The following is a 70,845-nucleotide window of genomic DNA, read 5'->3' as shown; positions in this document are numbered from 1 at the left end:
ATAATAAATACATAAATACATAGTAACAATCACAAGGTGATCAATCTTCTGAGAGAGCGACGCAAACCCATCTACAAAAGGGAAAAGCGGCAGTACACAGACGTTAAGACATAACGTAGATTACAAGGTCTCTAAGGGTTGGTGTTGGTGATGGATTCAGGATTAGAGCTTCTAGTCATCAGAACTATGCTGGGAACTAGACTGAGCCGATCGCCAGCATCTGAGAGCTGTTCTTCTCTCGCTCTTCTTTCGGGGCAGCAGGTGTGATGCTAGGAATTGCTTTGGGAACCCTCTGTGATATGTTTGACAGATGCAAGAGCAGTCATATACATCAGTGGAGAGGACATTTCAGATTCAGGGAAAAGACCAAGAACCAACAAAGCCCATTCTTCAGGAGAGAGCACAGTGCATGTTCTCTTTTAACATGCCCCACCAACCCTGCCTCACAAAATGGCAGCTGCCCCACCGCTGGGCAGATGTAGAAATTTTAAGGTACAGTATGGAAAAAACCCAAGTCTTCTAACAGCTACATACACTCCACTCCAGGAGGCAGAAGATACCTAGAGGTCAGTGGAGAGCAGGCAGTTTCTGGGATCTGCATTGAAAGTTGTGCAATATTTCCTGTTCTTTGTGGATTGTTTCACATGCAGCACACTCTGTTCCCAACAGAACAGCCCTACTACCTCTGACAGTCATACAAACAGCTGATCAAGTTGGAAGTAGCTCCCAACTTTCTCTGGAAAGACTCCGTTTGCAGTCCTCAGTCCAAAAAATCAATATGCGCTCTCACATTGCTTTGGCGGCTAAGAGGACTCTATTGATCGCGCCAGCATTTAGCTTTCCGCTGATCATCTTCCAAGTCAGACGTGTCCTGTGCACTCAACTCCAGACTCTGAATGAGCAGACAAGAGGCCTCTACTAAAGGGGCAAACACACAGGAGAACTGCCTGCTAAGATCAGTGCTTCTCAAAGTCGGGCCGTCGCTTGTTCAGGGAAAGCCCCTGGCGGGCCGGGCTGGTTTGTTTACCTGCCGCGTTCACAGGTTCGGCCGATCGCGGCTCCCACTGGTCACAGTTCACTGCTCCAGGCCAATGGGGGCTGTGGGAAGCGGCGGCCAGCACATCCCTCGGCCTGCGCCGCTTCCCGCAGCCCCCATTGGCCTGGAGCAGCGAACCGCGGCCAGTGGGAACCGCTATCGGCCGAACCTGCGAACGCGGCAGGTAAATAAACCAGCCCGGCCCGCCGGGGGCTTTCCCTGAACAAGCAGCGGCCCGACTTTGAGAAGCACTGGCTAAGAAGATGCTAGACCCTCGCCCCAGTCACCTGGTCTGGGTTATTCATACAGGACCAGGGGAAGGAAGTGTCAGGTCAAAGGCCAGAATGCTCCTGCCCAGTCGTGCTCTTTAATTTAATTAGGAAGTGGGACGCTGGCTCCTCAACCAATGTTTCAAGACCTACCATTGTCTGGTGGGATAGAGATGAGACTGGGAGATAGGACTCCTGGGTTCTTTCAACCACAGCTCTGCATGGCCTTGAGCAAGTCACTTAACGTCTGTGCTTTGGTACAAAAATACGTCGGCCCCATCTACTTAGGAACACTGAGCACCATGAACTCCTCACCCAGAGGCCCTGCTCTTGGTACAAGTTGCCCATTGAATACAGAGGCTAGTTCATAGCTTCAGTCCCAATACTCACGGCCCTCTGGGATTGGCCCTGCCTACCCGAGAGACACCTCTGACCCGGCCATCAGGACCTCCCACGATAGCTACGTCCTTCTGGACCTCCAACAGTGGGGCATTCTCCTGAGTGCCAGAGACAGAGCTTCTCAGAGCAGCTGCAGCTAGACTCTAGAGCTCACCCGATCAAGACATGACAACGGCCACAGGCCTCGCCTGGAGAGCAAAATGCAAAACTTGTTTCTTCTGCTCAGATTCCCTTCAGTAAGCACCTCCATCTCCATCTTGTGCCCACACAACGCAGCCAGCACGCACGCACAGAGACACACAAACGCTGGACCAGTTCCATTCTACGCAGGGTCTTATACCACGCTCATCTCCGTAGTACGCAGGTGCTGACTTTTGGTTTTGCCAGTGGGTGCGGATTCTGTCCCCCTCTCAACACGATGGTGTGATGGTTTTTCTCCTCCGGGCCAGGCCAGTTGGTATTGAACAATCCCACTCTTTGTGTTCGGATACAGGAGGCAAAGCCTGCTGCTCCGCTCTGCCTCCCAAAATGGAGGATGGGCTTGGGCCCTGCAGCTGCGACTTCACACGACAACAGTCGCTGCCGGCATCCTTCCCGTTCCACAGAGCATGGCCTCACACCAGGGCCCCCTTTACACGGCTGCTGTTGTAGACGGCAGAGCTGCGAGAAGGTACAGCTGGCCCCTGTCTCATCTCCTGCTCCCTGGGGTCGCTGTGCTCTCAGCGTCTCTCGCTCTCTGGTGCTAAGGCCCCTCTCTAACCTTGAGTGAGTCACTCCACCACTCTGTGCCTCAGTTCCCCGCCCCCAGGGATAATATCTCCCTCCTCCCAGGGGTGATTGGCTAGATAAGGCTTGCGGAGAACTTTGACTTTATATCAGTACCGGACAGCGGTCAAACACCACAAAACCAAGACTGTCCGTCTTAAAACCAGAGAAATGGCCTACCTGCCCTGATCACTCCAGCTGTGTCAACCCTCCCGCCTCGTGGAGTCCCAAAGCGCAGGCTCCAACCCGAGGAACTACACCACAGTTACACAGCCCCGCAGCCCGAACCCTGCAAGCCTGAGTCAACCGACGTAGGCTGGCCACGGGTGTTTATCTGCTGCGTGGCCATACCCTGCAATGCCACGGGTGGGAACGCCCAGCGTTTCCCCCACGGGAGTTAGGATGACCAGACAGCAAGTGTGAAAAATCGGGATGCGGGTGGGGGGTAATAGGAGCCCATATAAAAAAAAGCTCCAAATATGGGGACTGTCCCTATAAAATCAGGACATCTGGTCACCCTAATGAGAGCTGACCTTTGCCATATAAACCAGACATGAGAGCAGCAAGAAATCTACCTTGACAAACCAGCTCTTCGCACGAGCAGCCCTAGGGGATTAGTGCGGCAGTCACCACTGAGCTGTTCGCCTGTGGTCACGGGCAGGCTGTCACCGTTTTAACTCATCATTACTCTGGTAATCAATCCCTAAGCTATGGCTCATAGCGTCCTCCCCCTGGGAACAGCCGCTGCATTAGACGCTGCAGTCACCGAGCTGCCTGAGTACGCCCGCTAGAGAGAAGACCCAACTTTCTTCTTTGTTATAAGCAGCGCGTCTGTTGTGCCCATCACCGTGGTGTCTGGGCGCTTCGCAAAGCTTGACACGGCGCAGTCATGGTCTTCATTATAGACACCGTTGATTGGTGCAGAGAGCACCAAGGAACTGAACAGCCTGGGTCAAATGGGGTCAGATGCAACGGCCGGATGCCCATCGAACATAAGAGTCCAATATTCGGGCATTCAGAGCCAGATTTCTAAGAGCGTTCACATGTGGGGTGCCGGGCACTGGGAAATCTGGCCCAGTGTGGGAGGGTCGTACCCATGCGTGTTGTGCCACGAGTTGCCTGGGAATAGCTGGGGGCACAGTTATAGCTTGGCTACAGGGACCACCTATGGGAAAGGTGTTAATACCAAGGAGGGGGGTGACATGGGAGGTTCTAACCAGAAGCAGAGGTCTGAAACTGAGTAGTCTCCTATCCAGGGGGAGGACCGGTGGCTTGCTCCATCTGCCGCCCCTGCTCCAGATTCAGTGTGATGGACACGTGGCTGCTCTCTGTGCGATCGGGTTATCCCATCTCCTAGAACTGGAAGGGACCTTGAAAGGTCATCAAGTCCAGCCCCCTGCTTTCACTAGCAGGACCAAGTACTTATTTTGCCCCAGATCCCCAAGTGGCCCCCTCAAGGATTGAACTCACAACCCTGGGTTTAGCAGGCCAATGCTCAAACCACTGAGCTATCCCTCCCCCCAGAAGAAGGGACCTCAGGAGGTCATCTAGTCCAACCCCCTGCTCAAAGCAGGACCAATCCCCAGACAGATTTTTGCTCCAGATCCCTAAATGGCCTCCTCAAGGATTGAACTCACAACTCTGGGTTTAGCAGGCCAATGCTCAAGCCACTGAGCTATCCCTCCCCTTCATGGGGTTATGGGGATGTTTGATGGGGGTCAGTCAATCAGCTGGGCTGTTGGGTAACAAACAGGGAGGTAAAACAACGGTTAGACTAGACAGCCCTCAGCAAACACTTGGGGGTTGTTTCCAGACAACGGGAGAGCAGTGGGTCTGGACAGACTGGCCCGACCTCCTGTGGAGCCCACCACACTGGTTCTGGACTAGCAGGGCCTAAAAGCTGGTGAACTGAGAGAAAAAAGGACTCTGACTAGATCAAAAGCCTCTCTTGGGGGACGCAGGCGGGGCTGAGAAGCTGTTCAGCCTGACACAGCATCCAAACTAGGGAGGCCGTGCTAGGCACAAATCAGGGGCGGTAGGGCTCTGGGTAAGACAGATGTGCATAGATTGCTGTTTTAAAGTCCTTTTTCTCCTATACTTTGTCCCTCCAGTTAAGGTTAAATGATACTTTGGTTTAAGGAGGCTGTCTACTCACTCTGTTCACAGCTGCCCTAGGGCAGAACCAGTGGGGGAGTCTGCGTGCCGGAGACAGAGCTTTCACAGAGACTAGGGAAGGGCCAAAGGTGCAGTTCACCCTGACACTCAGGGGACAGCCAGATGGGCCCGTTTCCTTGCCCTATAAGCCTGAAGCTTCAGGAACAGCTGAGCAGCCCCCAGGCAAGGAAAGGAAGCAGTTGTCCCCAAGCTGTAGCTGCTCTATCATTGAACTCACTACATTTAACATTCAAAGGCAAGCTGGGGCATCCTCCTGTCTGTGCAAGAACGCATCAGTGGATCACGAGCCGTCTAATCTGCCTCTGTATCTGCCCACACGTGCATGCATCCCACTGGATCCCGAGGAGACGTGATCACATCCTATAGGTAGCTACCCAGAGGGGAGATTGCTGCTAACCGAAGGCTCTTCCATCCAGCAGACTGAGCCAGAACGGGATCTCGTGGCTGGAGACCGAAGCTTCCGACTAGAAATAAAGCACCGGTTTTCAACAGGGAGAGTAAATCAACAGTGGAACGGCCTAGGGATGTGGCAGGTTCTCCGTCCCTTGCAGGCTTTAAATCAGGACCGGATTCCCTTCTAAAAGCAACACTCTCGCTCAACCACAAGTTATGGGCTTGATGCGGGACTCACTGGGGAAGTTCTCTGGCCTGCATATGCAGCTGGTCAGACTAGATTTGCAAAACAGTCCCATCCGGCCTTAAAAATCGCTGTGACTCACCAGCCATCCAATGGCTTGATGGCTGCTGTCTTCTCTTCTTCTGCCCTAGGAACCACTAATCAATGAAGTTACACCGGGGCGGACTTGGCCCATTTGCTGTAGTTCAATGCTATGAGTTTCTGAGACCAGCGTGGTATATTTTGCACACTGCTCCCTCTACCTGCCTGGGACAGGTGAGCATCCCAGAATCTGATGGCCTGCAGGGGCCAAATTCCACGCGCGGGCTTTACCCCGTCCCAGCCGGGGGATGTAAATCAGTGTAGAATTTTTTTCCTAAGGATTCCGACATTCGACGTGCCCAGCACAAAACAGATATTACTTTCCGGCGTGGGGCGGATGGCAGCTTTGATCTTTATCTGACAGGCAGCGGATCCGGAGCTGCCTGCGTTTCCGTACTGACACCAATGGGGCCTTTGACGGATTTTAAGGCACTGCCGGTGACACGTCTCAGCTGATAGCAGCTACTGGGTGCGGAATTATCCTGCCTGTTCACATCTGGGACGGCTTTGATTTCATCCTTGCCCTAGGATCCGGAGACAGACCCTGCTTTTGTCCTGCTCAGTAGAGCTTGGGTTCTGAAGCAGCTATATTTAGATTGTATTAAAGCCATTTTCTTCTTAAAATGCTTTAAACAAAAAGGCAAAAGCCCTACACTTGTGTTTCTTTCTTTCCCCTGCAGCGACTGCTGCCTGGAACCCCTCTGTGAATCAAACCCCGCTTTGATGGCTTAACTGGCTGCGGTATCTGTATGATGACATGTTGACAAGCACTAGGATGGGCCTCGATTTCCCCTCTGCGTGGCTGTTGTCAGACTGTCCAAGTCCCGGGACAGAAAATCCCCACCCCCACCATAACCCGACACAGCACAGAATCAAGATGCAGCAACTTACATGACAGCTCGAGTGAACTGAACTGGGCTGATGTTGCTGGGATCCGTGCCAGTGGCTGCTCCATTGCTCGCAAAGGAGACCGGGTGCTTTGCTGCTGGGAGAGGAGCTACAGGCAGCGGGGGGAGAAAGCGGGCAAGAGGAGGATGGGTCAGGTGATGGTGGGGCATTTGGTTTTATTACCTCTGCCGGCTGCTCAGGGCCAGCCCTGGGTTTGACAAGGCCAGGTGGGAAGTCAGGTGTGCATGGCCCTTCGCCAGGCTCAAGACACCCCCATGCAGCGCACAGAGGAAGGGGGGGCAGTTTAGGGTGGGAGACAGGCTGGGTTGGTCTCAGGAACGAAAAGCAAGGCTGGTCCAGTGCTTACGGCACTAGCCAGAGATTGGGAGTCAATTCCCTGCTCTGCCACACACTCCATGGGGGACCTTGGGCAAGTCACTTCATCGCTCTGCGACTCAGTTTCTCCTCTGGGGATCATCGCACTTTTACTTGCCACACATTAAATTCCTGAACGCTCGTCCGCCCATCCACAGCAATGTGCAAAATATAGTGATCTGAAAAATACAGGGGGAACATAAGAACGGGCAACCTGGGTCAGACCAAGGGTCCATCTAGCCCAGTATCCTGTCTTCTGACAGTGACCAGTGCCAGGTGCCTCAGAGGGAATGAACAGAACAGGGAATCATCCAGTGATCCATCCCATCGCCCATTCCTAGCCTCTTGGCAGTCAGAGGCTAGGGCAACCCAGAGCATGGGGTTGCATCCCTGACCATCTTGGCTAATAGCCATTGATAGACCTATCCTCCATGAACTCATCTATATCTCTCTATATATAGTCTATATATATACTTCATTCAGGCAGCAAGCACACTACAGACAACAAACTCATGCCAAAGGTCACGTAGTCACTCCCCCTTCAGCTGGAGAACTCCCTAGCAAAACTCCCGTTCGATGCTCCTGTTCGCTAGCTCCCAAACAAGAGTTGGGCCATGTCATAAATAAAACAAAGACTGTGAAGCGCTTAGATGCCCAGTAATGGAGGGGCCAGATACATACAATAGATAGAAGGATTCATGATTAAGCCATTTACGGAGTCTCAAGAGATGTGACTAACACTCCCAAATGATGTTTCTCTGAATGGCGCATCGACTCCTGTTGAGATCCTACGGTATTTGTGGGCCATCAGTAGAGCGGGACAGAGGGGAGATCTGGCGTTTCCATGAGTTTGAAATTTTTCCCATTCCAAAACTAGACCCATACCTCAACATTTCCCACCAAACGAAATGTCGGGGGAAAACAAAACCATTTGAGGTCAATCAAAATGTTTCGTTTAGAAAACAATCAAAACTTTTCACAGAGTTTGACTTTTTTTTAAATAAAAAGCTGAGGCCAAAACAGTGAATTTGTTTTGTTTTTTTGGAAAAGTCATTTCAAACCAAATCATTGAACCGTTGCGCTCTGAAAACGTTCAAAACCGTGTGCGGTGCGTGTAAGAGGCTTGAAAAGGCCGGCCATGCAGGGGGCAAGGAATGGCGGCTGCGTCGCGGATCACCTCGCTTTGGGGGGCCGCCACCAGAAGCTCCCTAGAAGTGGGACTGACAACTGGCATCCGGACTGTGGCTCCACCCATGCGCCGCCTCTGCGGCCCCACTCCGCCTCTTCCCCTGATGCCCCGCCCTCGCTCCACCTCCCCTCTTAGGCCCCGCCCTTCCTCCCATCCCCCACTCCGTCTCTTCCCCCGAGACCGCCCATCTGCCACTCCGCTCCTCATCTCTGCCCTCTAGTCCTAAGGCCCCGCAACCTGCCTATTGCTCCTCTCCACCCCCTCCCCTGTGCTCGCATAAGCCCCCCCAAAGAGTCACCCGCTGCCTATGTCCTAAGTGAAACTGACATTTTTCAGAATGGGTCCAGGCATATTTTTCGTCGCCCACAACTTTCACTGCAAACTTTCCAAGCAACTCTAACCACACCAGCTCTTGTGCTGGGGAGATCACCGCTTCACTGTCCCACGTACAAAGAGCTGCCCTGTACCACGTCTAACAGGAACAACAAAACAAGAAAAAAAAACCCCAACGTCAACTCTCCGTGTGCGCATGCAGGGCGTGGGCGAGCATCGACTCTGAAACACGCTGCGTCCAGCCTGCTTTCCCCAGTCGCAGCGTCTTCCCCTAGGAACAGAACCCTGAAAACGTAAAGAACTGCGCTCAACAAGCAAGACCACAGCGGTTACGTCTAGGGTGACCAGATGTCCTGATTGGATAGGGAGAGCCCTGATATTTGGGGCACAGTCCCCACTGCCAGCACCTGCAACAACTGGACCCTGATCCTGAGGGGGGTCTCTGGGCACTGCAGCGATAGGAACAATCCTCTTTGCCTTTCTGGGTCAGTTTATTTCCTAGGGGATAACTGCTCGCTGGTGACCGGGCTGCAGAAGCAGAATTGCTTCCAGGACACAGCATGGGATGACAGCCCCAGATCCCATCCTGAATGAGGCCCTGCCATGCTCAGTAGGACGTTTGGGGAATCACCCAGACCAGTAAGGGGTTCTGTCCCTGCCTGCCCTGTAACCCTGAGTGCCTTTATGCTGCGGAGCTTCGGCCCAGAGTCCTGACATCAGCAGGGTGCCCACAAGCACATGGTCTTACCTGGCTTCTGCCAGCCTAGTCTCTCCTTGCAGGGTGACATCAAGTCCTGAATCCTCCAGTCCTGTCACCCCAAATCCAGCCTCCCCGAGTTCTTATCTCCCAGAGGCTCCCACTTCTCCCCTCTGATTCATCACCAGCCACCCCAGTTATCAGCTGAACCTGGCACACATACTCCACCCTAGAGATCTGCTCGGGTTTCATGGCCCTCTGGCTGTTATGAAGGGTCTCTGCCCCGCTCCCCTCTGGACCCACTGAAGATCTCTCCCATTGCCTGCCCCAGGAGCTCACAAGACGGTGTCTACGGCCAACAGGTTCTGCTGCCTGGCTTTCCGCTCCTTGGGCTCTCTCACTGACCCCAAGCTGCCCCATGGAGCTCCTGGCAGCCCTGAATCTGAGCCATCTGCTGCCATCACAGGAGCCCCTGGACTCCTTCCTTGCCTCGGAGGGGGCAGCCAAAGCCGGGCACGGGCGCCACTGAGCGTCAGCCTCCTGCAACCCAGTCGCTCTGCTTTCAGAGCCATGGCCGGGGGGGGGGCGGGGGGGGGGGGGGAACCTGGGGCTCCTTGTACAGGCGCCAACTTTCCAATGTGCCGGGGGGTGCTCACTGCTCGGCCCCTGACTCTGCCACAGGCCCTGCCCCCACTCCACCCCTTCCTGCCCCCTCCCCTGAGCCTGCCGTGCCCTCGCTCCTCCCCCCTCCCTCCCAGAGCGTCCTGCACACCACCAAACAGCTGATCGGGAGGTGCAGGGAGACGTTGATCGGCCGGGCTGCCAGTTGGCAGGAGGCCCTAAGAGCGGGGGGGGGGAGGGGCTGGTGGGGGGCTACTGACGTATTATTGTGGCTCTTTGGCAATGAACATTGGTAAATTCTGGCTCCTTCCCAGGCTCAGCTTGGCCACCCCTGGACTGGATGAAAGACAGTCCATACTTTCCCTTACAAAATTAAAAAGAAACTGGCACTTTTCATTTCTTCTGAAACGTGTCACAGTTGGAATTTTCATTGGCTCAAAGCTTTGGTTTTTATTCCCCTCCTTTTTAATTTCCCTTCGGGGGGGGGAACCCCCCTAGAGCGGACTCATTAATCTCGCTCTCTCTCTAAGTGGTCAAACTAGATGGGGCAGAACACCACACCCAGGAGGTGCGTGGGTTACAACTGCAAAAGCCATCATCCATCAGCAACAACTTTCACTTGCTCCAGTTCAAAGCCTGAAACCCCAGGGTAACAACAAGCATGTCCATCCCGGCATCAGCCTTCTGTGTGGAAACGAGCCTCAGACAGAAAGGGAAACCATAACAGGACTTACCCAGCCCGGAGAGAAGAAGATACAGCCTGCTTTAAGGTGGCCTCTTAGGCCACATCTGCCTGGCTCTGCCCAATTTAAAGGGCAACGCCCAGAAAGGCATGCTGGGAAAAAAAGTTCCTATAAAAGGTTGACTCTGCAGAGGGGCTGGTTATTAGGAACTTAGATCCCTTGAAGAAAGGGACTCCTAAGAGTGTATTGGGGGTGTATTTATTTTAGCACGTTGTGCTGTAGTATCTGGGCATGTTATACAGCAAATCAATAGTAAAGGCTCTAATGGATTTCAGGAGCTCTTTAGCACTTTTCTTTTGGAGGGGATAAAAAAAAAGCCCCCCCACCCCTTTTTTTTTTCTTGGTTTGTTACAGTTTTTATTTGGGGGTGTTTGTGACATGGGAAAGGCCTTTACAAAGGGGAATGCTTTGTGGTGTTTCTTATGCTGAAGTCACCTGATCTCTGGATGCTGCTTCTCTGCCCACGTCCCCTTGAATAAGTGCAAGTGACTGACTAATATAATAACTTCTCATCCAAAAGCCTACCTAGAGCATAACTACAAGCAGTGGGTTATAAAAGATAGCCATACCTTGAATACTACACTGCAATCTAGTGGTTAGGGCTGGGGACTAGGAAAGGGCCTGCTTCTGCTCGATCATGCTGTGTTAGTGTCTGTGCCTCAGTTTCCCCATCTGTAAAACACAAGTAACCACCTCTGCTTGGCGTTTTGAAGGTCAGTGCCTTGATATCATGCTTGAGGGAGGCGACACATCTCCTGCCACCCGCATTTTATGTTGGACAGGCCCCTTCCAAGCCAACAGCTCTCACATTATTTCCAAACTCCCTTAAATGATGTGGCACCAGATTCTGCTCTTAGTCTCAGGGAAACCGAGACCATCTCTGGCTGAAACTGGCCAGACGGATGTTATTTATGCTGCGTTTGTGTACTTCCCTCTCCCTGCTGAGCTGTGCATGGCCTGCAAGCAGTCGCTCGCCAGCGGACGCATCCTCCCTCTGTTGTGCGGTGAGGTTTGCCTGACAGTTGCACAGGATGAAAAGGGAACAGATGTTCGCTCCTTGTGTGTGGGATGCTGGCCACGTAGGGAGTTCCGACAGCATCGAGAGCCAGTCCTGGGCCTTTGCATGCACACTGTGGAGTGGGGGTGGGGAGAAGAGTAAATCCGCTTATCAGAAGCACGCCAAAAGCGTTGGTTCTTATTCTTATCAGCAATGGAACTAGCTGGGTGAAGGGAGAATGATCCCCTCCATATATTCCCCTGCGGGTGTCCCCTTTGGCCACCCTCGACTCTCACACCCCGAAATTCCTTCTCCCTCCCTGAGTCTTCATGGCAGATGCTGTCAGAGTGGTCCGGTGCATAGGATACAGGATTGGGGCTTATGCAAGGCTTTGCTACCGCCCTGCTGGGTGACCTTGGGGAAGTCACGTCCCCTCCTCGCCTTGGTCCGGAGACAGTCCCGGAGCTAACGAGGTGCCTATCCAGCACCTAGCACCACGGGGCTCTGGGTGCCGTTGCTACTAAGAATCGTGAACCACAAAGCGGTTTGCAAGCGAGCCGGCTCTGTACAGACCCCCCTGCAGCGCTGCTCACGAGTGCAAGTGGCTGTGCTCATTATTTTCTCCCGGTCCCGTGCATCGCCTCTTTCCCTGGTCACCTCGGTTTCCTGCGAAAAACAGCTCCGGGACGCAATGTCAGGTGAACTGACGCAGCCTGAAATTTCCAGGGGGGCTCAGAACACTTAGCCACTGGTGGGGGTGGGGTTAAAACTGACTTTAGGGCTGGGGAGACACGTCAGGCTGATGACAGAGATGCGTGGTGTAGCAAAAGGGGCAGAGATGGGAGAGAAGGGGCGTAAAGGTCTCACGGAGGATGTTGAGGTTACAGACAACGGGCTAAATTCTGCTCTTGCGTGCACCAGCCTGAGGACAGAATCTGGCTGAAGAGGAGCCGGAAAGGGGCGACAGACAGAAGATGGGGGCCTGGGTTTGGATCAGATTGGGAGAAGAGCAGATAGTGTCTGTGTAAAAGGGGGCACCTTCACCAGAGAGTAAGGAGAGCAACCTGGAGAGGAACCATCCCAGGTGAGCAGAGGTGACAGGTGACCCGAAGAGGCAGGCCCAGGAGGGTAGAGTAGTCTCGAGTGTCAAAGGCCACAGAGAGCAAGCAGGGGAAGGAACCGAGTGGGAGTGGGAAGGGGGAAGTCTGTAGCTGCCTGTCTCCAGGGTGAAAGCCAGACTGAAACGGGTGAAGGACCTCAACGTATGACAGACAATTAGCACGGTCAGGTTCTCTGTCGGGGCTCCAACTGCTAAAATGCAGGAGACGTGAGGGTCTGGAATGAAATACTGGGACAAGTTCTTGCTCAACCTCAGTTACTGCATTCAACAGATGGCACCAGCTGGCGCATCTGGCCGCTGGTGGTACAAGTTCCCCGGTTCGGCCCTTGGTTACCCTGCTATAAATCCTGCTGTAAGTCCAATAACTCCAGGAGAGTTAGTCTGGAGTTTTACTGGAGTAAATGAGAGCAGGATTTGGCCCCTGGTTAAACAAAAAATACCCACCCTATGCAAGCTATTAGTCTGAGCACAACACAATCGCACAGCTGCTGAGCCATTGCTGCGAATAATGCAACACAGATGTGCTCCCCCCTGCAGCGAGATCCACCACTGATCATCTCACCAGGGGACTCCATTTAAAAACACTTGCCGAATATTTTATTTGAAAACAATCACAAGCTATTGAATAGAAGTTTATTCCGCAACTAGTACGCTACGAGCGCTACTCCCATGGTAGGAACCAGCCCCCATGCCAGATGTCTGATGCATTGGTCAGCAGTGCCGGATCATTGCAAATTTCTGCAAGCAGGTCTGTTAACCCAAAAAGGTTGCTCTGTGTACAGAAGACACAAGCAAACTCATACGTCCCCTCAGACCCAGGCACCAACCCACATGTCTGCCTCCAAGCACACAATCTCGGAGCATATATATGGTTTCTCCTCACTCCTGCCCGCTGTGGGCTCCGCCTACGCCCAAACGCACCCAGGCAATTCATTCACACCTACCGCTAGTGGCAGATGTTCAGGACTCAATAGCTAAGCCACGGAGGTTGGTTGCCTACAGCAAGTCACATGGTATTATTTCTGCTCCCTGATTGGGCGACCTAATTGTTAGGTAAGCAAAATGTGTCCGTTGCAGAAGATGTGATCACCAAACTGGGGTTGGATCCTGATTAGAGTGACCAGATAGCAAGGGTGAAAAATCAGGACACTTTTTTCAGGGATAAGGGGGTACCGTTGCCTGTATAAGACAAAGCCCCTCATACCAGGACGTCAGGTCACCCTAACCCAAACATCAGGGGGTAGCCGTGTTAGTCTGTATCCACAAAAACAACGAGGAGTCCGGTGGCACCTTAAAGACTAACAGATTTATTTAGGCATAAGCTAAAGGTGCCACCGGACTTCCTCGTTGTTTTCCTAACCCAAACATTTGCCTGTGTGGCAGGACAGTGTTGTTATCCCCATTTTATGGATGATGAACTGAGTCACAGAGACCCGGGCCCAGACCCTGGATGGTATTTAGGCTCTGGAGTTCCATCAAAATTGAGTCCCGGGTGAGCAACTGAAATCAATAGGAGTTAAGAGCCTAATTGGGTATGACCTCAGGCTGAACTAGTCAGTTCTTGCACAAGGCGTGTCTCCGACGATAACACCGTGGTGCACTGGCACATGCCTTTCATCAGAGGATCTCCCATCCCTTGGCCCAGACGAAGTAATCGTCCCGCTGCCCTGCCGGGACACAAAGATCATCTCCTTCGCCAGCCAATGGCACCTCTCGCAATCCAGACCCCCAGACGAACGGGACTTTGTATTGACATCCCGCCTTGTCCAGAAAACACAGAGTAGCCAAGCGTGGCCTAACCGCACGGAGGAAGGATGTCAGGCATAATCGCTATGAAATTAGCCGTGTAGCAAATGACCGGCTTGCTGGTTAGTAATTGCCAAGGCCTCGTTGTGATTACACACAGCCATTAGAGAAACAAGGCTTCTATTAGGGGAGGGAAATAGAGCCTGCCCGGCTGAGTGCTCCTCAGAGGGCTGTGGGAGACAAGCTGGAAGTGGCATGGCCGCGTAGCGCTCTTGCTGTCACAGCCGGGTTTCGAAGCAGCAGATCTGGAGGATCACGGGTCAGTTCTGTCCTGGAGAGGAGCCCTAGCCTCGCAGCAGAGGGCTCGTGGGGTGGCAGTGCAGTCAGCGCCGTCCTGGAGGATGTAGGGAGAGCAGGACTCCCAACCCTCAGTTCTCTCCAGGGTGCAGGGAGTCCCCGGCTGGCACAGAGATGATGTACCCTGTTCCTATGACACACCCTGGCCCCATTGCCTCAGGGTAGGAGATCTGGCAGGGCTGGAGTTCTACGGTGCTCCAGAAATCCTTATCTCGCGGGTGGCCCCTTGAGGCCATTACCAGCACGTGTACTTTAGAGCAGCCTCTAGCCTGCTCTAAGCTATGCTGGTGTAGAACTGGCTCCAAGAAATAGAGGAGCTGCAACCTGCACCTTTGTGCCTGATGCTATTGAGTCAAGTCCCAAGACGTGCTGAGCGCTTGAGGGTACTCAGCACCTGGCAGGATGGGGCCCCGCCTGAGCACCTGCAGCTCCCATTGACTTGTAGCTGCTCAGTGTGTCCCAGCATTGGCCCCACGGTTGTCACTGTAATTCCTTGCAGTGGCAGAGCACCTTCTGTTCTGCAGGATCCCAAGGTGCAGACTTGAGGCTCCCACTGAAGTGAAGAAAAGTTGTGCTATTAGCTTCAGGAGGGGTAGGATGATTCCCAGCCTCCCATCTGCCCCACTCTCGAACCCGCCACTGAAATGCAGCCACCTCTGGGCTGGAGCCCAGCCGCTGACTTACAGAGCTCAGCCACACCACACCCTGCCATTAGCAAACATGGCTGGGATTCTTTCCTGAAACCGCTCTGCCGCCCGCCCATGGGCAGAGAGTCTCTGGCATGTTTTGACAATACGTGGCATAGTGCCCTCTGGACACAGCTGCTTGCATTTCATCTCCTGCAGATCCGGCCGCAACTAGCCAGGCTTATAAACGTAGCTGCCCCCAGCTCACCTGTTTGTCTCCTTCAGGAGCATGGAAGGAACAGGTCTGCTCACCCTGGCAGCTGGGTGCAACAGCAACATTCTCGCCCTGCTCTGAGTTGAGTGGGGAACTGCAGATCAGAGGTCTAGTGGCTGATTCCCTGGCCTTCTGCTTCTGGGCTTCCCGGAGAGGGAAGAAAGGGTTCGATCACTTGGAAGTGCCCGGGATTGTTTTAGTTTTAACTCTTTTCACTGGTTTCCGCTCACTCCTGGCGTGTGCTCCACACACGTAAGACACTGCCTTGTTGGGCGGGGCCCACCAGGGAAACTAAGTCCTTTGGCAGCAGAGCCCCCACTCAAATGATGGTTACTGCTCCTGCAATCAGTAACAGGGAAGCTTAAAATCAGAGCAAATCTTGCTATGACAGCGCTAGGTTGAGATGCAGGCGATTTGGGTGCAAGGCCCTGTTCTGCTACAGACTCCCTGCGTGACCTTGCCCAACTCACTTAATTGCAGCACGGCTCAGGGCTGGTCTATACTGGAAAGGTAGGTCAGGTGTGTGAAAAATTCACACCTATGACCAATGTAGCGAAGCCACCCTGGTGTAGACAGCGCGCGGGAGATTTTTTCCATTGACTAGTTACCTCCGCTCGGAGAGGGGGATTTACTGCCGTAATGGGCAAAGCCCTTCCACCGCTGGAGTTGGTGCCTACGCGACAGCGGCAGCACTGCCACTGTAGTGTTTCTAGTGTAGACACAGCTTTCATTCTCCATCTGGGAAATACTGCCTTTGTCCCGCTCTTTGTCTACTTCGATTGGAAGCTCTTCAGGGCAGGGGCTCTCTTCCTACTATGGGTTTGGGCAGCACCCAGCACAATGGGGCCCTGATCTTGTTTAGGGCTTCTAGACATACAGGTGACGGTAGATCATCTCCCCGATCTGACCTTCGGAGCATAGGTCTAAACCAAGGAGTGACATGGGCAGAAGACAGCTTCTGCGGCCTTGCTGGACAGGTCTGAGCTGGTATCCCCAGTCTGGAACACCAGCCTGGAGCCAGCTGCTCCGTCCCTCCACCCTGCTGGAAAGCCCAATAGTTACCTGCCTCGGTCAGATTCATTCGTGTTCAACTCCCCGTATAATACACGCCTCGCCAGTTCGCTGCTTCTCTCATGCTGCAAATCTACCTGTGATGAGACTTTGGTAGAAAGACCTCTCTGGTCTTCCTACTTTCTGATGCCCTTCATCCTACAGATGCTTCCCAGACCTTCATCAAATGAATTCCACCCCAGCATGGCAGCTCCAGAATATAATCCTCTTTGTCACTGAGAGGGCCCTGGTTTTCTAGGGGCCAAATCAGCATTACATGGTACAAGCCAGATTTGGTCATTCCTAAGGGCAGCCTCTCGGTGAGATTACCTTCATCCCAAAGAGCGTATAGGGAGGAATTGTTTGCCCATGGCTGAAATGCAGCTAGCTCTGGGATGTAGCATGGGCACGTTAGATCATCCAGCAACATTCCCTTAGCGTTCCGGAGAAGAAGTGAAGCAGAGAGTCTCGGTAGGTTGCTTTTATTTAACAATTACATCAACGTGATGGAACCAGATTCAGAATTTGACTCTCTGTCTCAATGTCTCTGCAACCTACTTCCTGTTACATACCTGCAGGGGGGTCAGAAGATGGTGTTAGGCCATGTGCTTCTTCCAGAATACTATGGGGGAAGACGGGCAAAAGCAGAAGGGGCAGACACCTGAAGTCCACTGGAAGCCATGTTGCCAACCCCGAGAGTTCAAAAATCATGAGTCGGTCGAAAAACATGAGATTTTTTTAAAACATCAACTTTTGTGTCCCCTTTGTCTGTCTTCCAGGGTCGGCGACTCTATGGTTCACGGTTTCAAGTTTTTCTCTGCAACCATGAGACTTTGAGACATGCTTTTTCTTTAAATGAGAGCTGAGACTCCTTCACAATCATTTGACTCCAGGAGTTGGGGCTTTAAGAAAAGCCCCCAATATCAGGAGACTCGCAATGAAATCCCACGAGTTGGCACCACTGGTAAAGACACCAGGACTGATTGCTATTTGTGCCTTGGAAACACGGTACCCCGCTGGAGCAGAACGTGGCGAGGCAGAATGTCATTACTACCTGCACTGAGATACAGTCAGGACAAGTGGGGCTAAAAAAACCACCCAACCCCCTATTCCAGTGGAAGTGCCATGAGGCCTCTTGTGGTCGGTCTGCCACTGTGTTGCCCGTCTCGTTCGAACGATGGTGCCTCCCACGGCACAGCGCCCCCAGCACTGACTCAGAGACGAGGCAGCCACCTCATAAATCACTGCTGAGTCCCAAAAGACCCCAGATTTTCACTCTTCAAGCACTGGCCAGGCCTGACCTGGCTGAGCCTGTGAGCCAAGACCAGATCTGACCCCAGCAAGATGGACGACTGGGTCTGGAAAGAGCCACCTTTCACAGCCCTGGCCCGGCTTGAAGAACCACCCCCCACCAAAACACCACCAGCCAATGCGACTTACACAACGGTCCCGCTGTGAACTCGAGACACATCCCTGCGCAGTTCTTCCATACACCCAGCGTGATTCAGACTGATACAGCCCCAGGCTCCCCCAGGACAGATGCCACTTCGCTGCCCCCTTCAGCCTGCATTAATTAATTCAACAGGTGTCGCATTCTCGAGGAAGCAGCGGGACTCAGACGGCTGCTTTTATTTAACAGCTACATCAACATGAGCCATGTGCGTCCAAGGTAACCGCATCTGGCCGGGATGCTGGCGGCCGGCCAGCCGCTGAGTTAACAGTGACACGCTTTGCCATGAGCTTGCAAGGAAAAGAAATGAATCGGTGCAAAGACGCCCGGTTCAGTGCTTTGGCTGGGCCCGGAACCTGCTGCTATTACAACATTTCCCGGGGCACCATCAAGATTAATATTTTTTTTTAATGAATGGGCAGATCCTCGGCTGGTGTGAAGCAGGCGAGCTCCACTGGCTGGAAAGGTGCCATGCTCATTTCCCCAATCTCTGTTTGTTAATAATAAGATTTCAGATCATTACAACAAAGAATTTTGAAAAACCACTTTCCCCACCATGGATTTTTTTCCTCCGTATTTCTCACATCTTGGACACTAGCTGGCCTTGGGCCTGATTCTACGTTGCTCATATTCGTGTAACGCAGGAGTAATTCCATTGAAATCAGTGGGTTACAGCAGCGTTATAGGAGAAGCTAGTCCGATTCGCATATCCATGGCCTAGCGCTGTTGAATTTAAATCTTCCTGCCTTCTTTTTCTTTGATTAAATATAATCTGGCTTCAAAACTACTTGAAGGGCCCTTTAAACGGCACAAATGTTGCACTGGGATTTTATTCCGGTCATCATTCTGTCCCATCAAAGTTCCCACATACAGGAGTTTAATAGATCATCTAGCGAGTCCATCCCCCCGACAGTGCAAGGGTCAGCGCCCTGCTGGTAATTAGCATATGTCTCCTTTGGAATCTGTGCTGGACTCCACACTGCCCAATAAGAGAAGACACCCCAAGGGGCAGGTTTATCACGCAGTGCAGAGAGAGGCACAAAACCTTACCGACTATAATGAACAGACAGGTGCCTAATAACCGGTCTGACGCCCGGAAATATCGAGGCATCTAAATCCCATTCGAAGCAATGCCAGGTGGGCACCTTTGGGTTACTGTGCCTATTCCACAGGGATAGTGCATTTGTAATGGTCGGTGGGCAGGATTGAACCTGGGGCCTCTAGAGCTTAGTGCATGAGCCTCTACTGCATAAACTGAAAGCTAACTGGCTCTTAGCTAAGGCTCATTAATCTCTAAGTGGTCTTGGTGCCACTGGAGGGGACAGAACACCACACTCAGGAGGTGTGTGGGTTACACATTCAATTCTCCCCTCGCCGTACGGCCTCCTCCCCTCGGTGTGACCCCAGCGCCTCCTTTGGGAGCGGGCGGATGCTCTGTGCTCTGGATGTGCCTAATCATGGCATTAAATGACTCACTTTAGGCACCCGGATTCGAACACAGAACCCAAAGTGACACAAGGAGAGGCAATGGCTGAAGCAGAGGTAGAGCGCAAGATAGCCCAGTCCCTAAATCCACGCTCGATCCACTCGACTGCGCTGCCTCTCTGGCAGCTCTGACTGGCTCCACTCCTGCAGTCGGATCCACTCAGGCAACCCCACAGGGGTCCCACAGCATGGCTCCAACCATAGCCTCGGGGCTGTAGCTAAGAGAAGGATTGTATAAGCCACCATACGTGTGTGTCCAGACTGGACCTCAGAACTGGTATGCTCACCGCATACGCACAGAGATGTTAGATAACAGCAGTACTCTTGGTGGAAGGTTGCAACATAACACAACTGTATTTCTTAGCATTCAGCATGATAATACGTGAGAACCCCAAAAGAGAGAGACAAAGCGGGCTGCTCCCTAAGGCAGATGGCACAACTCACCCCACTTTACTCTGGGCAGGCTGGCTGCAGAACAGGCCCAGATTGCACGCTACCTTACAGAGCCGCCGAGCCTGCAAGCAGGACCAGGAAAGCCCCAGAGAATTTAAAGTGACTGATCACAATTTTTCAATATGCCACATGGACCTCCTGCGATTTCCCCTTCATTAGCCCTAATTGGGTTTGATAGCTGCCCTTAGGCTTGCCATCTCTGGGGTACAAAAAGCCCAGGATATCTGGGATGATCCTGAGCCCTTAAAACTGAACAGCTGGCAGTGCGGACTGAGCACCTTTCAGATTTCTCAGGACAGCTACTCAAAAAAGGAATGAATCTGGGAAAACCTGGAGAAGGGGCAACCCTAGTTGCCCTTCTAGTGGTACCATGCAAGTGCCTTAAATCCCCAGGCTCGGGCAGTTACAGATGGTCTGGATGTGGGTCTTAATGAAGAGAGAGGGGAGAATGCAGGCTTTGCAGGTGCTGCTGCAAAGAAGATGCCCCAACAAACTCCCGCGTGCACAGACAAACACAGGCCTACGTTGGGCCTGTTGTGTTATCGTGGTTGATAACTGGGGGGGGCTGCAGATTGAGATCTAGCTTAAGAGGGGTAGGGCCATGTGGTTGCACCCAGAGAGGGGTGATGGCAGCGAACCCTGTCCCTAGAGAGGTACACTCAAGGGGGAACAAAACAGGATCTAAAGCTCAGCTCACCCTGTAACATTGCCTCACAAGTCATCATTTAGTTGCCTCAGGTCCCCATTTGTCTTTATGGGCCAGACTACAACTCCCATGATGCACCATGGCCAGGTTCTCCTGTGATGGGCTGCCTCCTCCCTTCAAGAAGGGAGACATGATGCATCATGGGAAATGTAGTCCAACCAGAGAGCCCAACCTATGGAGGAGAATGAGTGCTTATGGCACCCAAACTACAACTCCCATGAGGCACCGCAGCAGCTTTTCCAAATCATTTTTTTTTTTTTTTGAGTTTCGGACTGAAATATTTCAGTATTCAAATATTTGTGAAAAACTGAAATTTTCTGCAAGGAAAAGACACCCAATTTCTGACCAGCTCTCGTGGCGAGCCAACTTTAGCGCCTTTCCCTGGTGGAGGAAAGCACAGCGTGCATTTCTCTCTAGCACCACCAGGTGGTCAGTGCTCAGAGCGGTGTCGAGCGGGTTCCCCTCCCGCCCAGAAAGAAGGGTACTCAATACAAATCCAAAGCACATACATCTTTCCCAGCCCTTGGGCGAGAGCCCGGAGGAGTTAACCAGCTCCGAGTTGCCAACCTCTGTTGCAGCTTATCCCAGCTAAGCTTAGCAACACAAAGGTCAGCATGTGTAGCAGGAGCAAGTGCTGGCAGCCACCGCAGACAGGCGAGACAGTGTATTAATCTGTCTGGATTAGCCACTGCGGGATACAGGCAACCGTGTTTTGCAGCGGTCGCACCCAGGTCATGCTTTGGCTCCCAGACCCTACCTGGACCGTCTTGGCTTCATCTCCCTAGAGAGACGCCGCATTTTACACTTGCCCGGCTGGGAAGGAGATTTGCTCGGAAGGTGGAGGAGATCAGCGGCGGCACTCGTGCCCGCTGTGCGGGCTATCACTGCGTCGCACAGGGCACCTCGGTGCATAGCCACGGGAATTCCTTGCCAGAAGAGGTTGTGAAGGCCAAGATTATAACTAGGGTGACCAGCCGTCCCGTTTTTAAAGGGACAGTCCCGTTTGGGGGGACTTTTTCTTATATAGGCGCCTATTACCCTCCACCCCCTGTCCCGTTTTTTCACAGTTCTTGTCTGGTCACCCTAATTATAACAGGATTAAAAAAAATGGCTAGATAAGTTCATGGAGGATAGAACCATCAATGGCTATTAGTCAGGAGGGCAGGGATGCAAAGCCATGCTCTGAAGTGTCCCTAACCTCTGTTTGCCAGCGGCTGGGAATGGGCGACAGGGGATGGACCACTGGACGATCGTCTATTCTGTTCATTCGCTCTGGGGCACCTGGCATCGGCTACTGTCGGAAGACAGGATACTGGGCTAGATGGACCCGTGGTCTGGCCCAGTCTGGCCGTTCTTACGTGTTGGGTTCTGAGTCCTGGGAGAAAGCGGTGAAGTGGGGGTTCCTGCCTGTCTGACTGGTGGGGGAGGGGTCAGTCAGAATGCACCATGTAGTAGTAATTTCACGGGCGCCACATTCACCAGCCAGGACCCCCTGGCGCTGGATGGGCTGGTGCCGGTCTAGCCTGGATTGCAGCTGCCCGGGAGCTGCCCTGAGCTTCACTGCTAGGCCCCGGCAGCGTGAATCACGGTGAATGGAGCCAGGCACGGCAAAACTCACCAGAAGTCGCACAAGAGCATGTGCAAGCTGAGTCACTTGCACTTGGGTCACTGCTTGCCCGATCATGCATCGATCCTCTCGGCTAATACCAGGGCCTGCGGCCCTGCCTCTCCACTAGCACCAGATCCTGCTTTTGCGGCAAATTCCCTGTGGCAGAGGAGTGTGCAAGTTACACCTCGATGAGCGAGCCTGGGCTCCTGTATCCCAGGGAGACAGGCTGACCCCAGGGAGGGAAGGCGGTGTTGCTACAACCCCTACCCTCAGGATTCCAGCGGGAAAGGACCAGCTTTAGTTTACAGACGCGGGCTCTACAGGAGAGCTGGGGGTCTGGAAGGGACGTCCCGACTCAGCACATCTCCTGAACAGCCTAGCCCTACCCCTTTCAGGGCCAGAGCTGCTCAGGCTGCCCCCTGCTGGAGGAGAAGTTAATGATGCTGCATCATCACACCAGCCTGTGAGCGTCTCTAAACCACCCTGGCAGAACCCCGCCGCGAGAGTCTTGTTTGCAGCTAGCCGGCGCATACCTCCCACACAGAGCGGGGCAGACTGTTTGCATCACACCAGTTACCGGCGGCATTTAAGCGCTTCTCTACAAATAACCTTCTGTTCGTGTGAGCGCGTGCGTTAGTCAGTGCACGACGGATGCAAACCCATTGCAGCCCATGCCTGGCGTGCCTTATGAGCATGCGTCTCCCTTATCCAGCAGTTACGTAGGCGCATGTGGTCTGTGTCTGGCTGCCTAAACGTACATCCCTGCAGGGCAGGGACGTAGCATCACCAGGATGCAATAACACCCCGGGCACATCTCCTGCTACCCCTACCCCAGATGCTTTGGCAGTGGTGGCTTTGCCTGCCCTACACCAGGGGTAGTTGTCTGATTTGACAACCACCCTCTTAGCTGAAGCACGCCCGTTTGAACTGGGGAGTTAAAAGCAAGAGCTGCTACAAAGACCCACGGCTCTGGGACAGGTGGTTGTAGCAAACTCATTTCCTCTCTCGATCAGGCGCAGAGGACGACACACAACACACATACCGATGGGTTACACTTACACCGATTGTAGGGCCTCTTTAAAGCAGTCTCACCATCACAAATCTGGCCTCTCAATGCCTTGGTTTAAGGCTCTCTCGGGAACCCAGGACACAGCAGAGGCCCAGCGTTGCCAGCTTTGGTGATTCTAGCAGGAATCTGGTGTTTTTCCTAAAGCTCCAGACCCTGGAGTCCTGTGATTTCGGGGGGGTTTTAAAGTAGATTCTAGCCCTCATGGTTGCCAAAAAACCCCCCCTGAAAATGTGACCTAACAGCTCTGAAACCAGAAGGGGGCGAGGGGATGGGGAAGAACCTAACACTGATTATGTTTAAAAAAATGATTTTTCAGCCAGTCTCCTGATAATGGGAGGCCTGACTCAGGGTGTGTGAATGTTTGGGGTAGACAGCACTGGACGCCCTATATACCCCAGCCGCACCAAGCCAACAATGCAGGACAGTCGATACACGGAGGCTTTTATAAAGCATGTTTCAACCAGGAGATGGGCTGAGTCCCCTTGCCTGTGTTTGGCTGGCAGAGAGCAGCATCTGCTAGCACTGAGGACGCATTCGCATTTGCTTCTCTGTGCCGTGCCAGACATGGTTTGCATCAAACACTCCCTCTCAGAACTGAAATCACATGGGGCATCGCCTGCGGAGGGCTTTCGGGTCTCTCCTTCTCCCTCCGAACGCTGAGAGGCAACACAGCGTTCGTTGCGCTGCTGTCACATCCACACACGAGGATGCACAGCCCCTGCAGCTACGGCCTCAACGCGGGAGGCAAAACAGACTGAGCCCAAGCTAATGAATTCACCGAGCACGCAGGCTCTGAAATGAGGCAATTCGGATTATTCACATGCTCTGTTTAGTGTATAATCAACAGCCCCGCTCAGATCCCCTGATGGAAGCATTTGCTGATCAGAAAGCAGCTCATTAGCAAAGCAGTGGGAATAACTAGGCCAGACGCATTTACCACTCCGGCCTTGTCTGCAACTGGCAAATCCTGCAAGAGTTTCCCACTGTTGCAGCTGCGCTCTGCCCTGAAAGGTTCAGGTGCTTCACAGTGTCTGGCCCTCACTAGTCTCCGCAGGGGCGGCTCCAGGCACCAACGCACCAAGCGCATGCCTGGGGCGGCAAGCCATAGGGGGCGGCCTGCCAGTCGCCGTGAGGGCGGCAGTCAGGCTGCCTTTGGCGGCATGCCTGCGGGAAGTTTGCCGGTCCCGCGCCTTCGGCGTACCCGCCGCCAAATTGCTGCCGAAGCCGCGGGACCGGCAGACTTCCCGCAGGCGTGCTGCTGAATCCGCGTTACCAGCGGACCTCCCGCAGGCGCGCCACCGAAAGCCGCCTGACTGCCATGCTTGGGATGGCCAAATACATAGAGCCGCCCCTGACTGTCCGTCTGGGAAGCTCAGCCCTTAAAGGCAGAGAATGGATGCTTTCAGTGCGCAATCAGCTGGCTCTGGGCCACTCCCCAAAGCAGCACCAGCTGGGCATGGCGAGGCCTTCCTGCTCTCCAGCTAATCCCAGTTTCTGGAATGGCCCGTAAGGGCTGTGGAGAGCCAGACTCCAGTTAATGCAACCGGGCCCTGGCAAAGCCCAGAACCCCCTCAGACCCTGCACTGGGCCGAGCCCTGGCTCACAGCTAAATTCCATCCACTCCGGCACTCCTGCATCAATTGCCCTGCCCTCGCATCCTTGATGTTTGCATGCAGAGAGCCGGACTGCATCTCCCCACCCATCTTGGACAGAGGCTGGTGAGATTTCTGGCTCCCAAGAGAGCTCGCCCATTGCATAGCCCATCAGCGGGGACTCTCTGAAGGATGGAAGAGAGACACTCGACAGCATTCACTCACATCGCTTGTTTCTTTCCAGGGACTGGCAGTCACAGTTAGCACAGCCTGATGCTTATGCGGCCGTGGCTGGAGGACTGCTGGGATGTTTAAAAAGGGCTGGCAAAAGATAATCTCGGGTATGTGAATAATTCAGATGTTTTCCATTCTTCTTCAACTGGTAACCACGCTACACACCTTTATGCGCCATGGAGAAAGGGTCCGTTCCCAGGCAGCTTATCAGCCCACTAGAAAGCCCAGAAAAATAAATAAATAGCGGCTGTCAACAATAGACCCTCACTTCTCCTAACTCTCGCTGGTCCAAATCCAAAACAAGCGGGAATGATTTGAAAGTCTTATCCCTCGAGCTTGAAATGACCTCAGAGAAGGGAAATAGGGGGACAAATTGGCAGGTAAATGTGACTGGAAAACATCTAGTAGTGGGAAAACCTCTCTCTCGAAACCTATCCCGGCTTGTCTATAGTAGCACTCCCACCAGTGAAGCTGTAATGATATTTACTTGCAGTATAATATTCAGTCCTGGGTGCTGTCTTGACTTCCAGATGGAAATGGATACTGGTAAACAAGGGAGACAGAGCTCGAGCTCAAGCTGTGTAGAAGCCTATTTGTGTCTGTAGTTGTCGCTGTTTTCTTTAATAAATGCCTCCTGTTTAAGACAACTGTGATTCCACAGAGCAGGAGGGAATTTTGCGGGGGGAGGAGTCTGTTGTAGACACCCCTGTATGTACAGATATAGCACGTTCTAGCTAGCATGGGACTCCTGATCATGCTGCTAAGACAAGCCATGCTAGAACTGGGTCAGCAACAACCGAGTTCACTGGCTTAAGTTCGAGTGAGGAGAGGGAGCTCGTGAAGCAATGACCCCTACAGCGCCTCCTGCTTCTTCCTTTCCCATTTGCCAGACTGCCACGGAAGATGCTGGTATTAGATTATCATCATTACCTGGAAGCCTCATCATTCTCAACTGCCAGCATCCCTTTGAATGATGAGATTTCACTGCCAGCCCCAGCAGGGACTCTAATGTATGTCTCTTCCCCATGTGCTGATTTAAATTCATCCCCGTACAGCCCGGGGGGATTCTGTTAAGCCCAGGTCTATAGCTACTGTGTAAACAGAAAGAGTTCAGAGAAGAAGTTGCCATTTAACAATGTCTCAGCAGCTGGAGTGTTGCTTATTACTCTCATCGGCATGGGCTGGCTGTTCCCGTGAGCTCTGTTTGCCCATTGTCACTCACGGGCAAATTAATCCAAATGAATGTTTAAAGCGGATTAATGCAGCTGCATTCAACCCCTGGGCGGATGCCAGAATTCAAGTGACCTTAATTTGGTGTAGCTGAATTCACTGCCAAAGAGAATTCCACTTTAAATTCACACCCTTCGTTCATTCGGATTAATTTTCCTGATTGTTGCCCTGTAGAGAAGCCTGTAGTGTAGACTAAACTCTTGGGGGGCGGGGCCTGGCTTTGTAATGTGTCTGCACAGCACCCAGAACAATATATTCTTCTATAGCCTTTTCATCAGTAGACCTCAAAGCGCTCGTCAGAGGATGTCAGTATCATTATCTCCATTTTACAGATGGGGAAACTGAGGTCTGGAGCGGTGAAGTGACTTGCCCAAAGCAGGCCAGTGGCAGAGCCAGGATGTGAATTCAGATTGTCCCAATCCAGTGCTCTAACCACTAAGCCACAGTGTGAGACATGATTAGGTGCTTCCATAATAATTATAATAGCCGGATGTAGCAGCTTGGTACAAGCTATGCGAGCTCGATGGCCCCTTTGCACTATAGGACACTAAGAATCCCTTGTTCAGGAGGGCAAGATTCTTGTGACTATCACTCGATTGTGGGTGAAGTTTTCCCCCCTACACAGAGAGCCACAACCGACTCTCGGTGGGAATGGCCTGGAGATTGTATGGCAGGAACAACAAAGCTAAGGTTTCTCTGGGAGAGAGCACAGTGGACCAGGAGACCACCTCCATTTAAAGTCCCAGCGCATCAAGAATCCCACTGTTAGCCAACACACATGTGTTAGGCATAGTATTAATACAAGCGTTGGGAAGTTACGTTCACTGAATGTATTATTCTCGTCCCACAATTCTGTCCACTCACATCAAGTATCTGATAACGCCTGGCATTAGCTGAAATAAGTTTGGCTTAAGCAAATAGGAAAACTGTCAGGATCAGGACATATCAGTGTTTTACCATAGCGACAGCTGGGAGTTATTCTCACAGGCTAATCCTGGAATGTCCCAAAGGAAAAGGACAAGATATATTAATGTTCTACCCTGCTACAGACCTCGGAGGTGCCTTCACGCCCTTTGTCACCTGGAACGGATGTGCCCAGAACAAAGAGAGAAACGGGACCATCGTGTACCAGAAAAACAAGGTTGAGAGTGGATTGATTAAATCTCGTTTCCGATGATGTACATGGTACCTTTCACTTGCAAACAAGTCGGGTCTGAAAAGACAGCAGTAGGGGCGTACCTTTGGGAGCACACCTTGTGCATAAGGTGAACGTAACAACGCTCGCACGAGACGGCTTCCTGGAGATTGGAACACTGAACCTGTACTGTGAATGGCTCAGAGTAATAAACCTGCCTGAGTCTGGTTATTTGGTCTCTTGTCTAGATTTCAAAACAAACGGAAGTGTGGTCAAGCAATGGGCGATCCGACTGATCATCCCCCAAAGCAGAACAAGCGACGTAAGCCCAACCTACCAGCAGGAAGGGGAACCCCGTCTGTGCCCACGCCGGACTGGCAGCTCCCCGACAGGGGCAGCTTCCGCCACAGGTCTCGACTACCTCAATCCATCCAGCCTCTATAAATACAATGTGTTACCTAACATCTTCCCGGCCTCTGATTACGAGCAGACGGTTTCAGCTCATTAGTGGCCGCCGTCTGTAAATCTAATTAGCACATGGGGCGGAGCAGAGCGACAGACCCAGCTGGCAGGATTTTCCCCCCCAGAGAATTCAGAGGCATTCTGGTTGCTCCGGCGAGCGCGGCCACTGGCCCAGCTCCCCACAGAAGGAAAATGCTCCTTTAGCTGCATGCACTGATTTATCTTTCCGGGAGGTAGGCCGAAGAGTAAGCACTTCAGAAATACATCTGCTTGCGGCTGGCTTAGCTAACCCTACAGGGAGGAATCCCAGCTGTGTGGGGCTGCCCGTCAGAAAGGCCAGGGCCAGGGCCGGGGCCGGGGCCGGGGCCAGTCCGTGCTGGCCTTTAATGAGCCTGCCTCCTTTACAAAGCTGCCTACTTCGGTGTATATTTAACCCCCGTCACAGAAGAAACAGGACGGGAAACTCCCCCTTCTCCACTGCCCAGCCGGACTCACCTGGCTCTTTTAAGTTTCTCCCGGCTCACGCATCATCCTCACTATCGGAGAAACCCAACTGCCAGGAGATTGGCGATTCCCAGTCCTTGGGTCCCAGGAGACCTAGGGCTAGGGTACCCCATAGCCAAGCAGGTCATTTAGTGATGTTGAATAGTGACCTAATATAGGACCTGCCCCTCACCCCCCTAAAGTCCTCATGCCCCAAACTTGTCCTCAGCTCAGCCCCCTCCAGCATCCTATGGGTTTTCTGAGCTCCCCCAGCCCTACTGCGCCTCCTTGTCTCTCCCACCATTTGCAGCAGCGAGTGAATTACGGTCATCGACCCACTAGGCGGCTCCAAGCACGTGCCTCCCCTTCTCAGAGAACGATCGGGAAATTTTGGCTGCGTCTCATATGCGAATATATACGGTATTTTAACCATGGGACGTGGTGTCCTCTCCAGAAGGCTTGGCCGGGCGAAGTGTCTTGTCTTCTCCTCTCCCTCCCGGCCAAGGAATCCAGCTCCGTGGAGAGAGAGGGCTGGAGGGGAGCAGCTAATTCCTTTCCAGACGGCTCAGTCCGGCAGCGCCAGGCCAGGCTGGAAGTCCGGGGTCCTACAGATCTGGGTGACCAGCTGCCTTTAAAAAGCCGCGCTCACAAATCTAGGAGCGCGCCTGGTTCACCAGCCAGGCGTCCCATGCCCAGGAGTGACACGGGCTGAGCGTGGGTCGGCTTGGCCCAACACAGCTTGCTCCAGGTGTGTATGGGGAGGGGACAATACTGTGGCAGCGTTCAGAATCCAGCCCCCTCCTGCCCCCCCAGGACTGCTGGGGGCCCGGTTTAGCAGTTAAATCCGGGGCTAGAGTCCTCGCTGCGAGGAAACACGTCGAAGGGAGGGGCAGGAGAAAGGCGTCCTGGCTGCTGGAAACTTCCTCCCAGTCCCAGGCTTGGTCGGTGAGTGATACACCTCGGACGAGGGTCAGCCAGGACACAACCTGGGACTGACTGCCTGCGCTAGAAGCCTAAAGCCAAGGCCTGTGGGTGAGATTGTGAAAGGTCTTTGGGTGTCTAACGCCCACTGGGGGTCAGGTGCCGACATTCCTTTTGACGCCCAACGAAATCCACTGGCCTAGCAGCAGAAATCGACGCCAACTTCTCCCAGGGACCAGCTGCTGGGGGCCTGAATTGGTGACACATTCCCGGCCTGCCAGGACCATGGGGCACAGCGAGTGGCCCCAGAACCTCCCTCGGGAAAGGGATACCCCTGCCGTAGGGCCAGAGCGAGGCAGGCAGAGCCTGGAGCAGCAGATTAGAGGAGGCGGCGAGCGGCAGGGAGAGGGCACAGTCCTCGTGTGTCCCCTGCCCCGAGCCTGCAGTGCATAGAGCCAACGAGCTGTGGGCCGGGAGCCTCCGATCTGTGAATTAATGCCATACAGAGATGGCAGCGGCCTTCTGCTCCTGTCGGTGCCCAGCCGGGGAAGCTGGATCCCGCCGGAGCAGAGGTGTGACCTTGCACCAGGGGTACTGCAGTGGCCCTGTGACCCAGCAAGAGCAGGGAGTCGGCTGGGAGCAGCGTCTCCTCCCTAGTCCCATTGCTAGGAGCGGAGAGGGGATCAGCCTAGGTAGGGTTGCCAACCTTCTAAAATTGCACAAAACCAAGCTTCCTTGCCCCGCCCCCTTCCCTGAGGCCCCGCCCCTTCCCTGAGGCTCCGCCCTCCACTCACGCCATTTCCCCTTCCTCTGTCACTTCCTCTCCCCCACTCTCCCTTGTAGCCCTTCTGCCAGATGGAGCCAGCAGCAACCAGGGCCGGATTCAATATCTAGGGGTTCCTTTCCGTCGATCCAACACAGAACCGGCTCAAGCCCCCACCCAGGAACCTGGAAAAATTACACACCACCCCTGGGCGCCTCTGAGAGGCAATACTGCCCCACTCGCAATCACAGAGTTCGAGTGGAGAAAAGACACTTTTAATAAAAGGAGGGAAGTAACTCGGCGTTAATTTGGGGAAACACCACAAACAGGGTTCATAAACATAACCCTTGAGTAAAAGACCCACCCCCAAGTAGGTTGGGCAGTGTCTTTTTCCCCTCGGGGTCTTAAGTCCAGCAACCCAAAAGTCTCTTTCACATGCCCGACCCTTCTCCGAACCCCACTCTTGGTCAGTGCAGCCCCAGAGTTCGGAGGAGCAGCTGCAGAGTTCACCTCCCACCCCGGGTGGCGGGTAAAGAGGCTTCTTATTCGCTCCCCCGTTCACGGCGCCCCGTCTCTCAGTGATTTTCAGCTCTTTTGCAGGCTAGGCAGAAACACTGCCCCACCTCAAGTGATTTCAGCTCTCCCTGATTTTAAACTCCCAGCAGGAAGGGTAAAAACACAGTCCTACCACAACTGGTTTCAACTCTGATTGAGCAGTTAAAATAACAAAAGAGACTTCTTACAGACCCTATTTAACTCTCTTCTTTAAACACTGGGGAAGAACAGGTTAAACCAGTCTAGAAAGGACTCCAAAAGAGGTTGTGTAGCTACCTAACTAAGAGAATTTTTTCACTTCAAGGTCCCAGAAACAAAGGCAAGGTTTTCATCTCGAGGCCAAAAGACCAAAAACATCGAGACACTTGATCACGGCCTTGAATAGACCAAGAGACTACCTACACTTGAGTACACTGAAACACTGTCCCCACCCCACTTACATTCACAGGGCTCTGACATTCGAACCTCTGCTCATCAATGTTCTTTCAACTGAGGGTGGCCCTGTTGATGCCCCTCATTTGGGACAGGGTAAGCACAGTCCTGCTTTCCTGTATTCCTACAATAATGACAACATGGGTAACCGTATTTCACTACCCCGGCATTCAGTACTAAGGTGATTTGTACCCAGCACCAGCCAAAGTTGATCCTTTGACACAGCTGTAAATGATGAATATGTAAGCAGAGCAGGAGCAAACTGTATTTACATAAACACACCTATAGTCTCGTCCCCTCCCAGCTTGCTGTCGGGGAAGCATTCATTCAGACCCTGCTTACATCCTCACTCACTCATTTTCAACCGAGCTGGGGCAGAGGATTGGTGTGCGGGATGGGGTGAGGGCATCAGCTGGGGGTGCGGGCTCTGGGGTGGGGCCGATGAGGGGTTTGGGGTGCAGGAAGGGGCTCTGGGCTGAGGCAGGGGGTTGGGGTGCGGGAGGAGTTTTAGGGTGTAGGCTCCGGGCGGCATTCACCTTGGGCGGCTTGCTGGAAGCAGCAACGTGTCCCTCGGCTCCAAAGTGGAGGCACGGCCAGGCGGCTCTGCGCACCGCTTCCGCCAGCAGGCACCGCCCCCGCATCTCCCATTGGCTGAGGGACATGATGCCACTTCTGGGGAGCCGCGTGGAGCCAGGTGGAGAGCCTGCCAGCCCCCGCCAACCGGATTTTAATGGCCCAGTCTGGTGCTGACTGGAGCCGCGAGGGTCCCTTTTCGACTGGGTGTGCCAATCAAAAACCAGACACCTGGCAACCCTACCTTGGGCTAGTGGGGTAGGCAGGACTCCCCAGCTTGCAGGCAGCAGGAATGCTGGGGGTGGCGCTCAGCTTAGAGAACAGCAAAGATTGGATTTTTAAAGGGTGTTTTTAAGACGTCAGCCCAGCTGCAACACCTGCCCCCCCCCCCCTTTAAAACGGAGCCCTGCGGACAGAGGCCTTTCTGAGACGTGCTCAGAGCTGCCATTTGTGAAATGCTCGGGGCACGTTTGTGGATGGGCACCGAGCTTTCACAAGCTGCCCCGGCACCTGAATCACCACTGCCAACACCCAGCTTCTTTAGATCAGACAGGCTGGGCTCCCTGTGTGACCATGGGCAGCTCACGCCACTGCTCAGTGCCTCGGTTTCCCCACCTGGACAACAGACCTTCCCTCAAACGGGGAGGTGCAGGGGCTGATGAAGGACTGAATCAAAGCACACGAATGATCTGCAGGGTCATGGAGGGAGGTGATGCTCATGGGTCAGAGCACCAGTCCTTGTGCACCACAGGTAGCTGTGGGCGCCCATCAGAGCATCAGGGTCCTGGCTGTAACCAGCAGGGCATCCTGGGAGCATGCGGGGTCAGTGAGTCTCTGGGAGAAGGAGAACTGGGTCTGAATCTACCGGGTGTTCATGTACCAGAGCTGAGATTGCATTGCTCAGCAGGGAGACCTTGCCCTTTCTACCAGCCTAGAGATTCCTACCACACACTAAGCCCCTTAAACCACATGCCTGGCCTGTCCCATGAGGTTTGTAGAATGGGATCTGTTCAGGGGTTTGCACGTTAGTATGATTTATTATCTGCATTATACCACTTCCCCCAGTGCAAATCTGCCCTGTTGGACCAAAAATCCAGAATTACCCACCGACCTTGTGCCTTTCTACAGCCTGGCCCATGTGGTTATCTCCTGCCTTTCGGGCAGCAGCTGAGAGTTTTTTCACACATCTCCACTGCATCAACCACAAGGGGGAGCTGCTGGTGTTGTTTATACGGCTGTTAATGAACCCGCTGGGGTAAGTGCGCACTGCTGCCCTCTGCTGGACAAAGTCAGATAACATTAGCACAATAGCACTTAGAGCGGTGGTTTTCAATCGGTGGTCCACGGACCCCTGGGGGGTTCGCAGACTATGGCTAAGATTTCCAAAGGGGTCCGCACCTCCATTCAAAATGTTTTCGGGGTCTGCAAATGAAAAAAGGCTGAAAACCCCTGAGCTAGAAGGCTGAAGGCCAGACATTGGACAGTGAGAGACAAACTGTGCCCCAAAGAACTGACCATGTAAATAGACGAGACAGAGTCTGGGAGCCATCAGAAACTACAATTGTATGGGCAAGCCTGGACAGAAGAGGCGACTAGCCCGAGATGGCAGTACAACCTAGATCTTTTAAGGCCCAATCCGGTGCCTCACCTACCAGACCACCATTCCTCTCTAATGACAGTGGTGATGCGATCGCATGGCCGCAGCTGGCAGACCAGTGCCACTGGCCAGGAGCAGCGGAAGCACCAGTGTGTGTGTGGGGGGGGCCACAGGCACCTGAACCGTGGCCCCGCCCCCTGCATCACACACACACCCCGAGTTCCCCCCACCACATCTTCTCCCCAAGACCCCGTCCCCACACTGCATCTTCTCCCAAGGCCCCAATCCTACGCCGCCTCTTCCCCCCAAATCCTCCCCCCCACTCGCTCCTCTCCGCCCCTCCTCCCCCCATCGCTCACCTTTATGTCTGGTAAAAAGTGTGGGGGAGGGGCATGGTCCCCTGAGCCCCCGTTCCAGTGCCCCTGGCGCCAGCGGCCCAGGAAAGAGCACCGAAGGCCCTGCATTCTGTGCCCCGGTGCTGCGGGAGAATGGGAGGCCATTATAACAGGATTCATTGTGAGATTGCCAAACCGGATCCACAACCATCCCGTTCGCACTCGCAGCTGTGCAGCTGGAGCAAACGATGCGGAACCTCCCCCCCCCCGCAAGCCTAAGTGACGTATGGCTGAAGCGAAAGCCCCAAAGATGCCTTTCTTTAACTGGTTGATTGTCCTACCTAGAAGGGCTCAGGTTGTCTTGGCCTATCTGAGCGCCGGCGGGTTCGCTCCTGACTGACACAGCTTCCCTCGGCAGATCCATGCGCGGCCAGCCCGTGTGGAGTCGGGTTTGTGTCAAAGCTCCGGAAACCACATCAGAAACTCTGCCGGCCACATTTAAGGGGGGCTGAAAAGACACGTGGCAGGAGCATGAAACGCAGCCACGGGGACATTTTTACTCTGATGGGGGGTTTCTCCCTCCTCCCTCCATCTTGAATAAATGTACCCTTCCTTTCCCGGGCCTGGTCTTCCTTGGCCACCCCCGGGATGGTGTGATCCCAGGACGTTGGCACGGCGTGGACACATCAGCTGGCTACTGAATAAAAAGCACAGTAGGGACCTGGCCCGTGGGACTGGGAGCCCCTGCCGGCTGCTGGATGAAATCAGACCCACTGGCGAGTTTATGGTGATGCTGTCCCTGGTGGGAGCTTTCTTGCAAGGCTAAAAGCCTTAAAACAAGCAAGACACTTCCGCGTCTCACCCATGAATCACTTATTGGGAGATCTTGGGGGCAGGGACTCTCTTTTTGTTTGTACAGCGCCTAGCACCATAGGGTCTCGCTCCAAGACTGGGGCTCGTGGTCATAATTGCAACGCACTATGACTATAGCAGTAGCACCTGAAGGCCTGGTCATGATCAGTGGGGTGATTTGGGGCATTTGAGTGCACAGTTCCCCTAGAAATGAACAGGGCAGTGCCCCAGTTGTTCTGCCGACTCCGAGATGGTACAGTCTCCCCCGCCCCCGGATGGATCGTTTGGCATTTCCCCATTAGATTCGATCCAATTATTATTTTTAATTCAATGAATTTGATTTGATTATTTGAGTCTCCCTGCCCCAGGTCTATTCTCTCACTATCCTCTGTGAGTCTGCCACACACCCACCGCTGCCACCAACTGCAAACACGATCAGTGCCTGCTCCACCAGGCCACGACCTCCTGCTCCTTCCACTAGAGAGCCCTCAGGGTCGGCCTCTGATTGCAACGCCAGCCGCAAATGCATAGGCACCGTAAATCACCTTTTAAGACCCAACCCATTTGTCTAGTTCAAACAGGAATTCGTTCAGGGAAGTCCCACGGGCCCGTTATACAGGAGGACGGACTGCACAGTGGTCCCTTTCTAGGCTTTTTAAGCTAGGCCTCATGGCACCTGTTTCTCCTGGCTCGAGCCTGTCCGTGCAGTGGCTCTGGATTGATATCCCAAGCAGTAACCCGCTGACAGTCCCTGGGAGATGCTGAAGGGTCTGTGCTGCTAACACACCGGGGTGACAACGACATGCCCCACGGGGTTAAGTCCAACGAGCAAGAAAAGATTGGACACTCGAGATAAATCCAGGAGTCCTGTTCTCCCCCTGGCAGGAGCTGATCAATTCCTGTGGACACCAGTAGGGGGTGCTGATGTCCTGCTGTGGAAGAACTGGGTCCAGCTGTGAGCCGGAGGTGGGGGAAACAAGCCCAGCACAAGATGCTCTCTCATGCTGTAGTTCCCAGGGCTCGTGCAGCGGCTGGCTCTGTGCGCTGGGCATTACAGGCCAACATGGGCAGAGCCGGCCGTTAAGGGAGGCTACAGGCCCAGCGGAGCAAGGGCCGGTCCCTGGAGACCGGATCTGGGGCGAGCGCTGCGCAGAGCCCCCAAGGAGATGGTCTGTAAATGGGTACAAACATCCCCCCAAGGAAAGGATCCAGCCGAAACCCACGTGCCCAACCTTCCCAGGGTTCAGCGCTGGATCCAATGCTGCCAGGGGGTGGTTACACCGACGCTCAACTGGCAGGCCGGGCAGCTCCAACCAGCCATCCCGGATGGGCCCCTCACGAATGGCCAGGGCCGGCTCCAGCTTTTTTGCCGCCCCACGCGGCGAAGGGGATGGGGGGGGAAGATAAAGCTGTGATCAGTGGCAGCTCTACCGCGCCGCTTCAGTCTTCGGCGGCGGGTCCTTCCCTCCCGGAGGGACCGAGGGACCCGCCGCCGAATTGCCGCAGAAGACCCGGACGTGCCGCCCCTTTCCATTGGCCGCCCCAACCACCTACTTCCTTTGCTGGTGCCTGGAGCCGGCCCGGAGAATGGCTCGCTGAGAATGATGAATGGGAAGTTGATTCCTAGGCCTGAAGGTCCCAAGGCAAACCCCAGCCATGGAGTCCGGTCCCTAGTTCTCCTCGGTGGCTTTCCTCTGGTCAGGAGAGGACAGCCCCACCTGGCCCTGCTCCCACATGGGGCTCCCATTCAGTGATACCTGCTCTGCTGCCACCTGCCTCATGGGTCAGGGTGCTCTGAGGTCAGCTCTGCCCCACCCTGTAGGTCATTGTGACATCACAACTAGCCAGGGTCACCTGCAAAGGCAGCTCGGTACCTGTATCACTACCCCTCAGATACACGGCTTGTAGCAACAAGCTCAGAGCAAAACAGTCCCCTTGGAAAGACTCCCTCCTCCTACTGCTAGAGTTCAAGAACACACCCCTTCCACCTCATTGCTCTTGTGCTTGGTACCCCTGCCTGTGAAGTCAGGGTGACCACTCTCTCCCAGCCATGCCCAGCACAATTCCCGCGCCCTGGCAGGGTTATATGAATAATTGATTATTATTTATAGCATCAAAACAAATTCCAGGTACAGCAACAAAATCCAACAGGTGAAATGATGGGTAAGCAACATTATAATTCATGTAAATGAAGCTGGCCTGGGCTGGCTTTTCACCTTCTCCCCTATAGAGGGAGCAGAGTTCCACCTCTCTAAATTCTCCACCCACAGGGCTTACAGACAGACAGACAGTTTGAACGTATCAGTTTTCTTCTTGCCTTCCAGGGGGTCTAGAATTAGACCTGCCGAACCCTGCCTGAATCATAGAGTATCAGGGTTGGAAGGGACCTCAGGAGGTCATCTAGTCCAACCCCCTGCCCTTTGACTCTTCCAAAAGGATGGGACCTCACCACTTGAGCTGAAGGAGAATCTCCATCCGAAGTACAGGGTACATGCTCAACTCTCCCAGACGTCCCCCATTCCATCGGCTCTGAGTTTCCTGGGTAGACGTGGGGTTAATCCCATGGCTGGCTGCAGCTCCCTGCCTGAGAAGGGCTCTCAACCACTGGGGCCTGGACTGTTTGCCCTGCCATGGTTCCACTGCAGCGACCTCTGGGCTGTAACCAGCTCTCCCAGTCTCCTTAGCTGTGACCTATGGGGCCCCCCAAGCCCTCGAATGTGGTACCAGACCACCACCTAGTGGTAGAATTCAGGTAGCGCTTTTACCACCAAAAGGCAATTTTTAAGTACAAAAGAATTTGAAGTCCTTTTGGTGGGAGAGGGAACGACCAGCTGGGATCCTTCCAAATCTCCTCCCCCATCCTCCCTAGTCTAGGATTTGGGAGACCTGGGACTGTCTCCCAGGGGCTGAGCTTAGCTGAACATGGTCAATAACAGCTGTGGAAAGCCAACAGCTTCGGGGGGTGGAGGGGTGCCCCCATGTTTTAGTTCTTGTTCCTGCCACAAGTTCAAATCCAGCATATCAATTCTGCACACGCACGCAGAGCCGGCTTTAGGAAGTGCGGGGCCCGATTCGAACAGTTTTGACGGGGCCCCGGCAAGGATGACTGAAAAAAGAAAAAACACGTAAAAAAACATCTGGGGCTTGTACTCACCGGGCGGCACTCGTAGTCTTCGGCGGTTTGTCCTTCACTTGCTTCGGGTCTTTGGTGGCACTGAAGGACCAGCTGCCGAAGTGCTGCCGAAGACCCAGAGCGAGTGAAGGACCCGCCGCTGAAGTGTCGCCGAAGACCCGGAGCGCTGCCGGGTGAATAAAAATTAAAAAGGAGCCTCTAGCCAGGGAAGGGATTCTCGGCCACTTGCCCCCACCCCAGCAGCCCTGCCACTGGGCGCGGGGCCCTCTTAGGCGCGAGGCCCGATTCGGGGGAATTGGTGGAATTGGCCTAAAGCCGGCCCTGCACGCACGTACGCTCCCCTGGGGCTCCTCTCTGGGGCGACTGCCCCTTCTCCATCTGTGGAATGGCATCCACCTGGTTCCCCATCAGAGAGAGTTCTTGGGGAACCAGGCCACAGTATCCAACTTGTCTGACTAATGAAAGATCTTCCCCCCACCCAGCCCCTGCTTGAACTAAAGCCGATCAGAAGAAAGACTTACAAAAAACAATGGAAAGGCCGTGGGGGAGACACCTAGACCCCTCTGGACAAGGGGGACAGGTTTAAGGAAACTCTCCTGGCCTCATTTGCATCAAGGATGGGACAGGGAAGCATCCCCATTAGCATACAGAATGGAGAACAGAGATTCTAAGGCAAGAACCGCAGGGAACTCTGGGACTAGAAAAGCAGGGAAGCACTGCATGAGGGGGGATCTCTGCTCTAGATGTTAATGAACTCACACCTGCACACACCCAGCTCAGCAGTTATCAGACCAATTTTAGTAATAAATCCTTTATTGGTATCCACAATCCTGAAGCTGCTTAATTGCATTGTGAGCTCCCTCCAAGGAACACCGCCCATAGCCGGGAACGAGCAGCTCCCATTGTCTAGCCTGAACAAAACAACGTTGGTATCCTCCCTTGAGCCATCAGTTTACCCATAAATAAATCTAGTGTTCTCCCTTGAACCATTGTTGTTTCCCTACAAAAACCCCTACCCACGCTCAAGTAAGTGCTCTGATGCCTGGGTCCAAAATCTGCATCAGTTCCACTGGGACTTCATCTTCTCCTGACTGATCGTGCTGGGGGCTCTGCCTGTCTCCAGCACTTGGGACCCTCACCTACCATCACCACCTGGGACCCTCGATCGATTCAAGCTTCATAGAATCATAGAACTGGAAGGGACCTCGAGAGGTCATCTAGTCCAGTCCCCTGCACTCAAGGCAGGACTAAGTATTATCTACACCATCCCAGACAGGTGTTTGTCTAACCTGCTTTTAAAAATCTCCAATGATGGAGATTCCACAACCTCCCTAGACAATTTATTCCAGTGCTTAACCACTCTGACAGTTAGGAAGTTTTTCCTAATGGCCAAGCTAAACTGCCCTTGCTGCAATTTAAGCCCATTGCTTCTTGTCCTAGCCTCAGAGGTTAAGAACAATTTTTCTCCCTCCTCCTTGTAACAATCTTTTATGTACTTGAAAACTGTTATCATGTCCCCTCTCAGTCTTCTCTTCTCCAGACTAAACAAACCCAATTTTGATTCTTCCCTCGTAGGTCATGTTTTCTAGACCTTTTATCCATTTTTGTTGCTCTTCTCTGGACTATCTCCAATTTGTCCACATCTTTCCTGAAATGTGGCACCCAGAACAGGACACAATACTCCAGCTGCAGCCAATCAGCGCGGAGTAGAGCGGAAGAATTACTTCTTGTGTCTTGTTTACAACACTCCTGCTAATACATCCCAGAATGATATTTGCTTTTTTTGCAACAGTGTTACACTGTTGACTCATATTTAGCTTGTGATCCACTATGACCCCAGATCCCTTTCCGCAATACTCCTTCCTAGGCAGTCATTTCCCATTTTGTACGTGTGCAACTGATTATTCCTTCCTAAATGGAGTACTTTCCATTTGTCCTTATTGAATTTCATCCTATTTACTTCGCACCGTTTCTCCAGTTTGTCCAGATCATTTTGAATTTTAATCCTATCCTCCAAAGCACTTGCAACCCCTCCCAGCTTGGTATCGTCCGCAAACTTGATAAGTGTCCTCTCCATGCCATTAGCTAAATCATTGCTGAAGATACTGAGCAGAACCAGACCCAGAACCCAGGACCCACTTCACAGAGTGGTGGGAACCCAGATCTCTCTCTCTCTCTCGGTGTAGCCTTCTGACCCTGACTTGTGTGATCAGTTCTAGTTTTCTAAACCTGACTTTTATAATCAAATGTAAGTTAGATTGAATATTATCACTGCTTTGTTTGTTTGGCTCCCCTGGTACTGTTATTACTGGGCAATAAATAACTTTCATGGTTAAGCTGGTTGCTTCCCTCCCCCTCTCTCTCTTTTGTGTTTTTGGCTTCCCCATTTGCTCTGCAGCCACGCTCCTCGTACCTAAGCTAAAGATCCAAAAATCCTGTGGGGTTTGCTCATCCAGTGGGTTACTGCCAGAACAATTGTAATGTGACAGTGGGGATAGGGACGTGCTGAACCTGGGGCATAGGAGGGTGACAGCTTGGAAGTGCTGCTCGACCCAGCCTGCTGAGTCCTGGGGCATATAAAGGGTCAGCTTGGGAGTGCTGACTGGGAGTGCTGGTCCTCTCAGCTGCGCTCTGTTAATGTGCGTGTGTCTGATTCTGGGGCTGGAGGAACCCAGCCCTGGGGAACCTAGGTCCTGCAGACAGCTCCACTGGGAGGGAACCTGCAGTAGGGAGAAGCAGAGCTCCGTGTGGGAACACAAGTGACACAAGCAGTACATCGATAGAAGTACAGACTTCCCCCCGGAAGAGTAACCCTAATAAATGAGCGTACCCCAAAGTAACGGGCAGAGCTGGTAACAGCCCCCTCTGCAGGGCACATCCATGCAATAGTCCCACAGTCTCCTGCAAACTGCCCTGGCAATGACAATCTGCAATGTGCACAGGCTGCAGCAATTCCAGGCCTCTTCTCTGGTGGGCTGAGGAAGCCGGCAGGCTAGATCCAACAAGCTGGCAAAGTCCTAGGAACACGGCCCATACAACAGAGCCATCCGGGGCTTGCGCTACTCCATGGCTGAATCATCCAGTCGGGCTCCCATTCATAAACTTGGGTTTCCATGGGCTCCACTCTCCAGGCAGGGCCGGCTTTAGGCCAATTCCACCAATTCCCCCGAATCGGGCCCCGCACCTAAGAGGGCCCCGCGCCCAGTGGCAGGGCCGCCGGGGTGGGGGCAAGTGGCCGAGAATCCCTTCCCTGGCTAGAGGCTCCTTTTTAATTTTTACTCACCCGGCGGCGCTCCGGGTCTTCGGCGATAGTTCAGCGGCGGGTCCTTCACTCGCTCCGGGTCTTCGGCAGCACTTCGGCAGCAGGTCCTTCAGTGCCACCAAAGACCCGGAGCGAGTGAAGGACAAACCGCCGAAGACTACGAGTGCTGCCCGGTGAGTACAAGCCCCACATGTTTTTTTAAGTGGTTTTTTTTTTCCAGTCATCCCTGCCGGGGCCCCATCAAAACTGTTCGAATCGGGCCCCGCACTTCCTAAAGCCGGCTCTGCTCCAGGAGTGACTCTGGGTGCATCCTGCCAGCCTGCTTGCCCACAATGGAAATCACCCAAGTAGCTAATTAGTATAGCTAGTGCCTCCCCCTGACCCCAGTTTCTGGATGACACTGGCCCATCCACGATCCTGCGACTGAAAGCTGAAGCGAGACAAATTCAGATGGAAATGTGGTGTAAATTCTTAGGGGAGAGAGTAATTAGCCATTGGAACAATTTAGCCAGGGCCGTGGTGGATTCTCCATCACTGACCATTTTTTCAATCAAAATTGGATGGTTCTCTAAAACCTCTGCTCTGGGAGTTGTTTGGGGCAGGTCTCTGGCCTGCGTTCTACTGGGGGTCAGACTAGCTGATCACAGTGGTCCTTTCTGGCCTTGAAATCTAGGATCTCTGAATCCAGCAGAGCCACCCTGAAGGGACACACGCCCAGAACATGAACGGTATTTAGGCAGCTCAATATCTTGGGAGGATTTGAGCCAGACTCCCCAAAACATGACTTGTGTGTCCTCTCCACAGGTTCTTCCTTTACTTTACTCCAGCGTTTCTCAAAGTGGGCTCTGCGAGGGTACTCCAGGGGGTCCACGGGCCCCGCTGATCAACTCCTCCCCCTCCCTCCCAGCACCTCCTGCACGCCGCGGAACAGCTGTTTAGCAGCATGTAGGAGGCGCTGGGAGGGAGGGGCAGGATCGGGGATGGGGCGTGCTCAGGGGAGGGGGTGGAAAGAGGTGTGGAAAAGGAGGGGCAGGGGGAATGTGGGCGGGGCCTGGGGCTGAGCGGGGGGAGACCTGGGGGGGTCCGCAATTTTTTTTTTATCAAAATGGAGGTCCTGGGGTTGAGAATGGCTGCTTTACACCACAGCAATGCAAGCATGTGAGTTACATACGCATGCACACGCATGACCCTGCACACACGACACGCCTACCTGGGAACCCATACAAGCTCCTGCAGACAATCGCGCAAACATGCCCTCTCACACTCTCACAGGCATGCACACGGCAACACGCAGTCTGCATCACACACGCCTCCCGCAAACCACTGTCGATTTGAAAACGACGCTTACCCATTTGCAATCAAACGACGGCTGGGGGCTCCTGGGTTGAACGCAACACAACTCCCATCATCCTGCCGCCGCTAGCAAAGCTTCAGGAATTACAGTGGGCAGCAGAAAACCAGGCCCTCTAACCCCAGCTCTGTGGCCCAGATGCTGAAAGGCATCAAACCTAAAACCCCCTGGAGGATCTGGGCCCAAACACTTCAACCTCGCCGGTCACTCAATGACAGATCGCAACGTTGCAAGACCTCAACAAAAAAACCTTCAAAAACAAACTCCAACGAGAAACTGCAGAACTGGAATGAATTTGCAAACTGGACACCATTAAACTAGGCTTGAATAAAGACTGGGAGTGGATGGGTCATTACACAAAGTAAAACTGTTTTCCCCATGCTAATTTCCCCCCCCTGCTGTTACTCACACCTTCTTGTCAACAGTTGGAAATGGGCCATCCTGATTATCACTGCAAAAGTTTTTTTCTCCTGCTGATAATAGCTCACCTAATAGCTCACCTTAATTAATTACCCTCGTTACAGTGGGTATGGCAACACCCATTTTTTCATGTTCTCTGTGTATATATATCTCTTCCTACTGTATCTTCCACTCCATGCATCCGATGAAGTGGGTTGTAGCCCACGAAAGCTTCTGCCCAAATAACTTTGTTAGTCTCTAAGGTGCCACGAGCAGGAAGCAATATCTCCCTGCAGCCGCTAGGGGCCAGCAAGGACTAAAGAGAATCCTTCAACTACCCCTGTAACCCACTAAAAAAAAAAGTTTGTGAGAAGTGGACCATCCCCTAAGGGATTTGATTGGGCTGGAAGGGGGGAGTTTCTGATTGGAGGAGACAACTGCCACTTAGGCTCCCTTAAGAAGCTGGGCACAGCACCTGGCGAAAGGAAAGCAGGGTTGGGTCTGGGTCAGGTAGGACAGACTCCCAGCGCGACAGGAGCATCGCCTGGGTTGGGCTCTCGAGGCTGCTTTGGATTTTATTTCCCCCCCTCTGGATTTGATCACTAAGGTGAGCCCTGCATTGCTGGTGTGACCCCTCCTTCTGCAGGTGGGGGGCTTCATTCGCAGCGAGGTTCAGCTCTTGGCCCCTGGGAGGGGGAAGCCCTGAGAAGGGAGCGGGGCTGGGGACTTTGAGAGCTGCTGCAGCCGGGCTGGGAAACTTCCCTCGGACTCTTTGAGCAATGTCTCGGCTTCCTCTTTCTCTCTGCCGCAGAGGGGAGCCGTTTGCGTCTTCCCTAGTGTTGAAAAGACCCCCTGGAAGGTAACTGGGGCTCCCTGCTGGGTGAGGCACTGGTCTGCCCTAAAACTTCTCGCTCCGAGGTTTCAGAGTGGCGGCCGTGTTAGTCTGTATCAGCAGAAGGAACGAGGAGTCCCTGTGGCACCTTACAGACGAACCCATTTATTTGGGCTGCGCTAATCTCTCTATTTTCTTTTCAGGAGCAAAGATGGGCTGCTTCAGTTTCCTCAAGGTTATGATGATCTTGTTTAACCTGGCCATATTTGTAAGTACCGGCCGCGTTTCAGGCTGTTTCTCTTCGTTGCGGGAGCTAGATTTCACTGCCAGCAAATGTCCAGAAACCATGGCTCTGATTATTTTAAAAAAAGAATGAACCTGCCCTTGTTCTCTGGGGGATGAGCACTGTGACTGCCTCTCATGAAACCTATGGCAGGGCTGGGCTGGGACTCTGCCGGACCAGCGGTTTGCAATGCTTTCCAGAGTCCCTTTCTCGGAGTATGTATGAATTGTGTGTCTGCCCAGCGGGCAGGGCGGTGAGTGGCATCTCGTGTGGACGCACTCATGCCAGCCGCACCCTAGCGAGCTGGCTAGAATAGCAGCGAGCATGTCGCAGCGCGGACGCAGCCCGCCCTGTAGCATCGGCACGGCTAGTTTTAATGAGTTAATTAGAGAACAGGCGGTAGGCCTGGCTCGTGGTCTCTGAACGCTGGGGGTTGACAATACTGTGTAACGCTGGGTTTAAGTTTTAAAGGGTCCCAGCCAAGGTGATCGCGTTTCAGTCTAGGCTTGCTTGGCAAACTGGCTTGCTCCGAAGCTCTCGTGGTGGCTGTAGGGCTGTGATGCTGATAGATCGTGTCAGACCGTAAGCATTCTGTTTCTACGCTGGAGCGTATTGCCCTCTGCAACCAGTAAACCAGACCCTCAGGCGATCACCTACATTGGACAGCTAGCCGCATAGGAAATGTAAGCCACTCCTGCAGTAGGGTCCTCTCCAGGGCGCGGGCGGGCTATAACCAGCCCCCTTTCCCTAAGAGCCCCACCCCAGAGTTGGCCAGAACAAGACGTCCTGCTGGAGCGGTTCAAGGAAACACAGGCGGTTGATGGATTCTGCAGCCCGCGCCATGGTGCACCTGTTCCCAGTACCTGGATTCGCTTTGAATAAGGCCAGGCCGCCGGAATTGCCGGGGGACTCCAATGATGGCTCCGGACTGAGACTGTCTCCGACGGTCACTGATTGTTCTCCTCCCTCGCCGTAGGCGACAATCGCACCCGTGGCATTGGAAGGAGAGCGGGGCGAGGGGGCAGTGACACCAGGATCCATCCGAAAGCTCTTTCTCCTTTGCAGCCTGTATCCAGCCAGGCCACCCTGCTGATGGAATCTATCTGGTCCCCGGGAGCTCCACCACCGCAGAAGCGTGTTTTATTTTCACTCCCTCGGTACAGTACAAGCCCTCAGGGCCTCTGTGCTCGGCTCCTGGCCCTGCCGTCTGCGTGGGGTACCCTGGAAAGCCACAGGAATACAGGGCAGCACAGCTGTTCAGGGACCAGGGCTGGTGGGGCCCGTGCTGGCTAGAAAGTTGTCTTCAGTTTCGCTCTGTTCTGACCCCTCCGACTTGGGGCTCGTCGATCGCCTCAATTCACGAGGGTGGCATCCAAGGCTGGCAGGATTAGAACTGCACCCAGTTATACTTGGGGAGGATGAGAAAGCGGGGCTGAAGGCCCTGCCCTCTCTTCTTTCCCCCTCCGGCCTCTCCCTGTCAACAGGCGGACTCCCGGGCCGGACAGAGATGCTCTGTCTCTCTCACTCTGCCAGGTGGGGGGTTGTAATAGGGCCGGCCAGAAATCTTCCATCAAAACCTTTTTTTTTAATGGAAAATTCTCCTTTAATTGAAAATCCAGGGGAAGCATCTGCTGTCCTGGCGGGGCAGAGCAGAGCCATCAGAAAACTCCCTCTTTTGTTTTGTCTACATTTTCGGCAGAGGGGTGGGGTGGGAAGGAATCCTGTTCTTTTCCCAGCCAGCTCTGGTTTGTAGCTCTCTCTGCCCTAGGGTGACCAGACAGCAAGTGTGAAAAATCGGCACGGGGTGGGGGGTAATAGGCACCTATATAAGAAAAAGCCCCAAATATTGGGACTGTCCCTATAAAATGGGGACATCTGGTCACCCTACTCTGCCCCCACTGGCTCCGAGGATCTAGTGGGATCTGCTGCCGTCTTTCCAATTACTGATTGTTTTTCCCCCACGTTCCCAGGGGCACCTGACCATGAATAGCGTCAAGTCCAAATCCTGGAGGGCGGAGCTAGCGGCTCCGAAACCAAGGCAGCATTGAGACTGGCAGGGAAATGCAATAATAATGGCTCTGTCTCTTTCCCCCCCACGGGCTGACGCGTCTGCTCCTCTCAGGTTCCTCCCAGGTGGCTCTTATGGAGGGTTTCTCCATCCGCCTCTGCTCTGGATCCAATGAGAAAAGTTCAGCTGTGGGGGATTATAATTGAGGTGACGAGTGACTTCTCCGGTGACTTTGTTTTCCCCTGCCCCAAAGGACACGGCTTCATTCGCCCGGTGGACAAGGCCGCCTGTTCTCGCTCAGCTGGCATGTGTTCAAAGGCAGAGCTGTCTCTGTGGCGCTGGGGCGAGGACGGAGCTGCTCGGCTCCTGCAGCGTCCCACAGGAGAAGCAGTTCTCCCAGCCAGAGGGAAATAGTTCTCTTCAGTGTATTTCTCCCCCTGGGCTTGGCTAGGAGATACGGATAGGGAGGCTGGCTGCCTGGGTCCCCGCTAGCCCAATGTAGCTGGAATGATCAGCCCGGGAAAGCTCTTTGGCCCGCATGATTCTTCCTTTCTTCTCCCAACCGCTCTTGCTGCGGCCCTCAGAGACGGGCTGAGGTCCTTGTCTCCCTACACAGACCCTCACAGGGGGAAGCTTGTCTGATCCCAAGGGGCAGCGCCTCCGAATGAGGACATGCGGGTGGTCTCCTCCTGGCTTGTGCTGACGCCGAGGCGGGCCCGACCTCTGCTGAAGCCTGTGGCTAGTCAGGTCCTAAGATGGCTGCAAAACACGGGAAGCTCCAGAACACTCATTCACTTGGACGCTGATGCGGGGACGGGGATTCTGCCCTCCCGGCCCGAGACATTGTGCTCCTCCTGCCACGTGGTGCTTCTTGTGGAGATGTCTCTGCTCTGATGGTCCCGGTTCTGAAAGGCGAGGGGGAGCTGGGGGGTAGAACACCTAACTGGCTTCAAGACTGAGCTGGATAAGTGTATGGAGGGGATGGGATGATGACACTTCCTACAATGGCATGGAGCCAATCTGCAATTGTTAGCAGCAAATATCTCCAGCGGCCGATGATGGGACACTCAATGGGGAGGGCTCTGTGTTACTACAGAGAATTCTTTCCCAGGTGTCTGGCTGCTGGGTCTTGCCCACATGCTCAGGGTCTAACTGATCACCATATTTGGGGTCGGGAAGGAATTTCCCCCTGGGTCAGATTGGCAGAGACCCTGTGGGGGTTTCGCCTTCCTCTGCAGCATGGGGCACTGGTCACTGGCAGGTTTAAACTATTGTCAGTCGTGGATTCCCTATAACTTAGTCTTTAAACCATGATTTGAGGAAGTCAGTAACTCAGCCAGAAGTTCCGCGTCTATTTCAGGAGTGGGCGGGTGAGGTTCTGTGGTCTGTGATGTGCAGCAGATCAAACGAGATGATTGTGACGGTCCCTTCTGCCCTTAGCCCAGGAGAGGGAGGAATGGCTTGGCAGGGGCTTCTGGCAAATGACTCACCAGAGGGTGGCATTGGAGACTCGGGAAGGAATTTAAATGAGGAGAGGGAGGTAGCTAGGTGGATGGGGAGGGAGCGAGATGGTGATGGGGCATATGGGGGGGGGGCAAACATCGGTGGCACACTTAGGTACTGATCGCTCTTCCGGGGTCAGGCACTGACTTCAGACCCTGTCCCTCTGGCGTGAGGGGCCCTTCACCATATGTTGACTGTAATGACCCCAGCCGACGCAAAGAGCTGACTGGAGTGGGTGAGGCTTGTGCAGTGGCTGGGCTCTCCTTCCCACCCCGCCAGCATCAGGGTTTATCTGCCCCACCCCGTGCTGGAATGCAAGTACAAAGACCTGTCCGGGAAAGCAGAAGGTTATAATCTCCTCAACCAGTGCCAGGCATTAATCAGAGGAAATGACTGACCCTGGGGTAGAAATCAGGAAGTTCCCCGAGACCCGCGTGCCGTGTCAGAGCTTTCCTGGGTCTCCCCGTTCCAGAGACAGCCCCGGCCAGTGACTGAGCAGCTGTTCCAAGCCTAATCAGGGGGTCTCCGAATCTCTCTTGTGCAAATCACAGTGCCCTTAGCCCCGCCTCTGAGCCAAAACAAATCACACCGGCTCCCTTGCCTACCGTGAACCCCTCCCCTGTGCACTTGGGTGAATCGACAACACGATCTGTCTCTATAGAGACCAGTGGTCAGGGCCGCGCCCTGTTACGGATTGTCCATGTTTCATGGGCAGCTTATGGTTGCTCTAGGAGAGCTGGATGGCACCGCTTTTCACTCTTGCTAACTCACCCGAGATTATCCCCCAAATCAAGGGATCTCTAATCTGCTCCAGGAGCCCTTCCTCTGTTTCGCGAAAGGGCCAGCCCTGGGTCACCAGTGCGTGCTGGGGAGGGCAGACTAGCCCGTGAGCTAGAGGGGAAGGAACGTTGCAGTTAGCGTGAGAGCAGAACGTTCACAACTAGAAGTGAAAGGAGAAGATGGTCTTGCCTTTCTAGCTCCCGTCAATAAGGTGCTGGCTCCAGACACCACGTCCCTTAGTCCTTTCCAAGCCACCTCTGAAATAACGCGCGCCTCTCTCTTGCCTCCTAGCTTGGCGGAGGGACGCTCCTGGGTGTCGGGATCTGGGTCGCCGTGGACGGGAGCTCGTTCTCCAACATATTTGGCTCGTCCAGCACCTTGCTGTTTGTGAACGTGAGCTACTTCCTCATCGTCATCGGCGCCATCCTGGTGGTGCTTGGCTTCCTGGGATGCTGCGGGGCCCAGAAAGAGAGCAAATGCCTCCTGATCATGGTAAATCTCCAGCTCCGGGCGGCGTGAATCCGCGCTCGCTCGGTCTGCCTAGCCCGCTTGTCGAGCTGCACGTGGGGTAGGATGGTGGAAGAAGTGGGCTTTGTACCTCCAGGAGGGAGGTGGGGTCTGTCAGGCCAGTGGTCTGCATTTGCAATCTCAGTCTGGACATGCGGGGGACACAGCTGCTGCCTTGACACGAGGTAGATTTGATCCCAGGGTGAGGCCACTCAATACATGTCTGAATATTGAGTGGCCGCTCAAAATCCCACGCTTCCCTGCTTGATAGTAAACCCTGTCTCGCCCAAGCCGTGGGAGATCCCCATGGGAACAATCTCTCGCCCCCTTCCTCACCCGTTTGTGAATTAGCTGAAGCCAGCTTGGCCTCCCCCAGGTTTCTCCCCGGGGCTGCACCCAGCCCTGCTAACCACCACAGGAAGCAGGCAGCGCTGTGGCCAGCCCCAGCTAGATGGGCTTGGACTCCGTCTCGTCTCTGACCTCCGCGTTGTGTTTCCTCTAGTTCTTCTCGATCGTGCTGATCATCTTCATTGCTGAGATCGCTGCTGCGGTGGTGGCGCTGGTCTACACGTCTCTTGTAAGTCAGAGGGGGGTGGGAGGGACAGATTGCTCGGCTGGGCTAATGCAACCTCTGTCTCCTTTGCTCGTTCTTGGGAGGACTTTACTCTAGGCCTTGCGCTAAGGGGGACGCCAGAGGAGCTGAGATCGGTCCTCCCTGATGGGTGCTGAGGGTCTGGCCTCACTCACGGCGGTAGTGGGGCAGGAGGGAAGCGGGAATGCCCTACCCCTGGGGCTAGTCTCTCTCGGCAATTAGTCTCTCAGGCCTGGTGCGACGCAGCCCTGTCTGGGTGGGGGGCGAGGCTGCCCAGTGTTGTATGGGGGGTGAGGGGATGTGGATTTAGTCTATTCCCCCGCAGTGTCAGTAGCATGCACTCTGCAGCGTGAGCCCTGGGAAGCGAAACGGAGGCGGAAAAGCGAACGCCCCAGGCGGTGGCAGAGCAGATGACAGCTCCGGCCCGCTCGGTGTGGCAGCAATCCTGAGCTGCTGCCGGGAACATCCTGTGTCATAGGCCAGGGTGGGGTCAGAGCCGCTCGGGGACGGTCGTTCCTGTTCTCACTTCCTGCTTACAGACCTCACGCATCTTACGCAACTGGGGAACTCTTCGACCTGTCCCACAGCGAGTCCGTTCCTGGGGAAAGGGGCCAGCACAGCAAACTCCCCCGGCGTGCCCACCTACCTGGTATAGCCGGGGCAGCCCTCCTCCCGCATGCAGAAGTTGCCGGTGTACCTGGACGCTGGCCTGTAGGATTCTCCAAGAACCCCATTAAGCCTTGGCCTCTCCCCGCGTGCGCGCAAGGCCTTTGGGCTAATGCCCGCTGTGATGGCATCTGAACTCTCTTCTAGGCGGAGACCATCCTGGAATCAACAGTGACTCCGACGCTGAAGAATCAGTATGGGAAGGTTCCTGAAGTCACGCAGTTCTGGAACACCACCATGAGTAAGGTGAGCCGGCCTGTGCGGGCCTCCAGCCACAAACCCTCTGTTTATTTACAAGCAACCTCTCTTGAGAATGGCCTCTTGGTTAGAGATTGAGGGGGGCTTTCCGGGGATGGGGCAATAGACTTTGCCTTGGACACCTGGGCCTTGTAAAGAGCTTCCCGGAGCCTGGTTGCTGGGATTTGGCTCCTCCCGGGGTTGCCTGCCTGGGACAGATCTTCTCTGCCCGCTCGGCGAGCACAGCTCCCGAGTGAGCCACTCGACTGCATGTTCGAGAAGCTGAAAGTCAACACGCCTCANCAGCTCCCGAGTGAGCCACTCGACTGCATGTTCGAGAAGCTGAAAGTCAACACGCCTCAGCTGACACCCGAGTCTGAGCTAGGAGCAAACGCGCCGGCCCCAGCCCCCTTCATTCTGATCGCCCTCCAAACCCTGTGTCTACTGCTCTTCGGCTGCCGATGGACGGAAGAGCTCCCATCTGAGCCCATCCACTGAACGTCCCCTCCTGGGCTATGGGTGATGGGGGACATAACTTCAAATGCACATGGGGTACAAGTGTCTGGAACCAACCCCGCTCCCCTCTGTGGCAACACAGACCGCCGCCCATCAGGTAGTCGCGGCCACTGGGACAAAATGCACAAGACTGCAGTTGCCTCTGACAAGTTGTGGTCGTCAAAGGCCCCTCTTCTCTCAAGAGTCGGGGTTGGACCCCGAATCCTGGCCCCGCTCCAGCTTGGGGAACGACATTCTGCCTTCCTCCCCATTTCGGCTGGATGCATTATCCTCATTGCTTCCCATCCTGTTCTAACTGGCTGTACCGTCACCCCAGACGGCTTCATCCACCCCTGTAGGGTAGAGACAGGCCCCGAGATTAACCGGTTTGTAATCTGTCCGTGGAGCTTTTTGAGGTCTCTGGTTGGGACGTGATGGCGCTGGGCACGTTCTGTTCCTTGCTCTCACTCCTCTGCCTCCTCCTCCCAGGTGAAATGCTGCGGCTTGACGAACTACACAGACTTCACTGACTCTTACTACTACAAGGAACACAACAACACGTACCCAGCGTTCTGCTGCAAACCCCTCAGCACCCAGTGCAGTGCGACAGCTGCACACGACAGCAACGTCCAGGTATGGAGAGACAGCAGCTTCTGCCTTATGGCTGCAGGACCCCACCCGGCTAGAAGGGCGTGGGTTTGCTGTGGAAACTGGGCCACTGTCCCTCTCTGACATCTGCTCTTGAAGTGTCTGGGGTTGTCCCCTTCCCATCGGAGAGGGAGGTGGGACTAGTTTGTGAATCACAGAAGTCTGGCGTAAGGCAGAGGAGGAGCAGGTTTGTACTGCACTGGGGGCCTGAGCTTATCGTCTGTTCCCATCTCTGCAACTGACTTGCTCTATAACCTTGGCCAAGTCACTTGCCCTCTCTATGTCCCTTCCCTACCTGTAAGTGTGTTGATGCCCCGTCTTGCGAAGGGCTTGGAGGCCTGTAGGTGGTACACATGAGCAAGGCTGACCCTGCAGATAACTCTGGCCTGGTCTAGGGGATTTTGTCTAGATTCCAATAGGTTATTCTCTTTATACGAAGGTTCTTTAGACACTTGGCCGAAAAATAATAGGGTCACGGAAGACCTCCCCAGGGATGGGTGGGAGGGAGTTGTGTGTAGAAGCAACAGTCCAGGCCATTACGAATGCACTGGGAGTACAAATGTATTTAATGTGCCTATCACATTGGTCCAGAAATGAGGCCCAAATCTCCTCCGAAGCTGAGTCCCCTTTCAAACCATCACAAGCACACAATATATGGCGTTCAAACCTATCGCTGTTTGACTGTCTTAGTAACTAGACTCTATAGATCACGTGAAACAAAAGTACCTGACCCAGCGCTCTGCGTTATAGTCATGTAGGACGTACAAATCCTGCTTAACCCATTGCATGAGCACTGACCTTTCTGCTTGGAGTTATTCTCCGCTGCAGAACAGAACCCCTGTGGCGATTACCATCCGGTGCATTTTTGGACATCTAGTGGAAGTGGCCAAGACTGGGTGCTTTTCATTTGGGAGTGGGAGGGTGGGGAGGGGAGGCTGTGCCCAAATCAAGACCCCTCAAATTGGCCTGACTTCCTGAACCCTGTTAATATTGGGGTCCTCCTGGGTGTTGGGACGCTGACCTGAGCCTCACTGATCCCTGAAGTGCCCGTATACTACGGGTGTCCTGCTTGGTCTATACCACCAGGGCATCGCCGGGCGCACTCCCGCCCTTCTCAAACAGCAGAGTCAGCGCTCACCATGGCACTCCCTTCAGAAGCACTCAGCAAGTCGCTCGGTGCGGGCAAACCCAGCAGGGGGACTGCAGCCTTCCGCTGACGGGGCATCAGCCGCCTTGCTCCAACCAGCTTCCATCGCTTGCTTGGCTCCGGCTCTTTCTAACCGAGCGGGTTTCCATTTCCCCCTAGGGTTGCTTCCAGCAGCTGCTGAGCGACATTCGCACGAACGCGGGCGTGGTGGGGGGCGTGGCGGCAGGGATCTGTGCGCTAGAGGTAAGTCCCCACGCTGGCTCCTGGCTGTAGAAACTGGGCAGGGATAGGGTGACCAGACAGCAAATGTGAAAAATCAGGACAGGGGGTGGGAGGTAATAGGAGCCTACATAAGAAAAAGACCCCAAAATCGGGACAGTCCCTAGAGAATCGGGACATCTGGTCACCCTAGGTGGGGACGTAGGTCTGCTCGGCTGCCGTCCCACTGTCTCCCCTCCACTGCTCCAAACAAGGGGCACGTCCAGTAGGGGAGAGTCTAGAGTCACTGACTCCACTTCTGAGCTCTCCTCCTTCTGGGCTGCAGGCTCAGGCTTGTCTCCTCTGCTCCCGGGGCGCCCAGCCAAGCTGTCAGAGCGTCTGTGACCACCAATGGCTCCAAGCCCAGCCCGGGCACCCCGGAGCCTGGCGCTTGAGTTGGGATCACGGAGGGGGAGCCACAAAACAAGAGGAGATGGGGTAGCAGTTGCGTGATCTAGAGGCTGCGTCTAGCCAATGAGGAGAAAGAAGAAAAGGCCTCCCTGGGCAGCAGGAGATATTTAACCTACTGACCTCTCTGTAGATCGCAGCCATGGTGGTATCCATGTACCTGTACTGCCAGCTGGATAAGAAGTGAGGCCTGGAGAAGGCGGCGAGTCCTGTTCCCCTGGGCGGAAGAGGACGAACGATACATTCTTGCCTCTATCTTGAGAATCAAACATTTCTTGGGCCCAACACACTCTCTATCCTATGCACTGTGATTAGTTTTTAAATGATCTCCTGAGCTGACAGCTGTAGAGTGTGTGTTTGTGTGTGTGTATATATATATATATATATATATTTTACCTAGTGTGACGTATCGATAATGTGTACATACAATCACTTCCGAAGTGGAAAGAGCTTCCGCTTCATGCCGGAGCTACTGTGCCAAAGACTGACGGGGCTACGGATGCCGCTCTGTCCCCTCCGTGGGCTATGTGATCCTAGCTAGCTGGGGGGGAGATAGGGAGATCTTGCTAGGAGATGACCAGCCCAGACGGCTGCTTGTGCTTGTTTTCCCAGCCCTCCTTGTTCACAAGATCCTCTGGCCCAGTCTAAGTGCGCAGGATTAGATTCAACCCGGTGATCGGCTGGTGTGAACCAAGAGTCTTCCAGTGACTACGCTGAAGCTACCGCTAACTGACAGCGGAGCAACTGCCATGAGAGTCTAGATTAGTGGAGAAGGCTTAGACCTCCTGGGGTGGGAGAGAACATCCTGCCAAGCTAAACGGGCCATCACTTCCTTCTTGCTTTAAGCGGGTAGGCCAGAGGGAAGCGTGTAGGCCAGAGGGAAGCGTGTAGGCCAAGGGAAAGGGCCTCGAGCTGCTCTGGCCTTGACTTTTTCCGTCTCTCTCCCTTCAACTCTCTCCCGGGCCACCCTCCTCTCTTCAGCTTCCGCACCCTCCCACTTGAAGGCGTGGGGCTGGGTTTGAAGGCACAATGCAATGCTGGGAGCTCACCAGCCTGAGTCTGTCCTGTATATTTTTACACTGTGAAGAACCCCCCTCCCCCAATTAATTTATAATCTCAAGTGTAAATTATTTTCTGAATGTGGAATGAAGGTTTGCGCACAAGATGTTCCAATAAACTCTTTAACCAAGGACTCGACCGCGGGGTGCTGTTGTGCTGCATCAACTAGCCAGCCTCGGTACTTTGCTGGCCCCCATCTCCCTTGTAAAGCTGGGGAAACTGAGGCACGGAGACATTAAGTGAGTTGCCTAAGCTCATGGAGGAAATCTCTGGCAGAGCAGGGGCTCCCACCTCAGTCTCCTAAGGCTTAGGCAAATGTCCTAGTGACTTGGCCGTCCTTCCTGTTTGCATGCCAGCTGTCCACTTTCCTGTGCGTCTGTAGGAGACTGGGGCAAACCAATAAGCCAGGCCTGACTACCGCTGCTATTAGCCCCTACGGGCCCCCTGTTGTGCTAGGCGCTGTACCAGCCCGTCCTAAGCTCCAATCAGGGGCTGTCTTTCACTTAGCCATGCAAAGGGGTACATACTGGACAAACGGGGCAGGTGTCTGTAGACCAGCTGGTCAGACACCGTGCAATGTTAGACCCATGCTCCTATGGTGAGCAGCAATACACTCCAACGCGGGCCCTTGGGAAGGGGTGGTGCGTGGGGAAAAGGGGGGTGGTAGAGGCAACCATCCCCCACCCCAGTGAAGAGAGAGACAGAACCCAAGAAGATCCCAGCTGCTGTGGGAGCTGGAAGGACAGGCTGGCGCGCCATGGGTCGGTGGCAGCAGGGGTGAAAGCGTGATGGTGCTGGGGGAAGCGGAGGGCAGGCCGGGGGGGCGTTGTCGGATCAGAGAGGGGTGGATCAGATTGCCAGGGGCACGAAGCAGCAAAGGGCCTTCAAGGGGAGGGCGAGAGCTCGGGCTTCCCAGAAGCAGTTTAACGCCTTCACTTCAGCCGCCAGTTCAAGTCTCGTGCGGTGCCCGCCCTGGCCTCACCCGTGTTTAAAAGCAAAGAGGGTGGCAGACAAACCCTGCTTTCACAATAGCGCCTGCCACCTGCGCCAGGCTCGACGCAGGGCAGGGGCGCGAGGCTGCGTGCAGCTACTCCATAAAGCAATGGCCCATTTGCCTTGCAAATGTGCTCCCTCCGGCTGATTTGGTTAAGGCAGCAGTGGAAACCCCAGTGCCCATCCACCCCTCCCTTCTGGCACCTACAGCCAGCTGGGAGACCGGGGGTGGGAAGGGGGGTCATATAAACAGTTGGGGGTTGGAACATGCTTGGCCCAGCCACTGAAATACTGGGTTGAAGCCAAGCACTTTAGGGGCGCCAAGGATCAGCCTGCAAACGCACCATTCACCCCAGCTCCTTCCCTGCATGCAGGCCGAAAACAGGGCAGCCTTGCCCACCTGCCCCAGAGCACCTGGCGGCTTCGGGGATGGCCAGTCAGCTGATCTGAGCTCAGGTGCCACTGGTCACCATCCAAGCGCCCAGTCCGGGTCTCATGTAGCCTGGGATTTAAATGCCACTAGATGCACATGACCACTAGACAATAGGTAGCCGATACAGACCAGAGATAGACGCTGGGGTCCAGGGGCTGCAGCTGTCCTGGAGGAGGGGTGGTTTGCCTGGCTACCCCCTACTAAACCCCAGCATGTAAGCACACTGCTTGGCGTGTAGAGCACCTAGCTCCTGCTAGCAGGGACTTTGCTGTAAACCCTCTCCATGCCATGGCGATAGCGAGAGCTATTCATGTTTATTTAGGGGATGGAGCACTGGACTGGGAACCAGGAGATCTGGGTTCTATTCCTGGCTCGGCCACTGGCCTGCTGCGTGAAGTTGGGCAAGTCCCGTCACCACCCCGTGCCTCAGTTTCCCCATTGGTAAAATGAGGCTCATGATACTGCCCTCCTCTGTAAAGTGCTTTGAGATCTACTGGTGAAAAGCACCATTTGAAGAGCTGGGTGTTATTACTAATGATTATTTTAGAGCTATCGAGTGCTCTTAGCCTCCACTGGCTTCGAAGGGTCAATGAGACCCCAGGGAATTCGGCACCACCGGACAATCAAGCCTCTTCGGTTTAGCTATCACCACCTTACGCTCCCCCAGATGTGACCGCTCTGCTCTGCTGTCTGTTGTGAGCACGAGATTCCCAGGCTTGGCCACACGTAAATCACTCCGTCTGGGCACCAGCGAGCGTGTCAGCAGACCACGCCAGCATTCCGGGGGTTAATAAGGTCAATGCATGCGAAGAGGGAGGGGGGTGAGCTAACGCCAGCCTTTGCACTGCCCTTATCCGGCTGAAATCTTCTATCTCACGCCAGTAAACTCATCCAGCTATGGCTGATATACACAGAGGCAAATTCTGGCCTATTCTTTATCTTTATAGACAGGAAAGAGATGACACAAGCCATCTACTGCCTTTATCTCGATGCGATGCAGATAAACTCATTGCTCTTATTCTAAAGAATGTGGTGCTGAGGATGGGGAGGGGCAGCTGCTGGTGGGGCAGCAGGAATTGTGTACAGCCCCTAGCACAACGGGGCCCTGATCTCAGGTGGGATACAAATAACCGGAGCAGGTTGGAAAAGTCCCAACAAAACCGGTTTTCCTCCGAATTCACTGATTTGGCTAACGGGAACATCCCGAGGAGATGGTTCGATTTTGATGACGTTCCTCCCGCAACCAGGCAGGATTCTGATGCAGCCCGGCCCGCCTGGCAGCTTTCAAAACCCGCCTCGCCCGCCCAGCTCCTTGGCAACTGCCTGACAGGCTGCTGGAGGACCCAGACTTCCAGGGTCTGCAGCCCAGCTGGACTGGCCTGGAGCCAAGGACCATAGGGTGCTTCCAGGATCAGCATCCCTGAAGCAGCCAGCCCCCTGCACTGCCCTAGGGTCCCCAGGGCTTTCATGGAGCAGTCTGAAATATTGGGGGGTTAGGGGGAGGTGTCATTCCGAATCAGAGTCAAACCAAATTTCAAATGATCAAAATGCTCCGCGGAAGAGAGTTCCCTTTCTCTTTCCAGGTGATGGGGATGGTGCATTCAGTGCTTCCAGGAGCTCCTGGCAGTGCACGGGCATCTGCCTCCCTTCACAACATAACGATTCTGTGGCAAGATAAGATTTCATTGCTGCGAGCTGGCATGGGCGTGGGGATGGGGGCACCGAGCTATTGGCTACCCGGGCGAAAGGAAAATCTGTGCCGGCTGTAGTAGTGCGTAGCCTCTGTTCAGAAGGTGAGGCATAAGGGGGAGATTCGGTCCACTAGACCGGGGCAGTGCACATACCAGCTAGCCCATATGTTACACATCCACCACCCTAACACTTACCACGAGGGAGAGGGATTTATTATGGGGGCTTGTGGGCTTACCGGCCCATTTTCCTACAGGGGCAGATCTTGGTTAAAGCCACGGAGGGGAAGTACAGCATCTAGGGTTCTAGTCCTGGTTTTGCCACTGACCCGTTATACGGCCAGGAACAAAAGTCTGTGCCTCAGTTTTCCCATCTGAAAACTGGGCACAAGGCTACTGACCTCCTGGGGTGTGGCAAGGGCGGCTGAACATTTGGGAGGACTCAGAGAAGTGCCTTAGATATGTAAGGTAATGGCTCAGAATCTACAAGGGAGCAGATTCCAGGGGGACTGGGCAGGTATTTGTTCCCAGGCTGGAGGAGGAGAAGACTACGGAGGGACCACAATGCCCATTCACTACATGCGTCTGCAAAAAACTGCCCCTCTCTGACTGTAGTGACACCGACACCAGCTGGGCTGGCAGCAGAGACGCTGCGTTGTGGCTGCGATTTCCTGACTCAATCGGTTTCTTCCGCCTTCCGCTGTCGGTCTCTTCCTTTCTGTTGACTGGAGAATGACTGAGTCCCTCTGGTTCAGTTCAGGTCAAGTGCCCCCCTATCTCCCTCGGTGGTACCACAAGCAGCTGCCCTCAGGCTTCTGTCTGCCCCAGCCATTAACCCTCTTGGGTGGAGACACACAAGAATCTCTCTCCCTTCTCCGGGCTGTCCAGTCCCCTGACTATACTGTGATATCCCAGCCCGAGACTGGAGCCCTGAGGTCCTGTCCATGTGTTACCTGGGGTTCTTTCAACCCAAAGCTCTTGGTAACTTTTACTCTGTGCGAGGAGGTGTCAGGAAATAAATCAGGGGAGACACGGCCGTCCGACTGATAGATGGCTGGCACAAACAGGACAACACAAGAGTGCTTTCACTTAAAGCTAAACTTTACTTAGTCTCAAGCACTTACACACGTCCGCAGCAGATTAATAAAACACCCCCAACCCTTGATAATTACCAACGCTGAGTGTGGCTTTCGAGAGACACAGCGGCAGGCTTCCGGTGGCCAAATCTTCCGGCTGCCGGTGGGGACTGCAAGATGTATCCAGAGGGAGAGTCCAAAAGGAGTCCAAAAGAGTCCCCAAACGAGTCCAACTATCTCAAGCTTTTTCCTCTTATTTCTACATTAGTAATAGAATGACATGTCCCTTAAAGAAACCTTGTTAAGCAAGCAGTTCCAACGGGCAAGCAAGAGGCTCCTTCTGATTATTGATTAACCAGGTGTGGGTTTCTCCAGAGTTTGCAGCCTTTAGACCCCAATAGACATTCCTGGGGCACATCCTGCTCTTTTCAAATGTCTGTATCAGCAACTTCAACACAATTCTTATCAGGAAGGCTGCCTTTAATAATAAGCCATAGTGGTTTCAGGCACTTTACTGGTTTGCCAAAGTCTCCCCATACACATGGACCAGAGGTCCTGGCTGTTCCTGGGATCAGGAAGACGGCCCTGAGCCTGTTTCAAACCAGCCTTTTTGGCCCAAACCCTCGCCTTTCGGTTGGTCCCTGGAGACTCCAGTTTGAACTGGTATATGCAAAGCTTGCCAAGGGATGGCTTCAAAGGGCTGAGAATTTAGCATCCCCCTCCTCCTAGAGGAGTTACAGACAATTCCCCAGTCACGCCTACACCCCTGCATTTTGAATACAACGGTCCCCAAAGGTATTAAACCGAATTCAGTCCAGTTTAACTTAGTTCAGTACAGTGCCTCTGAACTCCATAAGGTTTGGCCAGGATGCTGCCAGTCTGTCACACCCTCCTGCACTGCAACTGACGGCCCCGGGCAGAGCGGGCGCAGCCCAGAGAGGGCAGAGAGCTGGGAAAGGAAGTGGATGGGGCATCAGAACTGCTTCCTCCGGGCCACCGAAGAAACGATGGAACTGTTGGGCTGCTGCACCTAGTGTCGGCCGTGAATTCCCGGCGAGCGCTACTGTGACCCACACACCTCGTGGGGGTGGTGCTCTGTCCCATCTAGTGGCACTGAGACCACTGAGAGAGAGATTAATGAGTCTACTCTACAGCCTTAACTAAGAGCCATATGGCTTTTTGCTCATGCAGTAAAGGAGAGGCTCACGCACTAAACTCCACAGGCCCCAGGTTCGATCCTGCCCACCGACAAGGTTGTCAGTGTTACACTACAGTGGGGCAAAGATGTCCCAGAAAAGCAGTTTCCCAAAGGAAAAATGCTGATTTGGCAAAATGAAAACATATCAACCTGGTCAACATTTTCGCTGGAAATGATCTATAGGCCTTGTTTCACCTTTATCGTTTTGACTCAATAATATTAGTACTGGAATATCATTAATTAATATCACTGTTGAAAGAAAGCCTTTCGGCTTTACACTACTTAGCTCTTCTACGGCACTACTCAGCAGTAGATCTCAGAGCGCTTTACAAAGGAGCGTTACCCCCATTTTGCTGATGGGGAAACTGAGGCACGGGGCGGGGCGGTGACTTGCTCAAGGTCGGGACTAGACCCCACATCTCCTGCGTCCCAGCCCAGTGCTGTAGCATTTCTGGACTATTTCCTTATCTGACAATTCTGAGCTTTCATCTTTTCATCCCGATTAGGGACAAAACCAACGTTTAAAATGGCAGGATTTTTCTTGCGTGACGGAAAGCCCAGATTTCAGCCAGCTCGAGCTCAGCGCGCTGGGCAGGCCAAGGCGAGGAGTGGCGTGAGGCCAGGGATCTCGAGTTGCTCATTAGTGGCAGAGTGGGTGGTTGGAATGCTAGCAGCCTATTTTCAGACCTGTTTGGTTTGGGTTCCTTTGCTGCTCGGCTGCAGCCAGGTGTGTCCTGACGTTGCCTGTTGCATTGTTCTAGCAACGTGCCCCTGTACAGTACGTACAGCTCCAGGGAAAAACCAGGGTCCACCGTGCTGTGGAGAACTGATCCTTGCAGTGGGACAGCGAGTACTGACCCGCCCGCCCATAAATCCTCCTCTGCAGGGAGCTGCTAACCAGAACAGGGAGACCAGCCTACGCTTGGAGCTGTACATACAGCCCACAACACTCCTGAAAGGGTTAATCCAGTCTCAGAAAGTTGCCAGGTGACAGGGCCCTGCCCTAGGTTCCGCCAGTGAGAGTTTGCGTGGATGATGTAATGATTTCTAGCTATGTTCAGCAGGAAGAATCGTGGGGGAGGGAGTGCATTTTCCCCTTTGATGTACAGCCCCGAGCGCACTGTTTAGCACAGCAAAGAGCAGCCGCTGGCGTGTGACCAGCTGAGCGTGTCACCACTCCGAATCCCGGAGGGGGACGGTGCTAGTGGGATTCTTAAGCAAGGCAGAACATTCCTGCTCCTGCAGCTGACGTCAGCTGAAATCATAATTCCTAGCTGTTATCTAGCACTTTTCATCAGCAGATCTCAAAGCAGTTTACAAAGGAGACCAGAATCATTATCCCCATATTACAGGTGGGGAAACTGAGGCACGGGGAAGTAAAGCAACATGCCCAAGCAGGGACTAGAGCCTAGATCTCTCAAGTCCCAAGCCAGTTTGCTGTCCGCTAGTTCACACCACTTCAAGGAGCTGAGCTGCTACATGGCCAAGACAAAGCGTTGGAGGGGAAACTGAGGCACAGAGTGGGGCAGCAACTTGCGCAATGTTAGCTCTGTTAAAGGGTCACTTTTCCAACTAGAAAAATCACATCTGCTTTGAGGTGTGAGCTAAACTCCACACCAGAGGTGCAATGCCTAACTGAGAATGTCCACACCACTGAGGGCAAATCAAGGAAGAACCAACCCCATCCACCACCCAGACCTCCAGTTTATGATTACTTTGGTTCTTTCACCGATCCCCTGTGTCTCTGCACTTCCTGGTCTTGGTGAGCAGCAGAAGAGGAAACCAGCGGCAGGCCGTTTTTCGCAGCGTTCGCCAGATGTTGACATTTATAGCCAGATAGTTCAGGGCGGAACATCTGACCCTGTAGATGTTACGGGAATATGCAGATCTGGGGATGGAGCTCAAGCTATGCCTACACAATAATAATGGCAGGTGTTCTCCAGCGCCTTTATCCACGGTCTCAAAGCACCCAACGCTAACACCCCTCTGATGTAGGCCTCATCATCTCCATTTTAAAAGAGCGAATCATAGAAGTGTCGGACTGGAAGGGACCTTGAGAAAACATCCAGTCCAGCTCCCTGCGCTGTAGCAGGACCAAGGAAACCTAGACCATCCCTGACAGGTGTTTGTCCAACCTCCCTTGGTAGCCTGTTCCAGAGCTTAACCCCCCTTAGAGTTAGAAAGTTCTCCTAATATCTAACCTGAATCTCCCTTGCTGTAGATGAAGCCTGTTACTTCTTGTCCTATCTTCAGTGGACATGGAGAACAATTGATCACCGTCCTCTTTCTAACAGCCCTTAACATATTTGAAGACTGTTTTCAGGTTGTCCCCCCCGTCTTCTTTTCTCAAGACTACACGTGCCCAGTCTTTTCAACCTTTCCCCATAGGTCAGCTTTTCTAACCCTTTGATCATGTTTGTTGCTCTCCTGTGGACTCTGTCCAATTTGTCTGCATCTTTCCTGTGTGGGGCCCCCAGAATTAGACACAGAACTCCGGCCAAGGCCTCGCCAGTGCCGAGTAGAGTGGGACAATTACCCCCTGTGTTTTACACACAACACAACTGTTAACACGCCACAGAGTGTGTCACGGAGTTGGGGGTTAGACAAGGCCCTGCACCCCCGGCTTCCTGCGATTCACCGGGACTCTCAGCCAGGCAGTAGAACCGAAGGTTTATTAGCCGACAGGAACACAGTCCAAACCAGAGCTCGTGGGCATAAACAGGACCCCTCAGCCGGGTCCTTCTGGGGAGTAGGGAGCTTAGATCCCAACCTCAGGGTTCCCTACGATTCCCCAGCCATCCCAAGACTGAAACTCCACTGCAGCCGTCTCTCTCCTCCTCCCCCCGGCTCCTCCCCCCACCTTTGTCCAGTTTCCCAGGCAAAGGTGTCTCCTGGGTCCACCCCCCTCCCAGCTCAGGTTACAGGCTCAGGTATCGTCCCTCAAATAGTCATCCCCTGCTCTCCCATCCCCCATGCAGACAGTCCCAGCAAAACTAGAGGACATTCCCAGGTCAATCCGCCCGCTCCCTACTGCGTCACAGAGAGATATTAGCCTTTTTCACAACTGCTTCGCATTGTTGACTCAGAAACTGCTGAGCTGCGTTCAAGTCTCATCACTTCCTCACTGTGGTCCAGGTGGTCAAAGGTATTTAAGCACCTAACTCATGGTGATTTCAAATAGCTTTGAGGCTCTGGGGCTCTGTCTCAGTTCTCCCCCCCTAAAGGACCACAGTACATTCAAAGCGGGACTAGCCGAGGTCCTGGCGAATGGATTGTAGACAAAAACAGATCTAAGAATGGATCCAAACAGGGGTTTCCTAACCCTACCATCTATGACGGCATGAAACAGATTTGCTAGGAGGGAGCTCAGCATGGACGATCTTTCTGGAGCCCCCCCCCCCCCCCCCCAGATGTGCCCAACTCTCGTGATTTTATCACAAGTCTCACGATAGTTGGTGTTTGGTTCTTAAAGCCCCAGCTTCAGGAGACAAGAGATTACATGGGACTCTCAGCTTCAATCTCTTTACAAGGAGTTGAGTTTCTAGCCCTCATGATTTGGGAGAAAACGTGCCCCTAACGCCCCTTACAGGCTCGGAAGGCAAATAAAAGGAATACAAAATCGATTCTTGTAAAAAATCTCATTATTTTTAAGCCAATGTCGGGATTTTTAGGGACCCAGTTCACTATTTTTGAACACTAAGGGCAGCAATACGACACCCCTCTTCTCCCTCAATTCACCAATAAAACCCACCATGCCGCAGAATGCGGTTCATGTGACTGAGAAGTGAGAACAAAGCCGAAATACAAACATGGCAGCATTCACCGGCTCCTGTCCTAGGGCCAGGCCTTAGCTGATCCGGCTACAATTACACTGTTTATACAGTGCCCTTATCCACACCCAAACCAGTTCCAGAGGCACAACAGTATCATGATAACAAGTTTGTTCTTTCCTGGTGCTTTGTAGATTGCTGTTTCACAGAAATCACTGTGATCTCACTAATGCGTTTTTTATTTCCTTTCTGGGCCCTGTTTATCTCGAGGCTCTGATATCAAGGCCATGGCTTTCCTGTGTCTTTGCGTCAGGACCTTAGTCATGTCACAGGACTGCCCTTTCCCCTCCACTTTTGACCTGCTGATAACGAGTGTAATGACCTGGGTGTCTGTGCAACACTGCCCCCTAGGGGATGTGCTTAGAACATCTCAACTGTGAGTGATAGACCCCCCACTGTCAAACGTAACTAGAGAATCTCCATTAGGTCAAGTGATAGGAGCCACACCCTTTTGGAGCGGCAGGATCTGAGTTCTGTCCACAGGGACAGCTGCACGGAGTCCTAGGAGACTCATAGACTTTAAGGTCAGGAGGACCATTACGATCATCTAGTCTGATCTCCTTCACAACGCAGGCCACAGAATCTCACCCACCCACTCCTGTAACAAACCCCTAACCTATGTCTGAGTTATTGAAGTCCTCAAATTGTGGTTTAAAGACCTCGAGGTGCAGAGAATCCTCCAGGAAGTGACCCATGACCCGTGCCCCATGCTGCAGAGGAAGGCGAAAAACCTCCAGGGCTTCTGCCAATCTGTCCTGGAGGAAAATTCCTTCCCGACCCCAAATATGGTGATCAGCTAAACCCTGAGCATGTGGGCAAGACTCACCAGCCAGCACCCAGGAAAGAATTCTCTGTAGTAACTCAGATCCCACCCCATCTAACATCCCATCACAGACCATTGGGCATATAGTCAAAGACCAATTAATTGCCAAAATTAGGCTATCCCATCATACCATCCCCTCCATAAACTTATCAAGCTTAGTCTTGAAGCCAGATATGTCTTTTGCCCCCACTACTCCCCTTGGAAGGCTGTTCCAGAACTTCACTCCTCTGATGGTTAGAAACCTTCGTCTAATTTCAAGTCTAAACTTCCTGATGGCCAGTTTATATCAATTTGTTCTTGTGTCCACATTGGTACTAAGCTTAAATAATTCCTCTCCCTCCTTGACATTTATCCCTCTGATATATTTATAAAGAGCAATCATATCTCCCCTCAGCCTTCTTTTGGTTAGGCTAAACAAGCCAAGCTCTTTGAGTCTCCTTTCATAAGACAGGTTTTCCATTCCTTGGATCATCCTAGTAGCCCTTCTCTGCACCTGTTCCAGTTTGAATTCATCCTTCTTAAACATGGGAGACCAGAACTGCACACAGTAATTCCAGATGGGGTCTCACCAGTGCCTTGTATAATGGTACTAACACCTCCTTATCTCTACTGGAAATACCTCCCCCGATACAGCCCAAGACCGCATTAACTTTTTTCACGGCCATATCACATTGGCGGCTCATAGTCATCCTGTGATCAACCAATACTCCGAGGTCCTTCTCCTCCTCTGTTACTTCCAACTGATGTGTCCCCAGCTTATAACCAAAATTCTTGTTATTAATCCCTAAATGCATGACCTTGCACTTTTCACTATTAAATTTCATCCTATTACTATTACTCCAGTTTACAAGGTCATCCAGATCTTCCTGTATGATATCCCGGTCCTTCTCTGTATTAGCAATACCTCCCCCAGCTTTGTGTCATCCACAAACCTTATTAGCACATTCCCACTTTTTGTGCCAAGGCCAGTAATAAAAAGATTAAATAAGATTGGTCCCAAAACCGATCCCTGAGGAACTCCACTAGTAACCTCCTTCCAGCCTGACAGTTCACCTTTCAGTATGACCTGTTGTAGTCTCCCCTTTAACCAGGTCCTTATCCACCTTTCAATTTTCATATCGATCCCCATCTTTTCCAATTTAGCTAATAATTCCCCATGTGGAACCGTATCAAATGCCTTACTGAAATCGAGGTAAATTAGATCCACTGCATTTCCTTTGTCTAAAAAATCTGTTACCTTCTCAAAGAAGGAGCTCAGGTTGGTTTGGCACAATCTACCTTTTATAAAACCATGTTGTATTTTGTCCCAGTTACCATTGACCTCAATGTCCTTAACTACTTTCTCCTTCAAAAATTTTTCAATGACCTCCGTGATCTCTTTACTCCTAGCCATCCATCACACTCCTCAGCGGCTGCACTGGCAAAGGAGACCCATAGCTCAGCAAGAGGGGTGCTAAATCCCGAGTTCATTGGCCTGACGAGCCACGAGCCCATCCCCCGCCCCCCAATACGTGGCTGCAACCTCCGGCTGCTGACTCATGCCACAGGGCCAGAGGGCAGCCCCAGATCTGCGGGTTGCACCACTGGGAGAAGTGGTGAGAGGAAGTGACAGCAGTAGTTTGGATGGTTATTTTCAGAAGCACAGTGTATTGGCCCACGTGGAGCGGGTCACGGGTGCATCGCTGGGGTGGGAGCGAAAGGGCCCTGGGGCATGTGATAGCAAACAGAATCTCTTCCTTATTGCCGTGCGTGAAAGGCAGAGGAAACCAACGCTGGCTTATTTGTGTAGAGATTTCCTGGTCCGTTGATGTGGGGGAAGGTTGGTTGTTTCATCATACTGTGGCCAGCAATTCCCTGCCCGGGGGCGAGAGAGGTTAACATGGGAATGGGACAGGGCTACTTAATGCCACATGGACGCTGCAATCTGGGACTCAGGGCCTGTGCTTTACCTCTTCTCCTTCCTCCAGCTCCACAGCCCCCCTGGAGGGTAGATTCAACACTGACACACACAAGGAAGGGTGCTTATTATTCACCCCTTCCTATCATTTCCCCATCCAAGCAGTGACCAAAGCAAACCCTGATAAGACACCATAAATTTGCCTTACCGTGCAATGGGGCTGAAGACATAAACCTAGAAATCCATCTAGCTTTGACTGGTGGAACAGCTGAACCCCCTCCTGATTTCATATTCATGCCACCCTGCCTAAATTGACAGTGTTGTCTAAGGGACTTTTCACCCACCGTCAGGGAACTTAAAACTATGAGCCCAATTTACACACTTTCCTTCACGCTGCAAAATTCAAAACAACTCACTACACAATGACATGCATTCTCAAGCTTTTCTGTTGGGTGCTAGAAATCGGACACCTGCACTGGTTTGTAGTATTTGTGTGATACAGAAGCATGCTGGTTGCTAATATGCAAATAAGCCCACCAAGTAAGGGAATATCTGAACCCTAACCCATTGCACTCAACAGGTTTTATCCTCAAGAGAGCCAATGAAAAAAAAATCAGAGGTGCCACCTACAGGTGAAATGGGAGAATTGACCTAGTTGTGGATATTTGTATATTCAAATACGCACGAGATGCTTTGCCTCTTAATAGGAAAAAGATACATACCTGTGGTAGCAATTGCTGCTCCAGTGTTTACGTCAATGACTGTAAATTAGAATATTTTGTAAATGAATTACCTGGAGTGAAGCTCAGTTAGAGATCAAATTTTGAACTAATTTGTGACTCACCAAACTAGCCACCCTAAGCTGAAAAGGGCAGACAGAAATCCTTGCCAAGCCAATACCACCACCAACAGAAACATTAATGTTAATTGCTTCTTGGCTTTTGGGAGTTAAGGTCAAAGAGTAGTCATACTCTAGTATGAGTAAACAGACTAGGGAGAAATATTTTACTTTAGTCCTAATTAAGCGTGACTCTGGTTTTTCTTCAAATTGTATAAGTCTTTTGCCTTTGCTTTAATAGGTGAGAATGAATAGAATCTCAGGGTGGGAAGGGACCTCAGGAGGTCATCTAGTCCAACCCCCTGCTTAAAGCAGGACCAATCCCCAGACAGATTTTTGCCCCAGATCCCTAAATGGCCCCCTCAAGGATTGAGCTCACAATGCTGGGTTTAACAGGCCAACGCTCAAACCACTGAGCTATCCCTCCCCCACCACATCAACTTGCCTGGAGATTGAAAGAAGAAAGAGATTAACCAAGTCTTTGCTAGAGTTACATACATAAAAAGAACTCAATAATGCTCTGGCTCTTTATTTCATAACCACAGTGGGTGGGTGAAGCTAAGGTATTGGGTTACTGGCCCTTTCATGAGAAAGGGAAGCATCAGAGGCAACATTCTAAACTCCAATTACCTCCAACAGCAAGGAAGAAACCACACACAAGCAAGGTGGAAATCAGAGCAGGTCCTCCCAGCACTCATTAAATTCCCTGCATTGGTACAACAACTTGCTAGGGCTGGTCATCCCCAGATTCTTTCTGCCACTCAGCCTGTTTGCTTTTTTCACCAGCATCTTAGTGAGAAATTCAAGCAATGGAGTTGGAGTGGGAGTGGGAAGAGGGAGAGAGATGAAATATCTCTCTCTCTCTCTCTCTCACACACACACCCACCCACCCACCCCTACTGTGCCTTTTAAATGCAAGACTCTCAAATTCCTGCATAAACTGGGGCAAGTCATTTTAATCTCTGTGCCTCAGTTTCCCATCTGTAAAATAGGGCTCAGAATCTTTCCCTTCTCTCACCCTTTACTGCCTTCAGACTGCAGGGCTAGATCTGCAGAGGGATTTGGCCATATAATTGCTCCATTAGGTGCCTAAGTTCAAAATTTAGATCCTCAACCCTCCCTCCTCAGCTGCCACCTAAATTCTCTTGATGCCCAAGCTTCCAGCAGTGAAGCAGCCAAAGTATTTACATTTCTGCTGCTGGGCATGCTCAAAACCACCGCAGTCCCCTGAGCCCAGGGCAGGGGTCCCCCACCCAGCTCCACTCTACTCCAGGGCCCAAGCCAGTGGGCGTGCTCAGCGGCTGTCTAGCAGATCAGGCTTCACGCGTAATATCAGGCTTCATACTCTCTAGCCCCTCCGGTAGAGCCCTCACCTGGGATGTGCGGGAGCCCAGCTCAAATGCCCACCTTGCCTGATTCAGAGCAGGGAGCTGAGCCCCCGTTCTCCCAGCTAAGCAGCCACGCCACTGGGTATTCTGGGGTGGGTCTGTCTCAGGTCCCTGCCGCAGATCAGACAGCGTGGGGAACTGCACCCCACGCTCAGTCGCAGCTGAGTGCTCTAACCACTGGGCGAGAGGGGATAAAACCTCCCCTGCCTCCGGTTTTTGGCAAGAAAGGGCTGCCCTGCCTTTGGTAGCTGACTCTGGGGCAGAGGGAGGTGTCTCCTGCCATTTGGGAATCACCCCTGCAAGCTCCTTTCTGAGGCCAGGTGCCTAACTCCCTTTTGAGGGGGAAGGTTAGACCACACTTCTCTTCTCTGCATTTCCAACTGGCTAGCTTAGGTGGCTCCCCACTCAATGGTCTGGCTTTTCGTAGGTCCCATTCATAGGCCCCCTGACTCTCCCCACGCATTATACAGGAGCTGAGGTGTCTACTCATGGCTGCAGGTTCCACTGGGCGGCAGGACTCCCAGACAGCAGGTGCTGCAATACTGAGGCTAAGTCCCCTTTGTGGATCGAGCCCTGAATTCTTGGAGGCAGGGTCTGGCTCAGACCATGTCTGTACAGCACCTACCACAACGGGGCTCTGACTGCAACATGCCCATTATAACAACGCCCCCATAACACCTGACATTAGCTACATGACTCTATTGGACCTGCCATCACGCCAATGCAGGTGCTTCATTTCCAATGCTCTTTACAGCCTTAGAACGACAGAGAGGGTCAGGTTGCACTTTAGGCCTGCCTTGTGCTCTTACTGTACAAACAAGGCAGCGGAGCTTCCACAGCTGTTGGCAAACCCAGGTTTTACTCATGTGTTTGAAGACAGGGCCAGGCTACGCTGGGGCTTTTCCACGATTTAGCAACAAAGACGGCGTGGACTTTGAGTAATTCGGCAGCTAGTTGTGATCTGCATGCAGGAAGGAAATGCTTTGGTAAACCCTCGGGGGAGAGAATTCCTCACACCATCCTCATGACTAGAAGGCAGGGACAAGAAGGCAGTTTATCCATCGGTGAAATGGGGAGAAGTGTGTTTATAATAAAACTGGTCCCAAAAAAGTTTGACCAACCCCCCCCCCCATCTTTTCAAGCTATACAAAATGTTTGGTGAACAATATTTTCATTGCTCAAAATTCTCTGGGGTTCAGGGAAAGAATTTGAAATGCCGCATGTTCATTTTGATTTGACCCAAATGGGATCAAGACAAAAATATTCTGGGGTGGGTGGTTACCCCTCCGCCTTTCACCCTCTAGCTGGAATGGAACATTTTTGGTTTCCAATGGGTTCATAATGAAATTTTTCATTGTGAATTATTTTGGTGGGGAGGGAAATTCAGATGATTTAAGGGGCAATTCCCAATGAAGCGAAAACCTTTCAAAGTTTTCCAGTGAAAAGAATTCACATTTTTCAACCAGCCTTCGCTGGGTGCTTGGGGATCTGTGGATGAAAATTGCTATTCTCAGAGGGAAAACGGACTTCCCCTTGACACGGAAGACGTCTTACTAGCAAAAGGGTTTGATTCTTGAAGTCCTGGGCAGTCACAACCCCACTGCAGGGACCGGCAGTGCTCAGATTATTATTAATCAACCCCCAGAATAAATCCCCACAAACTGCTATCTCTTACTGGCACCTTTCCAGTCTGACCCAGGGTTGGTGGCAAATCCATTAACATTCATTGTCAAAACAGCCCTCACAAATGTAACATTCTTAGAGTTCCTTTTTTTCCTTCAACCCAACCAGTACAAACATCATATCAATGGTGTTTCCAAACAGTATTAGTCACATGCCAACATGCTCCATGTACATGACCTCAGGTGCGGTTCTCAGTGTGGGCGTCATGACCTACAGGGGGTCAAGAACAAGGGCCTGGGGGTCATGATCAACCTGCCCTTTCTGTATTTTTATGTAAGGTCCCGGCTAGTTGGGGAAGAGAACCTTGATGTGAGTAAGGGTGTCCCAGTATGGAAAATCCTACCACCGTCCTATGGGAATAGCATAATCAATTCACCGAAATGCAGGGCTGGAAGGGGCCTTAAGAAGTCATCGCGTCCAGCTCCCTGTGCCGAGGCAGGACCGAGTAAATCTAGACCAGCCCGGACAGGTGTTTGTCCAACCTGTTCTTAGAAACCTCCAATGACGGGGATTCCACAACCTCCCTTGGTAGCCTGTTCCAGAGCTTCGCTATCCTTAGAGTTAGAAAGATTTCCCTGATAGCTAACCTAAATCTCCCTTGCTCCAGATTAAGCCCTTTGCTCTTTGTCCTACATTCAGTGGAGCTGGAGAACAACTCATCCCCGGCTCTTTATAAAAGCCTGGAACGTATTTGGAGACTGTTCGCAGGTCCCCCCTCGGTCTTCGGTTCTCAAGCCTAAATATGTCCAGTTTTTTAACCTTTCCTCCTAGCTCAGGTTTTCTAACCCTTTGATCATTTTGGGGGCTCTCCTCTGGACTCTCTCCAATTTGTCCCCATCTTTTATCCACCCCTATTTCGGGGGTATGGAGCATTCACCTTAAATCCCTTCTGCAGCCCCTTTCAGACCACGGGGCCTGTTTGATCAAGTCCTAGCCTCCCAGCGCGTCACTCTCTGTAGAAAAGCCTGGCTTTTGAAGAGGTTATTATGCCCCGGGGGTCATGCGCTTATCAGCGTTACTCTGGAAGTTAGCAGCGAGAGTGGGGCCGTGCCCAAGAAAGGTACGGCTTAGCAAATATTTGCAATCTGATAAAGCCCCATCTAATAGCTCTGCGAC

The 70,845-nt window shown here is 53.1% G+C and overlaps 1 protein-coding gene across 1 annotated transcript; it reads left to right on the top strand.

Moving 5' to 3' along the window:
* The first annotated feature begins 42,909 nt into the window (after positions 1 to 42,909).
* TSPAN1 (tetraspanin 1) lies at positions 42,910 to 54,015 on the top strand. Its single transcript, XM_034780229.1, has 8 exons — positions 42,910 to 43,066; positions 43,495 to 43,559; positions 48,157 to 48,357; positions 48,875 to 48,949; positions 49,778 to 49,876; positions 50,852 to 50,995; positions 52,317 to 52,400; positions 52,957 to 54,015. The coding sequence occupies exons 2-8, from the start codon at positions 43,503 to 43,505 to the stop codon at positions 53,008 to 53,010; spliced, it is 714 nt and encodes a 237-aa protein (XP_034636120.1). The 5' UTR covers positions 42,910 to 43,066; positions 43,495 to 43,502; the 3' UTR covers positions 53,011 to 54,015.
* Positions 54,016 to 70,845: the final 16,830 nt, after the last annotated feature.

Source organism: Trachemys scripta, chromosome 8 (assembly GCF_013100865.1).
Source record: "Trachemys scripta elegans isolate TJP31775 chromosome 8, CAS_Tse_1.0, whole genome shotgun sequence".
Lineage (NCBI taxonomy): Eukaryota > Metazoa > Chordata > Testudines > Emydidae > Trachemys > Trachemys scripta.
Note: the sequence above shows the minus strand (reverse complement) of the source record. Positions and strands in the feature narration are given on the sequence as shown.

Bases quoted from the DNA above. Each gene is read 5' to 3' on its own strand.
- TSPAN1 (XM_034780229.1), top strand. From the start codon at position 43,503: ATGGGCTGCTTCAGTTTCCTCAAGGTTATGATGATCTTGTTTAACCTG. The intron at 43,560-48,156 runs GTAAGTACCGGC...CTTGCCTCCTAG, and splicing joins TGTTTAACCTGGCCATATTT to CTTGGCGGAGGGACGCTCCT. The intron at 48,950-49,777 runs GTAAGTCAGAGG...ACTCTCTTCTAG, and splicing joins CGCTGGTCTACACGTCTCTT to GCGGAGACCATCCTGGAATC.